This window comes from Diadema antillarum, unplaced genomic scaffold, assembly GCF_040938485.1.
Source record: "Diadema antillarum isolate AM-2024a unplaced genomic scaffold, OU_Dant_1.0 seq00000170_RagTag, whole genome shotgun sequence".
NCBI classification, from domain to species: Eukaryota; Metazoa; Echinodermata; class Echinoidea; order Diadematoida; family Diadematidae; genus Diadema; species Diadema antillarum.
In genome coordinates this window covers 407,957-480,045 of record NW_027271239.1, presented here as the reverse complement: position 1 = coordinate 480,045, position 72,089 = coordinate 407,957, and the positions used below count along the sequence as shown (strand labels likewise).

The 72,089-nt window shown below is 39.5% G+C and overlaps 1 protein-coding gene across 1 annotated transcript; it reads right to left on the bottom strand.

Moving 5' to 3' along the window:
• Positions 1 to 43,551: 43,551 nt before the first annotated feature.
• LOC139728218 (chloride channel protein C-like) lies at positions 43,552 to 66,742 on the bottom strand. The gene is made up of 19 exons (XM_071639181.1): positions 66,596 to 66,742; positions 62,731 to 62,873; positions 61,634 to 61,861; positions 61,287 to 61,416; positions 59,886 to 59,966; positions 57,842 to 58,017; positions 57,101 to 57,193; positions 56,506 to 56,629; positions 55,490 to 55,609; positions 54,560 to 54,754; positions 53,831 to 53,916; positions 52,427 to 52,566; positions 51,839 to 52,010; positions 50,723 to 50,903; positions 49,650 to 49,816; positions 48,327 to 48,509; positions 47,321 to 47,420; positions 45,183 to 45,278; positions 43,552 to 43,861 (listed from the first exon to the last, which is right to left on the bottom strand). Exons 3-19 carry the CDS (start codon positions 61,858 to 61,860, stop codon positions 43,586 to 43,588), a joined length of 2,547 nt encoding a protein of 848 aa, XP_071495282.1. The 5' UTR covers position 61,861; positions 62,731 to 62,873; positions 66,596 to 66,742; the 3' UTR covers positions 43,552 to 43,585.
• Between the last annotated feature and the right edge of the window lie 5,347 nt (positions 66,743 to 72,089).

The following is a 72,089-nucleotide window of genomic DNA, read 5'->3' as shown; positions in this document are numbered from 1 at the left end:
AAGGCGAGGTAGAAGGTATGTGCTTTGTCTTGGCATTGTAAGTTAGTAACCCACTCTGATATGGCAGACGACAGTTTTGTTTCTGGTACAATTGGATTTACAAGGTTAACTTTATGGGGAAAATGGTTTCTATACTTGTAATCTCCTCAAGAGGCATCTGAAACCTTTTTGGCAGAACCTTTTGTATGTTCTCTCCTTGGTCAGTCCATATATCTACATGACGTCACATCAAGGTCTGGTCGTGATTACGATGTCGTTGTACATGCATTGACAAATTTCTTAATTCCGTAATCCGCCGATATCTAAATCAATGATAATGCTTTTATAGTGTAATAATACGCTGCTACAGGCATAGCTATGAAATAGTAACTGTTGTTTCGCACACTATCATGTATGTCGTAATCACTATTAAGAGCATATAGAAAAACAGAACGGTAACTGTTGACCATATCCTTAACTCGTCTTTCGTTGCTTGAACTCATTGTTATAGTATGACATCCGGAAATGTTTTCAAGGATAGAATGAGGCAAAAAAAATTGTAGTGGGGACAGTCAACTAGGATTTGAGTCTTCCGAATACATGATGTTTGTTCTTGATTTTTTTTTTCAATTTATGTTTTGAGGTAAAGTTTTGTGTCTATATATACTTTAGTTAGTGCAGTTAGCTTCCTTGGTGTAGATAGATGACTTATACATCGACTATTCCTTCGATACTTCTGAAGAAACCGGAAAGCATTGTGGTTATAAACAGAGAGAAAGAAAATGGAAGAAAAGATGGAAAGAGATGAAGATAACGAGAGCGTAGGAAGGACAGACCAGATGACCGTCACCTGTCGTGAAAGACAGGAGCCTTATTAGCCTTGAGTTGGCACAGGTGTACGTCATGAGCTTGCCACCCACGAGTCATAGAGCCTACGAGCTGAACAAGACCCACGAGTTCTGCAGTCCACAAGCCAGACGCTGTAGGCAAATAAGGTCCACGAGTTCGACACTAGGCAAGTAGGGCCTACTCGTATAAGGCCCAAGAGCTCAGCGACACTAGGCGAAAAAAAGGCCCCGTGAGCTCGACATTGCATTACGGGGCTTAATGTACGTAGTGTCATGCTTGTGGGCCTACTTCATGTCTACCTGTATGACTCGTGGGCTGTATGACTCGTGGGTTTCGAGCACGTGGGATGAGCCCGTTGGTGAAACTGTCATGGACAACCTGTTGCAAAAAAAAAAAAAAATAATAATAATTGATGTGATAATACTTTGTATCAAGTGTAACCGAATACGAAATTCTTCCAAATTGTGTTCATACCACTCTTCGAATTAGGGCCCAGTATAGATGACAACAGGGAAGACTCAACTCGCTGTGCCAGATTCCGTCATGAGGTACAGTTCACGCTTCTTCTCTGTCTGTCAGCTCGATTACTGCACGGACAGCTAGCATCATCAAGTTCAAAAATTATCTTAAATGGGGCAGACTTAACTGTCCTTGATTGCCGTCATAGGCTTTGAAACTTTAATAACTTTAAAACACACACACACTCTCTGTCACACATACACACGCACAATCATATACATTAACAACACATGAGTGCATAAACTTGCCTAGGGATGCTGAAAAGGCCTTTATATTTCACGTGAGTCAATTGTGGATTCCTCACCACCTATATTTTGGATTTGGAGACTACTTTCAGTGGACTTCTGCGTTATCCACTACGTATGTGCCTACATCACCTATGCAGTAACCAGTCGAAGACGACAATAATAGTTAGTGTGCCTACATGTTAGCAGGTGTGTGGGGTCCTACATAAAGTTTTCATTGTTAGAATGCATTTATACAAAACGCAGCTCTCCGGATACACGAGAAGGCACCGACATGGTCATAATGACTTTCTTTCTCCGAAAGTGTCACCATATGCGACTTCCCTATTGATACGCCTTCTATGGTGTGTTTTTTGAGATACTTGTGTACCGGGAAGGTTGCGGAAACAGCAAAGCAAGGCTGAAAGATGAGTGATCTTTTTTCCCCGATACACTCGTTCTTTGCATTATGGATATAGGGTTTCATTTTGGTGAATAGGGACAAGTATCACCACGTGATGCAAGCGAAACTGCGACGACTTTCCGATAATTATGTTAGCGCCACAAGTGACGGTACTTTTATGAATCTCTTGATCGCTCTATGAATTGGAGCTAATAAATCACTTTCAAAGTACAAGTGTCGGCCGTGTGACGCTCTGGTTTCGAGCACGCAATGTCTCGGACAAAAAAAAAAAACTGGCAGAGTGGGGTGCTCTCATCAGTGGTAATCTTTTTGTTCTTCAACCAATTCCAAGCATCATTTTTAGATCAAAACGTTACTTCGTCTTCATGCACAGGTGTGTGTTTTCTTCTGTTGGCGTGTATATTGTTTATAATGATTCATGCCTCAAGGGTAGTTTCACACAATGTTGCACATCAAAGTCCGTCAGACAATCCAGTGTTTTGATTTGTGACCGTACGTAGTCTCACAACTTATATTTCAGCATATGGATATGATAGAGTTGACAGGAATTTCCAATACTTTACGCACGTGTACTGCAATCAGTCAGTTTGTAGAGATCTACTGACGATGTTATCTGTATTTTAACTAAAAGGTATAATGTAAGGGATGGCTGGCTTTGCTTCTTGAAATTAAGTGAGAGCAAACACTGTACGCAGAGATTGTACGAATGAAGAGCTATGTACTCTCTTCCTTAAGGCCAATGAGCTGGCTGCGACCTCTAAAAGAGCAATTATGCACAACCAGGTTTACGATCCTGCAGACGGAGGTCAAACGTGATTATGAATGTACACACACATGCACGCATGTAATATTATATATGTTTCGACCAGGGATACATAGTTCAATAAATTAAACACACACACTGAAGTACCCTTAGTCATAATTTATGCACAGAGAAGAAAAAAAATGAAATACAAAAATGTGTATTGATGTCGAAAATCTCAGCCTATTTTCCACGAAATGTCTAATGTTATTTCCTTGTCAGTGACAACTTTTGCTTTCTCGTCATTATGAAAAAAATTAAGAGTGTTTTTTCTTCACACACATTAAAACTAGAATGTTGTGTGATTAAAGAGAGAAGACATTTATGCTTGATGATGTAAAGTCGACAGAACGCTTCAATTTCAAGTTAACTGTGTGCGTAGCAGTAATGATGTGAACAAATCTAGCAGTCTGGCTACAAAAAACAACCCAACAAAACACATTTTTTTATTACCAACCTCTTCGTTTACAGCTTCTGTGAGTGGTATGGAAAGTGGCGATGATTATTGTATAGGTGAAAAGATAACGAGAAAGCAAATTAAAAAAAGATGAGTCTCGATAAAGTGTGATTGATGATCTGTTGATGTTAGTACATGAAGGTATCAAGTCTAATTGCATATGAAGATATGGGGAGGGGGCGAAACGACGTTGTTATCTCCAACCACCTTGTCATTGTCCACATTTTCTTCTTTCGACAAAGTCCACGCTTATGATATTACTATAACATTATATGCTTAGTTGTGTGTTCACGTCGGTGGAGCCACATGGCGAATTAAAAGTCACCAGGCATCCACGTAAATAATGATTAGATACGTACATGTCGTTGATTGGTCAAATGCTGTCTCATGTATAACAGTATGTCATGTGTCTCTGTGTCATATGAAATTTCAAGAGGGAATACTTTATGAAATGAATTAAAAGTATATGAAAGACTGTCAGTGATACAAGTTGCCTTTTCACCCAGTCGCGGAAACTTTTGGTACGTTTTTAGTGGTAAATTTGATAGTAATTTGTATATTTTTCATTCATTGTGACTGGTTTTTTTTTCTACATGGCATGGGTGCTAAAATAATCCATGCATTAATGGGAGAGAAGTCTGAGTAATTCTGCATTGTTATAATGAACGATTTGTCTTTAAGGCACAAGTATCGAAGCGTTTTATTTAAAGTCAACCACAAACTTTTTGAAGACATTTAATCCAAATTTCGTTTTCTTAGACTCCCGCACTCCCGGGATGTCAGCACAATAATGTCGACGTGATATCAAAAACCAGGAAAGACAGTGTCAAGAAGAGAGATAAGGAAAGAAAGGGAGAGAGAGAGAGAGAGAGAGAGAGAGAGTTTGATAGAGAGAGAAGAAGAGAGAGAGAGGGAGAGAGAGAGCTGGCAACGCCACAAAGTTTAGAATAGGTTCTTCCTGCTTGCACCTGATACGTTGTGATATGTGCGAACGACCAATTTCATTTTCGATCACTTCGACTACTAATAATACCAGTCGGCAAGTTGTTTTCCTCCAGATCTGATTCCACTTATAGCGAGGTCTTTGCAGGCTCTTAATCAACAGCTGTCCCGGCGTGTTTCTGAGGGGAACCAATTCATCAAGTTAACCTTGCGTATATTATATACCCACATAATGGAAAATGTTCTACGTATGATATTGATATAGTCTCGAAGAGACATCGAGTGGCTTTGCTGGCGAGTTTCGGTAATGCGAAGAATCTGTACTGGGCTTGGAGGGTCTTCACGCTATGAAACCACCCCGTCATATGGGTTGTGGTGAAAGTTAACACGAACTTAGCCGACTCTTCAGCACGACGCACGAATAAAGGAGTGTGAAACAAAGACAAAACAACACAGAAAAGCCTGTAATCTGCCCTCAGATCTACTATAGCATGTACTGGCAGGTCTCACCACCACACGCAAATCAAAAAATCCGAGCTGGCGTATTTCCAAAGCCGTCTTCACGTGCTCCTCATTTTCAATGCTGCCAATATATATCAGCGCTACTTTCCAATAATATGGATAATGACACCGTTATGTGGCTGAGTCAGTGAGGAACGACATTCGCTGGACAATGACTCTATTTTAACATGACATGATTTGGCTTGCTTCATAAGGACACAACGATCCAAATAAACAACTATCTGTCTCTCAAGGTCTAGGCGTACTATTTCTGGAAATGAATTTTTAATGTTTAGAGCGGGGTAGGTCTACAGTGAAAGTGGCAAATAGGTCATTGCGTGCCACAAAACTGCTTAGGAATACAGATATTTTGATCACAAATGTAATTTTGTTAATTTTTTTTTCTAATAAGGACAATGATAATCATTATTACCAACAACAGCACGTACGTTATCCTTATTATCATTATTATTACTATCAGTATTATAATTATCATCGTTATCATTTTGTGTTCATATGATTATGATCGTCATCTCCGTAGAAGTATTACATTGGAATTTTTTAAACGATTAACCATGGTAATGATAAATCAGAAGAGAAAAAAATGGAAAATAACCAATATAATGTCAACATTTTCATTGCTCTTCGAGCACACTTTGTAATTACAAAGGTCCAAGCTATACTCATACACGTATATGAAATCAGTATATCTTACAAAACGAACAACACACGTGTGATTGCATAATCTCCTTAATGCTTGTTCCACCCCCCCCCCCCCCCATCCCATGCTCCTCGTAATTTGATCTGCTATTGCCGGCTCCTTCTTGTACGCCAAGCTGTTAACGCACTATAATTGCTTTGAAAAAGGGGCAACGTACTTAAGGATCCGTCAGAACTTTTATACTGGACGATACCGTGCTCTTTTAGGTGAATGAGGTTTTATAACATTTTGTTTGCAAACTGGCTGAGTCAGCCAAAGCAACCAAATAGTTTCACCTATACCATGTATACTGGTGATATTGATAAAGGCATGGATTATCGAATATTATGAAACAAGGGATGGACAATATATTAACTCTTGATGTTAATTTAAGGATAAGGAAGAAAGATTATGATCATGGGTTTCTGACATAAGTCTAGACCACTAAAATAAACTGAAATGTATGGGGGGAAAACGACAAACAAAGGGAGGATATTAAACTCTTACACCCCTCCCCTCCCCTTCCACGACTACGCCTTAGTTCGAAGGGAGGTGGTTTCTTAAATGTATTAAGGTAAACCCCGGACAACAATGTGTTTTTACACAAAGCCTGGGAGTGTCCTCAGGCTTTTATGATGTCACTTGTTTTCACGCCCGGTAGCTAGATCTTTGTGTAATGGAAGACTTCCCCTCGATATCGTACTTGGGCGCGATTTTGATCCAATTTCATATAGGCGGAACCAAATTTCTGCGAATTCTCATGGCTTGTCTTAAACCGGGTCACTCAGTGTCGTTGTACAGTCACTAGCTATCAATATATGGCAGTCTTGGTAGGGAGTTTGGTAGAACCAGTGAAGGTTGTTGGAGGGAAAGGGGGTGTTAAAAAAAATCATAATCATAATCATAACGGTCACCGAGGTATGAGATTCGTTGAATCTGGGGCTAGGAATATCGTACGTGTATCGGCGATTAAATCACCATCACTCAATATCCCTCTAAAGAGGTAACAACTATACTGTACACTGTTAAGACCAATTAAGGCAGCATGTTGATTAAAGAGGTTCCTGTACAATGACTGTAAATTCAGAATTTACTGAACACATAAAAATGATCCCTCAAATTCGTCATTCGTAATTGGTTCGACAATACTGCCGTGCTTACATTGTATCCGTTGATGGTATGAGTGTCATTTTTTGTTGTTGTTCTCGTTGTTGTTCTTGTTGTTATTGTTACCGTTATTTGTTGTTGCACAGTTGCATCCAGGCAGCCGCCACAACTACAGCGGAATGCACTTTCTCAGGCCATGATGGGGCCAACTCGCGTTACACTAAGCGTTATTATGTTCACTGGCTGTAGAACCTCGTGCACTTGTTGCTGGATCGTCGTTCTAATTGACACTTCCTTGATTGGGTATCCAATTTAGTTCGCTCTGACGTATTTGCAATCTCGCGTCTTTATTAATATCATCAACACACGTGCTCCGCGGGCTGGGGACGCACCGGGGGAAAAAAGAGACGGAAATCTCTCCTAAATTACACTTGAACATTCTATTGAGAGTTCAATCTTCGGGGTGACGGCATATAGCTGCCCAATCGCTTTGAGCAATGAGGGGTAGTTTCACACCTTGACTTTAGTCTGTGAGTTAGTATGCCATCGGATCTGGCTACACCTGCGACTTTATTGCTTCTGCTCTGATGTGTACGTTATATTTTTCGTTGTTGTCAAACCACATACACAGGGCCTTCACACAGAAAGAGGGAGAGCGTGAGAGAAAAGAGTACGAAACTAAAATCAGTCTTAATATTCACCTCGCAGCTTGGCACAACAGTTGAAATGAAAATACAGTCAACCCCGCCTAAGTCGACCCCCGCACAAGTCGAAAAATTGGCTTAGTCGACGAAAAGTTCTACCCACATGAATACAAACATTTTATGTGAATTCGATTGTATAAGTCGAAATTCACGTCGAGTTGAAGGATTTTCTGCTGTCTCTTTGGAATCGATTTAAGCGAGGTTGACTATTTATATGTATGCATATATACAAATTTTTCTTTTCATTTCATTTCATTTCATTAATTTCCATAGCCAAATGATACCAAATTATTGCAAGGTAAAATTGACGATTTGTACAAGAAAATGAAATGACATGAAGCAAATACAAATACACTTTATACAAACAATAGCATAACAATGATTATAACACACCTGCACATTCATGCACATTTCTGGATACATATCATACAAATAATTGATCTTCATGTAATCATTGAGTTGAAATAGCACATAGGTAGTAACGGAATATGAAGGGAACTAGCAGAAAAAATGCAGAGCTTGTACAAATAAATAGCACGTTCCTTAAACTTTTTTTTTTTGGGGGGGGGGGAGATTTACTTTGCAACGAATCTCCATTCCGTGTTCGCGTGATATTCTGAGTTAAGTGACAGAAGTATAGACGTTCCATTAAAGTTTGACATTTATATAGAAAGTTAAATGGAATTAAAAGTTGCATAAGGATTTGACGATACATGATACACGTCACAATCACACAAATTAAGTGAAATTATGATGTCATTAAAATGTGATTCTCCCTCTTTTTTCACATAATGATTTCTTATGATCATTTACAATAACCTAGCAAACGACTACATGCTAAATGTTACAACACTTCTATTCACTCTGAAAAAATGACATGGTAAATCAACGTTTTAAACGTTGTCACTCCTCGAAACTTTGTAAATGTTAAATTTAACACTCAAAATGTTGGATTTACCATGTCATTTTCTAGAGTGTACCTCTTACTTCAAAATGCCTTCATTGCGACATTCTTACAGATCTATCAACACTTTGATGGCGAGCATGATACCCTCTTTGATATAGTTGATTTAAAAAAAAAGGAAAGTGAGTTAAGGTTTGTTTGATTGCCAATTGCCCACTTGAGAAATGAAGCTAGCACCATTCCATGTGACTGTCGTTGATTTTACTATTGCTTTAAAAACATGTAACACTCTCAATTCCTGTGACATTTAGAGTGTTATTTATGATTCAATCATGGTCTTTATTCAAAACAAGGCATATAAACACACACACAACCAACCAAACAAACAAAGTAGAAAGAGAAACACAAACACACACACACACACACACACACACCAGTAAACAAACACACGCAGACATGATACTGCGCTATAAGACACGTTTGCTTGTGTTTCCATCGTTCCGTATTTGATTGTTACATAGCCTTATCACAAAACATAATTTATATTTTGTTTATACATGCTATTGATTTCATCTGCAAGCAGGTTATCATGGTTATCAACAATCATTAACAAAATAAAAGGGAGTATAATCAAAGCCCGTATGTGATATAACAAATGGAACAATTTATTAATAAATGTATTTAGTAAATGGAACGCTTATGGATACATACTGCCGGTTCTCGCTTAACAGAAAAAAAAAAAAACCTGCAATCACAGATGCGGTATCACTGAGAAGTGTGAGAGTATGTGTGTGTGCGTGTGTGTGTGTATGTGCGTGTGTGTGTCCATAAATTTTGCACACACATACACATAAAATATTTCACTGCATGTAAAAAAAAATGTGATATAGCAGCACAATTTTTTACAAGAATATAGCTGCTTTTTTATATTTGCTTCTTTGAATTAGATTTTTAAAAATCGTCATAAAAAAGTCTGCATATCTACAGCTGTGAGTGTACATGTGTTGGTGTAAGTGCGTATTTGTTTGTTTGTTGTTCGTTTTGTTTTCTTGAGTAGTTAGGCGTGTGCATCTATTAAAATATGTTGTGTTTTCGTTTTGGTTTCCTGGGCAACTCCCAGAGCTTAAGGCAGTTATCAAATCAATTTGTTACCCCGTATAAGGTAAATAAGCCTGAATGCCGAATTCTGCCGGACGTGGGTCTATTTGATCACTTGTTGCCATGTTAGTCGAAATAATTGCATTGAAATCCATTTTGTGGTGGAGAACTCTCTAGAGCAAGGCCATATCCACAATACGCGAAAATAAAAGTAAACACATTTCCGCCAAAGTGGATCACGCATTCTTGGCTTTGTGCTGCAACGATTAATGAAATTGACTCCTACACAGCCCTAAGTTAGTGACGCATTGATTTAATCTGGTCTGTTGTCACTAGTGATGGACTTGCGTTTCGCAGCCTGAAAGTTGCAATGGCCAGTTTAGTGAAATCATTATGACGAATGTGGAGAAAGGGACTGAGGGGTTTATCCGTGCACGGCAGCTGACACACGGTCGTCTAGGAACTTAATGACATAATTATTTTAGTACCTTTGAAAGAGCAACCTGTCCTTACCTCGAGAGACCGACAAGACCGAACTGAAGTAACTGCTCAGAGTCGTTCCCTGCAGACTAACTAGACCGGTACGTCATCATTAGTATCACGCCTGGATCAGTCGGTGAGAACGAAAGTCAGGCACGTCTGGTTACGCCCACCACGTAACTCGTACAGGTGGCTGTGACGTGCTAAATAACAAGTGTATAGCGAATATTTGCGGGGTATTAATTGAGGACAATAACACACACCCAGTCATACACACGAGTACATGATCGGCGGATACGTGCCATTAATTGCGCGAAGCACACAATGATTACACATGTTGCAGTTCATTTCGGATACAGTCATCGGGCGAGTCCAACCCTTTCGTAGATATAAATCATAACGTCTCAATTCAACTTGACATCCAGAAATACGACTATGACGCTTCAGAACCTCCTATCCCCCTCCCCACTCCCATAGTCAACCACCTCCTGTACAGAGGAGGGGTGCGTCACTGCCCCCCTCTCATTTGTTTAACTTTTTAGAAACAAGGATGTTAACTCTTCTATGAGCGAACAAAGGCTTGCGGTAGGTCAATGCACTTCGCGTAATGAACTTCTCATGAAAGTCTTTTGTGAATGACAATGAGAAAATAACCTGCCTGTCATTGTCCCCGTGCGGTTCAGGCAGCGGGTGGAATGCAGCAATAGACTATAATACTCGTCGCGATATAACAGGTGTTCAGTTCAATTCAGTTCAGTGCAGTTTGTTTTAGGTGTGGCTGAACCTGAAATGGAGGTTTAGCAGTGTGATTATGACTTCACTGCACCTGCTACTTTTTGTATTATTATCTCTCTTCTAATTCTTCTTCTTCTTCTTCTTCATCTTCTTCTTCTTCTTCTTTTTCTCGTTACCATACGTTTACCTTTCCCATACACTACATATCCAGGAGTTTTCTTAGAAGCAGTGGAGTGTTACTTTTAGGTACTGAAAGTTTAGAACTTTTGTAGGGGTTGTCTGATTATCCTCTAACTTCAAAGATGTGCTCTACTAACATTTTTTGCATTCTCTCAACCCATATATTTTTGAGTTTCATTCCCATTTTGACAGAAAGGGTTGCGATCGGTGGAGCAGGGTGGATGAAGAGACCCTGTGGGGGCAACCAACCCCACTTGACTGGATGAATTGAGGGGCAGGAAGATGGGTACAGAGATGGAAGGTTTTAACATGAGACACTGCTCAGTCAGTTCACTGGTAAAATGACCTTTTCAGGGCTCAGTGTCTGTTTGAAACAAATACAGGATTCGTAGGGGAGAACATCTTGATGATAATCAGACAAGACTGCAGTTGGTAGACTATCAGTATCAAGAACAGGCTGCAATACATCAGGTACTTCATAAATATAATATGCAAATATAGATAATATTACATAATTGAAAGCAGTGAATGGTGTTTGCTGTAAATGTTGCAGTCATGACTATCATGTCAGCTCGTAAATCATTCTGGCTTTGCTTCAATCATCGTTTTCACTTTCTCTGTCAACGGACAGTATCATTTGCATAGAAAGTGAAATCATTGTCAAAACCAAGGAGGTACTAGGCTTGCCTAGTACCTCCTTGTCAAAACATGATATCTTTGATTTCCATCATAAATAAGCCTATTCTCTATGACCAATCGGTGAAGTTAAGTCGTAGTATATTATAGGCCTATCAGTATACTTGAAAATGAAATTTCTTAAAGTCTGCAGCCGTTATTTCTTGGGTGACCCCCTCCGTTCCCTCCCCCCCCCCCATAACGTACTGCCCATTGGATTGTCCGTCTCATACAAAACCCTAATTAATGGTAAGTTTTTAGGCATAATTTTCTCTTTAAAAAAAGCAAGCAAACAAACAAACAAACCTCCAAGACAAGAACAGCGACAGTCGGTTTTCATTCTTCACCCCAACTTTTTCTAGTCTTTACCGATGGTCCAGGTATACGGGATAGATTATCTCAACATGGTCCCCTTAATTAATGAATACCTGCAGTGCATCGACGGGAATCTAGCTATAGACTGTTAAGAAATATGCACAGATGTCACCGGGCACACCCGAAACGCCAAAGACCTATCTTGCCTCGCATAAAGGTGACATAAAGTTTGTATGTTTGAGTCACCAGTGAGTGATGTCTGTTGCCATCAAACACAAAGTCATCCACTTTCTGTGGAGACCTAGGATAATATACAAGACGATAAGTGAAAGGATCAGCTTTAGGGGTGTAAATGAGGAAGGTTACAATCCGTTATTCTGAAGGTTCGTTGATTCGAAAATGAAAAAAAAAAAGAAAGACAGAAAGACAGAAACAAAAAAGATTTGTATTACGAAAGCTCGTCTAGTAAGCTACGCACCTTTTTTTCGGATTTCCCAACCTTCGGAATGACGAACCCTGATACATCTTCGCATTAAGAAACGTTCGGAATAATGAACATCACCTCCGAGAAAATACCTGTACTGATACATCTTGTAATGCGACCCTATAATTATGTAAGACATAGGAGGTAGTCCTAGTTCATAAGATCGCATATACGATAAAACCTCCGCAAAGTTAAAGCCCCTTTATATCTCAGCGTCCATCATCTGACTAGAATGTGATTTCCTAAATTTTCAAAATCTTAGCTCGAATGGCCATGAAATTGCTGAAGTGAAAGCCCAAATGATAGTAAATATTACCCACGGAACGTGACACAATAATGAGTTCTGTACGCGTTGGAGGTCTGATCTTGCCTAGAATAGGAAATCCCTTTGTACTATGTTCATAAAAATAGAACTGATTACAGGTGTTAATTACTTCTAATTGATAGTGCAGACTTCTGATGATAAGCACAGAGTATTGGTCACTGCATTGCACAGTGCAACACAAACAAGACAGATTTTTACCATAACAAGTTAAAAGTGAAACAAAAATCTTCTTTGCTGGCAGTATAAACGCTATACTCCAGAGCGTGAGAACTAATACCGAATCCAAAACTTTCTTTAAAAGTGAGAGTGTATAGAGTTTTCTAGTGCATGGGAAAAACGCTTCACCGAGCAGCAATCAGTAGCAAATGAAAATAGATCACAAGAGGCTGGTAGGTTCCTGTCCCAAGAATGATTAACCTGTGGAACGAGATAAAATTTGGTATTAAGGACGAAGGAAAGAGGCCGTTGCGTGCCACCCGACCCTTTCGGCCCACCCGATTAAAGCAAAACTCCACTCTGTTAAATAATAATGAACGTCTGATAGAATAATAAAAATGATACACTTTTGAAGCTCTATATCTTTTAACTCTTGATTTCATTTTTTTTTAAGTAAGCATGATAGGAAGATTTATGACAGTGTAAGAAAAGTGCCCAGTGAATAACAAGAAAGTTTTCAGCAAGATAGTATTCGAGATTCAATTTTTTTGTTTGTGTGTTTGTTTGCTTTTATTTCTACATTCAATCAGATGCAATTTGAATGCAAACTTCAAAAAGTACAAAGACAAAGAATAACAAGTGCAGTGAAATAAATCGATAACAGTACATAAATAGATACTCATAGGTGATTGCATTGAGCAATGTAGATACACAAAAACATAAAATAAGATTATACAGTATTTTTCAGTAAACAACAGAGATCATTGAATGCAGGAGACCACCATCATAAGCGATTAAGCTTGAAATGGATGGAGGCCTCATAAAATGACTATCCAACGACATAACTCTCTTGGAGGAAGGTGATCAGGTGAGTGCAGTGCAGTTGCAGGTGAGAGTGCAAGATGCAGTTGAAGGAAGAAAATAGAGATTGACAATAAGATGACAATCTATACTATAAATATTTGTTAGCTCAATTGGTTTGGAGAATAAATTGTATCAAATATCGTTTTAAATAATGTTTTTCGTCCTGTTGTTGAATCAGATGTAAGTAATTTTGCTTTGAAATTTGATGTAGAATAAGTCATCTGGTAATGATGAAATGAGAGCAAGATACTTTTTTATGTTTGATGTATAATGACTAATTATTTGTGTAATATCTTTCACTCTAAATTTGAGGAAGCAATCTTTCCAAACGTCATGAAATTGCCGAGGTGACACCTGTCATTGATTGTAGAGCAAAAATCCACTCAATAATCACATTCTAGTCTCTATATCCTATCTGTTCTTAGTCAGCACTAAAAGAAAGCCGTTTTGATTAATATATTTCTTTTATTGATAAGCATAATGTTGCGTGTGATAAAAATCCGGTTCTAGAGAAAGTCACATGGTTCTAGAGAAAGTCACGTGCCTACTAATGCACCTTTTGCTTTTACAGAATATGTTTAGATTTGACATACAACTTTAGAACACAAATCAGCGACAGTTCAATTGATAATTTTTTTTTATTTGTATATTTACTCAGTAATAACAACTGTTTGGAAATACGGTATAAGTGTTTACAAACGTAAAATGTACAATTTATTGAAAGCCATGCAGAGATTTGTTGAAAATGGAATATACCCTTACGTTAGTGAATAGAAATCATATTTTTATTACACACATGAAGATTGCGTTGATCATTAACTTTAATTAATGATTTAAGCACTGGAATGCTGCGATAGGGCAATCGTAATGTGTAAAGATAATTTAAAGGTTCAATATGAAATAATCTCAGGAGGTGTTCCTACAGGTTCATACCTGGAACAACTCCTGTTTTTAATTCATATCAAATATTTCCAAAACGTTGGCAATAGATAATCTTTCATTTTATTTGCTGATGATATTCTACTAGTCTTCTTATCTCATGTAAAAGATATCAAAAATTTGAATTATGTTTTAAAATCTGAAATGAAAACAATTTATTCATGGTTTTTAGCTAACAAATTGCAAAGCAACTTCTATAAAACATGACATATAATTTTCAAATCATGCTAAAATGTGATGTTGAAAAATTCGTTGTTTATTGTTTCCACATGCAGTTGTTATTAAACTGTGTTTATGTTGAGCACTAGCTGCCATATATCTACGACTGACACAGACAAAATTGTTCACAAAATTGTAATTGTTGATACGAAGCAACTAAAGACAAAGTGTAACCTCCTAATCAAGTTATTGTATTGAAATGTAACAGTTTTTTATCGGGTGAGGGTTAAAGCTGCTGATGTATTGATCAAAATATGTTTTCTTTTTAAAAAAATCATGCTTTATGTGAACACAAATGCGGCAAGGGTTGTCAGTGGAGCCGCTTTGACATCTGTTGGCAAAACTTCTACGAAGGAGAAATATTAATGTCTCTTGATGTGCTCCTGGAATTCGCGCATTTCAAAGACCTGCGAAGTACTATCGGCTAGTTCCGTCAATCAAAAAGTATCTTCTTTCAGCAAAAGCCGCTGATTACTGTATACAGCATAAACCACCAGTGATCATACGTCACAATGATAACGGAAGTGGATGTGAGCACGAGGTGGCGCTGTACCAATGCATACTTGGTATTTCGTCGCCATGGTATCGCAGATGATGTGTGTTGGGGAATCCGAGCGAGGCACATACTAGTAGCCGAATCCTGTTTAGCGTTATGATAAGTCCCTGTCACACTGTGCCGAATAAGGCAAACGCATGAGAAACGAATGTCGATTTTTGGCATCCGTTGATATCCGTTAAAATGCGTTTCATGTCCTTTTTATCCTTTGGATGGACGTTTATCTTCCGGTGATTGCCGTCAGAGCGGCCAGAAAACTTTATGCATGCACTTGTTAGTTTGTTTTTGTGGATTTTTATTCATTTATTTTATTTTTTGGCCAAAAACGGATAGCGCGATCTGACCCTAGTCCGATAGTTGTAAATTTTCTCCTGTATCTGTACTGAACTTTGTAGTTTATCACGCGTCTCCATCCGCTAGACCTCCTGTAAAATCCGGTGGTGCAACTTGACATAGAAAGGATGGAATGGCTATGTACATAACACACCAAACGCATACGCACGGTTCTCTGACGTTTGATATACATCTCATGCGTCACCCGTTTGTTCCTCGTGTGATTTGTCCTGTGGGCATGCGGTTCATATTTGTTTCTCATGCGTTGTGCGCACGTTCTACTGTCCTGTACACGATCGCCCAGGGCGTTGTTTGTTCGTTTTGTTCGGCCTGTAGACCGTGCATGCACGCTCCTCTAAAACAGAAACTTTACACTAACTTTGTCTACCGGATTGACGATTTGAACAACGGATGAGCAAAATATCACCCGTTTCACGTACGGTGGGTCTGTCCGGCAAAGTGTGACAGGGGCTTTTAAACGCCCCAAAGATTTCAGACGCGCAATGTGCATGTAGTGAAGGACCGATCAGCTCTGCCATTTCCACGGCATCCATTTCTACATGATAACGTTGATAGCACAATACATTCATTAATCAATTAGAAGTAATATTCATGGAAACGATATGTCTTCATATTTCTTTCAATAAGAAGCACTGGACATGGCATATCTGACGCACAAGTGGAGATTAGTCATCTCAAGCACCGCAATGTATGAGATAAGACAATAAATCTTTAGCAGACTGGCGCAGGTTCGAATTCAGCCCATAGTCCGTTATAAATACGTTCATCCTAGGACGAGATGCGTTGCTCACCATGTTCCTCTTAGCACAGATGTATAAATGAGTCCCTGGAAATAATGGTGGAGTAATATGGCAGGACTTTCTGGGGGAGCAGTAAAAAAAAGTAGAAAGACTTCCTGCGTAAATAAGATTCTATTAGCATATAAGAACATTCTCTACATGCAGGACTTGTAATAGCATTACCACTTGCGTTGAATCACTCAGTAGATGATTTCGAGGCTATGACTTTTGGCGATAATGATAATAATGATAATGATACCATAATGAATTATTGCTTATGATGACAATAGTAATGATAATAGCAATAATAGTGATGATAAATTAAGCACTTGTAGTGATAGTAGATAAGAATTGTTGACCATCGTCAGCTGTGCAACGAGTAATCTTCGAAAAATGATTTCGCTGACACCTGCAGTATGACTGAGCACCTGCTTAGTACATTTTCTTGCTTCCATATTATGATTCATCTGAATGTGAACAGAGCAGACATTTAAACCTGTGGAAGAGTAGTCCCGAGTGTACTCGGGCAGGTGTCTATAATATGGAAAACGTGTATGCAAAATCAGTCCGTCCTCAACAGGTATGATGTGCAGTTGTTGTTTTCCCCTTCTCACGAAAGGAAATAACACTATCGGACTATGCCACTTCCTTCTTTTCCGTACAACCAGTACAACCGCCTTACTTGCTCCAGTAGTCAAGTTAGTTAGTATCAACCTTATGAGGCCAAGCTCGATCGTGCTTCTGTGCGGACATGGTAGTATTCATTCCAAGAACCTCTGAAGAGTAGCACATGGACTACTGTATTTAATAGCTTGACCATGTTTTGATGCTGTTCTGCTACTTACGTGACTTAGAGCTAATATTGCAACATTTAACTCATTATAGAAAATGTTGCAGCAATTTCATGACATCTTTTTTTTTCCAATTCATTTCATTCCGTATCTGATGGATGCTGTCGGGTCAAGTGTAAGGGGAAAAAACGAGCATTATTTGTTTTAAAACCGCCTCAGGTCATAAAGCTCGTCAGTGCTGTGAAAACTCACCTGTTAATATTCGAAATACATTGTCACACTTTCAGACTCTGCACGTGAATCAGAAATTACAGCTCTTTCCATCTCAAAAGAGAGAACGAGTCGTTATATTGTTAAGAGGGGGAGGGGGAGGTCATCACGGTGCAGAATTAAAGTTCATTTTCTTTTGGAAATGTCAAAATCTAGTGCGAATATAAATGCAAATCTTATCAAATAGTAAACGCATTACATCAAGTCTTGACAAGAGGATCTTATTGTTAGCCGGAATGTACATGAGATTTTCTTTTTCATTGTTATGAATCAAAAGGGACTGGTTAACACACGATTGTCTCTTTAAATTCTAATTGGAACTAACAAGTAGTGCAGTATGAAAGTGGTTGCGTCACAATGGCACGGCGATATTTATTATGACAGCCAATACTTGTTTTGAAGTATGAATTAGCCTCTTTCAAAGACCATTTAGGAGATTGTCAGTGTTGACAATCGCGAGTGAACCCAGCCGAAGAGCCGAAGAGCCGAAGAGCCTAAGCCGAGCTCTTCAGTCCGAGGGCTTTTGATGCGGCTTGCCTAGCCTTTCGCCACGACCCTCTGTTCGCTTCCCTCGATGGCGTTCGACAAACGCCAGTTAAAAATGATCCCTGCACCCACCGATCATTTTCGAAACGATAATCATATCACCGACATTCATGGGGATTGTCCGTGCCGACAATTGCAAGTGAGCCGAAGAGCCGAGGATCCGAAGAGTCGAAGTCGAACTCGTCTGTCCGAGGGCTCTTGCTGCGGCTTGCCTCTCCTCACAACCCTCTGTTCGCTTCCCTAGAGGGCATTTGACAAATGCCAGTTAAAGATGATCCATAGCTCCACCGATCATTTTCGAAACGATAATCGTATCACGTCGGACATTGAGGGATCTAGTTCATGGTTAATTGGATGTCAAAACTTGGCCAACTTTCACCTTGATTACTGACAAATGCGCGCTTTGAGACCATCAGTGGCTTTCGGAAAGCCTGTTCGGCGATACTCGAAACATCGTTTATCAGAAATGTCTCCTGGAACTTTCCTCTCCACTATGGTATGATAGGAGGCGCAAGACGTGAAAGCAGTGGACATGAACAAAATGCATTTGCAGACAAAATGATGAACTTTCATGGATTGAAAGATCGAAACGTCAAGTTGGAGCCCGATCTGGAAATTTATTTCATCATTCAGCAAAAAGTCCTTTCTTAGCTGGTTGGGTTCCATGCTACAGGGAATGTGGGTCGCAGAAAACATTTGGGCTTTCAAAAACAACAACAACAACAACAACAACAACAAATGAAGAAAATGCATACAAGTCTTAGTAATCTAACAACGGAATAATCAAAAGTGTCAAGCCATAACAAGAACAACTTATGAATTTCAGATAAACCAAGGCTCGTCCGGGATTCCGCCAAAGATTCAGCAACCCTTGCTGGGGTTAATTTTATAGTGCATAACTGTATCACAGGCTCATATTATTTCTACTTCAGCCCGGTTCGTGCTGCAGGTGTTTCGCTCCAGTTCGGAGTTGCAGTCTGCGCATGAGCAGATGAGTGTCATCTGAGAAAAAACGACGTAATGCAAGTTCAGTGAATGCTACACAGAAGTTGTAATGAACAATGTGCACGGACTGCGCCTAAACGGTTTCTTCATACGTTGCAGTGAAAGTACATTTTTTTTAAACATTTATAATATAAAAGCAGGATGGATTACCCTGGTGGGTAATACTTCGGACTTTTGCAACTATTTTGTTTCGATGGTTTAAATTCGGGGTGGTTCGAACCATTGCTAACTTCGAACTGGTCTAACAAGAGAGAATAACATGTAAATACAGTTAAACCTTTTGACAGTGCATATCTCTCACATGACCCACACTCTCCCTGTAAGCCATCACCTACATCATTCGTACCCAGACTACACTGGATAAAAAGAGTATAGAATAATAATCATGTACTAATAGCCCTACTAATATTGATGATTATAAATACTGATAATTGATTGAAATTTCATACAGGATATCAATGCTATCATGCATCGATGAAAATGCTGTATTGATTTTGTGTAATTCATTATGATGTATTCAAATGTTTATTTGCAATTACGTTTTTGTTGGAAATGAAATACTAGTGAGTAAACCAAATGGCCGACAATTATAATGCTTACACTTCAGTAGGTATGATAATGTATGTCGCAATGTGAATACAGGTAGCATAAATTGAATGTTCCTTGGGTCAATGAATGGTTGGGATCAAAAGCTCAGCAATGAAATGGCAACACTCTGTAGCTACCTCGTGACTGTGTAATAATTCAAAGCAGAGCGAAAGTGAAAGTGTCCCTGTTCTTGTGACACTTGTCCATTGTTCAGCAAGTAGAATAATTCATCGTGTGAAACCAATTTCTTTGCACCTGCCTGTTATGCTGCGGTACAAAAACAAAAACAAAAACCCGAAAGCAAAATCCGGCGTGTGTGCCAAAAAACCTTGTCCATATCTATAAGAGTGGCGCTGAATTCTGACAAAATGGAGTGAAACAGCGCAGGTAAATCTGGAAAAGAAATCGGAACAATCAGTGGGATGATAAAACCGCAGTCATCCGTCCCATCTAGGGTTTTCCCATCAGAACGAGCAACTTCGCTTTGACTGTAGTTTGAACTATCTAGCCGAGAACGCAAGTTATTGTCTTGCAGTGATATGTACGATGAATAAGATATACTTTAAAACACATCAGCCATAATCATGATAATCTTCGTGATTCGTGCGTTAAAGATCCATGCATATCTATTCTACTCTCTGAATCAATTGGAAAATTCTCGCTCATTTGACGATGCAAGGACTTACGGTGGGAGCACTATATCCTCAAGTGGCAAACTTTTGAAAAGAACTTCACGCATGCGCAAAAGTGAAAGGGGCACGTGCCCATTCAGAAAAGAAATTAAACTACACCGCAGATCTTTACGAAATGCAACAATTCCATTGCAGTCTTACCAGAGCGAGGCATGTGCTATATAGTCAACATTATGTATAGCCCATCTAATTTCATACTGTCGATTCATTGTGCGAAATCATTTCTTTCACTTTTGTCTCCTTAGCTTATTCAGCGGTTGTGCCTTCATTATGATTATTACTAATATGTTGCCAATAGCATTTCGTCACTCACTTTTGAGAAAAGAAACTATTGAATGCACTCAAACTCTCAAACTTTGGTTTCAGTTAACACAGCTGTAATTCTGGCCTCATATTATAGATCATATTTTAGTGCATATTTTGTGGAGCACAAACGGGCCTCTTCACAAACATATATACTCAGTACCATATGTTCTTTATTCAACTGAAATTATGTGATTATTATCTATGGTGACCATTGATAGGTACACAGATTCCGTGATTGTTATATTCATGAATTTGATGAATATTGAGTGTTTGTATATTGTATAAGTAATTGATTTTATACAACATCCTTTAGTGAGTATACTGTAGTAGTATGATAGAACGTAATGTTATAGTGTTTGGTTGTGATCCTCTCATCCCATCTTTTCTCTAGTATTTTTGATACTTTGTCATATTATATCAATTTGTGAAAGCTGCATATCACTGTTTGCTTCGTTTCGTAAAGTTTTTGTTTTCCATAGGTTTGTGTGCATATTGTCTCTGTTTCTGTGAGGTTGGAACTCACATCTTTTCGTACACTCACACTGTGAATGTTGTCTTACATTGCAAATAGATGCTTTCATTCACCGATTAACATTTCACAGCAACTCAAAACATTCTAACAATTCAAGGAAATCATAGTGTTTGGGTTAAAAACATGAGACAACATTAAGCCGTACACTACACCAAACTAGTTGAAGACGCTTTATGGCGCGAGTAAAACAGTTCCATCCCAATTCGTTTGCTGTGTCTTTATCAGCATAAAGATAATCCAAGCTTCAGCACAGTTTTTCCAAAGCTGCCAATATCCACTTCATTAACTTTCAATATCTCTCCCGTTGGGCAAGTGCCGTGTTTAGTTTCATAACATCGTTTCGATAATCCACGCTCTGGTTAATGAGAATGTAGCATGGGAAAAGACACATTACATATACAGCGCAGGCATGATGTCGTGACACCTGCGTTGGAAGTTTGGGGCCAACAGGTTTCTTCCGCTCTGAAAAACATCCTGCCATCGCTTAGATTTCAAGCGAATCCGAGAATCTCTTCCTGATGTTTTAGTTTGATTTTTTTCCTTTGATAAAGTTTCATTCTTTTGTGTTTTCTCTATTCGTTTGTTGTCCCTTTTTTTTTTTTGGGGGGGGGGGGGGAACTCGGGTCGATGCGAAGAAATAATATCCCAAGGCTTCGTATAAGAGTGAAAGAGAATTATCCGAAAGAGCTCATTTAGTGCAATGATAGAGTGTCATTAATTGCCGACACTTAGCCTATTGTTTGGCCGTGAACAGGCCCTTCCACCTTCACTTTCACTCTCCCGCGCTCTCTCCAGCTCTCTCTCTCTCATCGCGTGAGAAAATGAGTTCTCCGGGTCTCGTAGTGGTTTGGACCACTCTTGTCTTGATGAAGTAACATCAGTCTTTCTAGGACTGGCCTTTGCATATACACACTTCATTCGGTCTCTATATCTATTCCATCAATATCATTTTCATTTTTCTCTTCACAATAATCATGATTTATGCATAAATCATGATAATGGTGACCTTAGTCACTTGACTATCAGTTTATTGATAAGACAAATGCAAGTTCTTTTAAAGGCAGCCGATCGCCATCCCTAATGGTACGTAAACTCCGAACGACCGAAGTTTGTGCGTGCAATTGCGCAATGGCAGACTCGGTGCTATATCCATAAACGTGTGGGACAATGCTACCACTGAGACAAGTGTGTGTGTGTGTGCGTGTGTGTGTACGCATCATACACAAACATTGTCACCGCGAGCTGCGGTGATTGGAGGAGAGAGGCCAGAAGACGCTGCGGCGTGTGTGTGTGTGTGTGTGTGTGCGTGTGTGTGTGTACGCATCATACACAAATATTGTCACCGCGAGCTGCGGTGATTGGAGGAGAGAGGCCAGAAGACGCGTGGCTCTTTTGGCCTCTCTTCATGCGCATGCGCACTGAGAGTGTGCGTCCATTCGGAAGCTCTCGGGACAGCCATTTTGGGTTAGGAGATAAGCACAGGGAGCTCTCTTGTAGCCGTATTTTCGCTGACCCATTGAGCCAGCGCTATTCTCATTCGGGGGTCACTACATTTGATACAGAATGGGGGAGGCAGCGTGTTGCGTTCGTCTCCGTGCCGCACAAACCACTCGCCACGACTGAGTGTCTTTAAATTCAGTCTTCAAGTATTGACCGATTCGGGTTCGTTGAGGGCAGCAGACATTTTACGGCACAGGGCGCAGCCATAGTGGGTGTATCAGCGACCCCCCCCCCCCCCCCCCCCTGCTCTCCCCCATCCCGGGGCAACATGTTTATCACGCACTTGTAACAAAGGTTCGCGCACTAAGCAAGCATTCGCGCACTCAGTACGAGACGCCCATTGGCTAAAGCAGTTTTTCATTCTGCGCGCGTGCCAATGTAGGGAGAGGGGTGGGGGAGTGCGGAGGGGGGGGGGGGGGTCTGCTGATACACCCACTATGGCTGTGCCTATGCTAAAAATACACATAGCGCGTCACAGAATCGGTCAATAGCCTATGATCACTTTTGGTGCTGTAAAGGCATCGCTTTCATAAGTTCTTCTGAGGTCTTCTGCTGAAGCAAACAAAATAACTTTCTTATGTACCTAAAAACCAAATGGATACCGGTGATATTACTTTTACACAGAATGCTAGAATTTCTTGCGTTTTAACGCCAGTAATATAGCATTAAACGTAAATCTCGAAATATGCACTTTAGATAGGTTCATCAGAGTATAGTACATTATATATTCCTCGTGATTTTCTTGTATGTTGCGTGAAATTGCTTGGACTTGTGCATTATGTCCATTCCGTGCCCAATAGTATTCAACAGGTGCATGTGAATAAATTATTCTCGTTTGATGGTGCAAAAAACAAACAAACAAACAGGTAAACCCACAGCAAAATGGGAACACCGAGGTTCGATAACAACAGGTACATACACACATGCATACATACACACACACATACACACACACACACACACACATACACACACACACACACACACACACACACAGACACACGCACACACACACATCAGCACAACATCATGGTAGATTATTAACATAACGCGCATGCACAAACAGATCACACACTTTGCTCACCTTCCCAGGTGTGATTTTAAGTAAATCGCAATGGTAAACAGTTATCACATTTCGTAGTTGCAGGTGATATAAAATCGAATATCACACGAAAATGAGAACGTGAATGCCTAACACGGCATTTATTTTTGAAGAAAATGTCCGGAAATTGGAAGAAGGGGAAAAAAGATGCCACTGAATGTTATATGGCTGCAGACTATCTCGTTCACCACCACGGACAGGAAGCGCGGAAGTCGTACAGGTTGAACACTTCGTGAAAACCTGCAGAGCGGTACATATTATATAGAAATACAGCACGTCTTTCTCTTTTCTTTTTTTTTTAAATTCTGGGAAGCGGAGGACTAGCGGGTTGTCTATACAGGATGCGCATCTGTATTCGTTACGGATGCGTTAGAAATCTGAGCCGTTATAAATATTCATTCAAAAACAAAAATATAAGCGATCAGTTCACTGTAAATGCGATATGCCTGTCTCACCATGATATATACAGTGCATTCATGGCGACCCAGCATGTTTACCAGTTCATACAGAATGAGATTGGTTAGGAATGATCAGTATATGCATCTAAAATAAAATAATCAATAATGATGATGATGATGATGATGATGATGATGATGATAATGGTGGTGTGATGATGAAGATGATAATGATGATAATCATCATCATTATCATAGTAATAATAATAATGATAATAATTATGATAATAATAATAATAATAATAATACTATTGATGATGATAATAATAATAATAATGATAACAATGATAACAATAATAATAATAATAACAATATGCTATCGTCATCATCATCATCACTATTGGGTCTTCTTTAACAATTATAGCCTCTTCAGTGTTGCCACTGCTCTACCAGAGGGCCCTGCCTTTGTTATCACCCTAGTGTTGCCAGATATACTCATTTATACACCTTGGTCGAGAGGGACATGGTGGGTAAAAACATCTTGTCCAAGGACGTAAGCACTGGACGGGATTCGCACTCGGGTCCGCCGATTTAAAGTCAAGGTCTTCTTCAATATAACGCCACAGTGCCTCCACACAATAGAGACACAAAACAAAGCGAGAAGAGAAAGCGTGACAAGCAATTATTGGTTATATCATACCGAATGAGAAAATGACGGTAGCGTATAGTATAGCGTTCATGTTGGATGATGGGATAGGACCATAATCATGCAGCGAGGTCGGAAGAACGGGAAGTTGTTTGTGAATAACACCATGACACTTCGTATGCTTGACACATGGCGTTGGAAAATTCAAATCAAATATCCCAGACTTTGTTTTGTTTAGTTACATTCGTCTTCTTCTCGTTGACACTGTAAATGTTCAGAAAACATAATAATTTCAAGTTATGATTTGTCCTTGTTTCCACGCATTCTTTCCTTTGATGCCACGAACGTCATGTCTACCACTGATTTGGAATGCAATGCACATTATACTATAATTATAAACAATAAATCGTAATGGCAATAACTTTATAAGATTAACATTACACCATCCTCACATGTTAATGATTGCCCCCAGAATCTGTGACCTTTGACCTCTGCCCCCTTATCTTTTCCTGTATAATGCCTTCCTTGCTCATTGTATCTCTTCAGTAATCTCTTCTATAATGTTACTACAGTACTGTATGCTTGTCAGTATACTACGTTATGCTTTACGAATTTCTTCATTATACTTTTGCTGAGTTCTTCTTCTTCTTCTGTAGAAGTGCATCCTTCATTGTTGAAGATCAGCGCACTGCAGAGTCGTGTGCATGCCGTCATGGCACTTTGAGAGAACGGCCCTTAAAAAGGGGATGGCTAGTAACCGATCAGTGGGAATCAGTGGGAATGCTGAGGGATGATTGTTCCAATCCTTGTGGGATTCATTTAAGAGTACATTACATATCTACTGATGTGTGAAAATTATTTGCTTCAGAACGGTCTCATATTCAAGTGATGTGCAGTTTAATGCCCCGTCACTGACCAGGGACGCTTACCTGGAAGCATTAAACTGCACATTACTTGAATATGAGACCATTCTGAAGCAAATAATTTTCACACAAGAATAGATATATAATGTACTCTTAAATGAATCCCACAAGGATTGGAACAATAATCCCTCAGCATTCCCACTGATTCCCACTGATCAGTTACTAGCCATCCCCTTTAAGGGCCAATCATTATTTACATAGAGTGAACTTTGTGCAGTAATATGTACATGACTGTGTAGTGCTGCTAAAAATCATCGACATGACTGGATGCTAGATGAGGGCTTCCCTCAATGCCTTGTTAAAGACATCGAGTGATGGGAAGATTGCAGGATCCTTCTTTGGGTTGTTCCATTCTCTGCAGGTGCTGGGAAAGAAGGATGAAGAGATAACTTGTGAGCTGGAGTGTGGGATCCAGAATCAGCTAGCATGGCCTCTGGTATTTGATGTCAATGGTGTGAGGTGGTCCTTCCAACCAATATCAAATAGGTCAAACCGTATCTTGTAGAGCATTGCTAGCCGACCTTGTCGACGTCTGCTCTATAGTGTAGGCCAATGAAGATCATTTAGCATGGCGCTGACACTTGATTGGCGGTACTAGTTGTTCATGACATATCCTGTACTATTCCGCTGGACCTGCTCAACTTTCTTGATGTTTTGTTGTGTGTGTGTATCCCATGCTACTGCTGCATATTCTATTATGGGTCTTATGTAGGTCTTGTAGGTTGCTTCTTTGATCTTACGAGGACACCTTCTGAAGTTACGCTGAAGAAAAGCTCGAGTGGAGTTAGCTCTCTTGGAAATTATGTCGACGTGGTTGTTGAAGTCAAGGTTGCTGTTGATGCAGCTTCTGCAAGAAGTACTCCATGAATGTTAAAGATAGAAGTGACTGGATTGCGTTTCTTGGTCACACGCAATACTTGACACTTTGCTGGGTTTAAGCGCATGTTCCATGTGCGCTCCCAGGCCTGCAAGTTATCAAGATCGTCTTGGAGTAGTCTCGCATCATGGGGAGATGATATCCTCTTGTACAGAGCACAGTCATCTGCGAAGAGCCGAGTTGTAGAGTTGTTAGCACATTACGGAAGATCATTGATGAAGGCTAAGAAGAGTAAGGGCCCGAGGACACTCCCTTGTGGCACACCAGATGCCACAAGCACCTCTTTGCTGACTTCACCTTCAACCTGGACCTGCTGTGTGCGATCTCTGAGGAAGTCTCCAACCCACTGCAGAGTACATCCTCTCAAGCTTGTGGAGGAGCAGTCTGTGGGACACCTTACTTCAACCCACTGCAGAGTACACCCTCTCACTCCATAGTGTTCAAGCTTGTGGAGGAGCAGTCTGTGGGACACCGTATCAAACGCCTTTGCAAAGTCCAGTAGGATGAGATCAGTCTGCCCTTTGTCCTCTATTCCTCGTGCTAGATCATTGATGGTCAAGACCAGCTGAGTGTCACATGATCGTCTTTTCCGGAAGCCGTGCAGAGCATCGCATAGGATTTCATGGACTGTGAGATGGTTCATGATGGCGCTATGGATGACATGCTCACACAGTTTAGATAGGATGGCAGTTAGGGAGATAGGCCGGTAGTTGGTTGGAGATGACCTGCTTCCCTTTTTGCAAACGGGAACAATCGACGCCTTCTTCCATGCTGCTGGTACAGTTCCGTGGTCAAGAGAGGCCTAAAACAGAAGTGTAAGTGCTGGAGCAATACGAGTATCTTCTGCAATTTCTCTAAGAAATCTGGCAGGAATACCATCTGGTCCTGTCGCCTTGTGTGGATTCAGATTCTTGAGTAGCTTGACAATCCCCTTGTTGTTGATGGTGATATGGTCCATTGGTGGGTAAGGGGACGGTCCAAGGTCAGGAAGGTTAGGAGTGTCATCACCAGTGAAAACGGATGCAAACTGATTATTCAGAATATCAGCCTTCCGAATGGGATCACTGTATTTAACAAGTTCCAATCCTTCAAGGGGGACACAGCAGCTTGGTCGCAGCGTTTTGCCTTGATGATGGCACCAAGTCTCCTGCCACTAACGCCCGGCTCACTACAGATAATATCACTGATGTATTGGTTGTAGGCCTGGCGGTAAGTAGTTTGGGCTTCCCTCTTCAGTCTTCGATGCCTCCTCCAGTCCCTATAATCTGTTGGTCCTTTTTGCTTTCTTGTACGATCTTGCTTTCCTCCGACAAATCCTTTTGGTCAATGTGTTGTACCAGGGCTGGTTGAAACTGGATGAGCTGAGCTCATCCATCGAGGGGGGGGGGGGGGCGGAGGGGGGCTGATACACTGTATCCATTACAAATGAAACCGTATTACCATACATTCACATCCACAGTTACTACAATAGCAAGGAACTAGTCCCCGTGCAACTTCGACTCAATTAAGTTCCCGCTCTTACGTCATAACACGCTTGTTTGCAATGGAGTAGATATCATCACGTCATTGTATGTCCCTTCCTAGACCCGATATTAATTTGTTACTCGACAAACTTCAATGTCCAATATCTCATTTCCTTCTTCAGAATCCAAAATAACAGGAAATGGAAACAGAAATGGAAAGAGCAACGTTGCTTTTGACGCATGCATATACACAGCATTTGACTCTTTTTCTTATCTGTACTATGGATTTAATCAGCATTCTCTCCTCATTAATGAACCCGCGTACACTCACACCATGTTTCGCAGCCCGCCTTTCCAAGAATATGCAGATTAAAGGAACCATAATGCAAACAGCCATGTTGCGTTTTGACATCACTTATATTTATGTTGCCGAATGAATATCTAGATAGTGACATATGTTTTATCATATTTTTTCTTCTACTTTGTTTGGATTACTTGGATGCACCTACAAAAAAAGCAACCCAACAACAACCACCTCTAAACCAATATTCTGTCAGTGACGTCAATGATTAACAAGAGACACTGGAATGTACCTTTCCCTAGACCGAACATAACTTCCATGTTTCCATGATACTATGATCAGCGAACAATTATGCCCGGTATAGGGAAAGGTGTTTTCCAATGCCTTTTTTATTGTATAAGTACAGTTTTTCATATTACATTGTTGATCATAATAGTGTAGCAATGATTGATAGATGATGTCACAGTCAGAATCTTGGTTTGGAAGAGTTTCTTTCTATCCATGTATAGCTGTATAGTCTGAAGAAAAATAGCAGAAATGTCACTATAAATTACGTGACACATAATTTTATTAAGATATTCTCTTTGCCACATAAGTGATCATCAGAATGTCGTAAAATCAATACAAGTCAACGTGCATTTTGTATTGTATACAGTTCCTGGGCTGAGCTGTCGGCAAATTATAATGTATACAATACACGTTTACATTCCTCATCACAATGAGTGAAAATACCAAAATGATCTTAAAATAGTGGGGATGGGCAAGTACATTTCCGCAGTACCAAGTGTGAGATATATGGTATTTTATTTCAGTCCTCTTGAGAGCACGCAAGGTTTATTTCCGCGTGAAAGCCTAGTTCAAGTAGCAGCCATCATCATGAAGATAGAAACCAGCTCTGAATACATTAACGCTTCGAAGTCATTCTCCAGGTTTGTATCGGAGTCATTGTCCACCGGCCACTCTTCACCAGTGCTCGCATGCTTGAATAACAAAGGAAGTTATAGAAGGAAAGCAAAAGTGGTCAGATAGATAGGTACGTCTATAAGGGTGGGAAGAATGGCAGAAGGCTGTGTGCGTGCGTGCGTTGTGAGCAAAGAGATTTTATAGTGGTGTAATCTCTTTGGTTGTGAGTATGATTGTGTGTGCGCGCGTGCACACCAACGATAGAGCGCGTTATACAGACTGCTTGACAAAGGGCAGAACAGAGAGTACTCTTCAGAAAAGTTTTCCTCGGAAGACGTCCTTGAAAGAAATATCCATTCCTGTTGTATCTCATTTTTCTGCCTCCGCCACAAAATGTCGCCGGATTTACCATTTCTGAGATGGCAATTCCGACATCTGAGTGTTCAAATCTAAAAATTTTGAGTGTCCAAATTTAACATTTAACACAAAGTTGTACTAGTGACAACATTAAAAATGTTGATTAAAACATTAAAAATGTTGATTTACCGATTTACCATTTCATAGTTTAGAGTGTAGGGAAAGCTTTGGTCCAAGGGCTAAAAGGTCATGGGTCATAAGTAAGTCTGTGCAATCATGTAAAACTCGTCACACAGTGCCCACAAGTCATGTACTGGGGACCTATTGGGATGAGAGTAATGCGACAAAGCGGAGGCATATACCAGTTGCCAGAGCGACATTTCCAGTTTTCCTATAGAAATATACATCATTAGTAATCATATAGCACGACTTCTGGAACGTGTGAAAGCCACGGTCCGCCGAAGATGAAGCAGCGGATCCGCGGGACCGTTAATGGCCGGGCGGTCGGCAGCCGCGAAGTGTAGACTTCCTCCTCAACTTCCGCGAAGCCGCGTTGAATTTTGGTATCAAACAGGTCGTATGTACAATTATAAACCCAATATCTGGGAACAAAAGGAAAAGCGAAAGAGACGTGTGGCCCAGTGATCGACAGAGAGCTGGTGACATCGCGAGAGCTGTAATAACAATCTCGCGCTGATTCCCATGATACAATCACACATGATATCCTTTGACTGCTTTTTTTCCTTCCAGTGTTTACTGTTTGGGAAGCAGCAACCACGATAACAAACAAGGAAGATGAATAGGGCGTCTATAACCTGTTTCAATCACGAGTAATGAGCGATTGTGGTTTGATCACAAGTTCGCCAACACCTTGCTCGTCTTAAATATTGTTGTTGTTTTTTGTCCTAGTATCGCATAATCAGCGCAGTATAGTGGGCCATATCATAGCCGTTTAGTGGAATCCGTTGCTTAAAGTACTTGTTTGGAAACGCACCTGTACAGGCAACCATCAAGAGCAGGTGTGTACACACAGTAACACGCATACATCTTTCCAGATGTCCTCGTCAAATATCTGATCGTTTGTTGGTTTTGTATTTGTTTTGTTTTTAGTCAGTTGAGAACCCATTTTTCTATGAAGACATGTTGCTGGCAATTAAGGACACGCATGAACATCGATTTGTAGAAATCACTGAAGTATCTGTAAATGAGATACATAGAAAACAAAGAAAACTTTAATCTCATCCAACCGTTTTCTTTCAGCGTAGTCCTCATTGTCCTCTTCCGTCCCCTCCGACGTTCTTCCTCTTATCTTTTCTTCTTTTTTCATCTCGTCTTATCAATCTCCTTCCTTCCTTTCCCTTTTTTTTTTTTTTTTGGGGGGGGGGGGGGGTGTTTTTGCCTTTTCAATTCGAAAGACCAGTTTGCAGCGCGTAATAATGACTGGTAGAAATTCGTGACTCAACACCGTACTGTACGTATACCACACAGTAGCCACTCTATAAAAGAAGGGAGGTGTGGGCTCTCACACCTCCCTGATAAAAGTTAAAAACATAGTCATGGCTGCATCTTCAAGATGACATTGTATGGCATCGTTTCAAGAAAGTTGTCAGCTCTGACAGTAAAATCGTTGGTTTTGATTGGCAGAGAAGTTCCGATCACTAACTGTTACTAATAGTAATAGTATGGTTATTGTCAGAAATTGATAACTTGTGGCGCTGACAAGTTTCGTGAAACGGTGCCCACAGGACTACTAAAAACATGGAAAAAACAAGAACAAGACCAAAATGTGAATCGGCACTACACAGAAAGGTGAGAGAAGAAATGATACCGGAAAGATCAGTTAAAGACGAAACATATATATAACATATACAAGTGTATATATATATTATGGTTGAAAAATTTATCGTTTGTGGAATATGAGTCACGGGAGAAAATGAAAGAAATGAACGCAAACAAAAGCAAAAGTATACATTTGTCTATATTTTATATGTCTGTTTATTGGAAAATAAAATCTCATTGACGGTGTACTGTATATTCTCACAAGTATAGAAGACATGAAACGTTGGCTTTCTCTTTAATTTCAATATTCAACCGAATTCTCATCGTTCGTATTTTGACATACATGTACTATACAACGAAAAACATACTCGATGTACATTTACATACATGTCGCATAATTATAATTCTTATCAAATTATAGGCAAAAGGACTCTAAATCCATTTACAGATTTAACATCCTTGTTTGCGGTTCGAAACTGACCTGATACTAATTTTCCGACTTCATTCATATAATGGAAGGGCCACTCGCGCAAACGGAAAGCTACGCTCGTTTTCGTTATACGCAATTTGACAAAATACAACTGCATAGTTTTCCTTAACCATTAACAGACCTAGGATATTGTACCAGTATACAAGGGGAAATAAACATGGGTGTCAGCCACGTTACATTACCTTTATATGTTTATCAAAGCGGTGTACACGATGATAAACGTATAATACATATTTTCTTTTTTAATGTTTCCTTCATCTTTACTGACTTCATTCTCAAATCAACATCAACAATGTGATAAATCACTTAAAGTTCAACCGACTAAACAATACTAACAAGTCAATACTTTTAATATGCATTACATTCCACATAAAAATATGCATTATATTCCATCTGAAATGCTGACAAGTAAAATGACATTTCACTTGAATTTGTAAAGATATAACGCATATTTCACCTTGAAGGTATGTGCCAAAAATAGTACATTGTACAACTCAAGAACGATATAACATACACACACACGCACGCGCGCACACACACACACACACACGCACTCATGCACATACTATTCGCTTGAAGTACTGGTTCCTGATTCTAAACCTTGCATTAAAAATAAAAATAAATGAAATAGAAACAAACTGCGCAGAGCACGTGGAAGCCAATGACATTACATGTCCCAAGGTTCATCACGAGATGTTTTAAAAGTTTTGAAATGACTCGGTCACATTTTTCATAAGTTATCTAAAACTTGACAAAAAGGGCATTACAAACAAAACATACTCAATAAAACAAGAGAGTCGTATTGCACTCTTACGTCTAAATGTGTTTTTATCAAACATATACATTGCACTGCGAACTACATCTTTTAATGTATGTGTGAGTGACGCTGATGGGTGTAACGGAGGCCGTTGGCGAAAAGGAATGTAGTACACGACTGTTTGATCAAATTGGCGATGTCCATGACGTCACAGGCCTTCGCATTTCCACATCTCACCTACTGAAATAGTAGCAAAAAAAAAAAAAAAAAAATTATAGAAAGGCAAATTGCGATAATCACACATTGCTACTGAGCACATGCCAAAACCTTTTATGATTGTCGTGTGGCAGTTTACCTGGTGGTCGCAGCAGGACGACACGGACAACCGAAATTTAACAAAAAAAAGAACATAGACAACCTACGTCGTAAGAGGGCGCACTTATCATCCAGGTCCCTTCATGAGTGGGACTCTACGTGTATCCCAACAACTTTTTGTGAGTGTCAAACCTATCCACGTGTCATGCATTTTCACAGTCACTATCAGCAGATTTGTATATCGGAAGCACCGTATGCAGAGATATGCACCCCTTTATGAGGACGCCACTATGAATATCAGACGTTTTAAGCCTCCGGCATTGCCACGTCTTCATAAAAGTCGGACTAGTGAATTACCTTTGCCGAGTTTATCACCGTACGAAGCTGTAATTAATGTATTTCATTTCACACATTTCAAATCATAAATGGCAGCTTTAAAAAAAAAAAATATCATTTCTGACTATGGAATACTGACCATACTGACGGTGATGATGAGGATGAGAAGAAGAAGAAGGAGAAGAAGAAGAAGAAAAAGAAGAAGAAGAAGAAGAAGAGGAAGAAGAAGAAAATGAGAGAGGAGGAGGAAGAGGAAAAAGAAGAAAATGCAGAAGGCAAGAAATAAAAGAGAACAAGCAGAAGAAAAAGATGATGACGATGATGACAACGTTGACGATGACGATGATAATGACGTTGACTAATCTATCTTGGCTGATGTGATGGGATGGTAGAAATTGACGCACGCTGCCCTCACTGTTGGTCAAGGCTATTGGTAGTCTCATCCATGTAGTCCCAATCCTCAAAATCTGTACGAAATGTATATACGAAAAATAAAGTGCCTCATGTAGAAATAACACTTTAGTCAGCTATGGAATGAACTTTTGGTCTCGTGAATTTTGAAAATGTTATGGTCCTGAAAGGAAGGTTACATTTTGTTATACCGAAGGTTCGTTAATCCAAAAATGAAATAAGGTTCTTATTCCGGAGGTGATTTAATCCGAAAATTAAATAAGCTCATTAATCCGAAAATAAAAACAAATTAAAAAAAAGCCAAGGTTCGTTAGTCCGAAGGTTCGTTATTCCGAAAACGAAATAAGTTTCGTAAATTCCGAAGATTCGTTAATACGCGCCGTCTTTACATTTTTCGGAGAAACGAACCTTTGGAAAACGAACATCACCTCATACAATATATCAGTGAAAGTCTTCATGAGAGCAGTTGTTCGTCTCTACATTAAATGAACCACGAATGAGCTTAGTAAGGTTGGAAATGACATGGAAAAATAAAATAGACAGAAGTTACATCCACACCAGTGACAACACACACACACACACACACACACACACACACACACACATACACACACACACAAACGCGCACCACATACACACACAAACAAAATGACAGTTACCATCATATGCAAATCACTGCCACAACCTCTATAGCAATATAATGGAATGGTCCCTAGTTATAGTTTTGAAATGCTCATTTTTCTGATGTTCCAAATGTTCCTTTAAAAAAAGAACAAGAAAACCGCAGCATACTGAATGAAATTACATGTACATGTATAACAGAAACCTTACATGACATTTGATTACAGTGCACTCCCGTTATAACGAACACGGTTATAGCGAAATTTCGGTTACAACGAAGTAACAAATTCAGGCGCGCAACATTATCCACTCTATGCTTTTTTTTTAATTATTTATTTGTTCGGTTATAACGAAATTTCGATATAAGACCGGTCATTATCGCCTCGTTAATCAATGTGATTGTTATTACCAAAATCCCTGTTTTGCGAAAGCATGCGGTTTTTCTACATTCTATGCAGTACTTTTTCTACGTCCAGGTGCAAAGGAGTTTTCAATGCTCTGATGCATTGATTTTAATCTTACGTCTCATTAAAGTCTAGAAGGAGGTGAACTGATGTCCTGATTATTACGCTAATCGTAACGGAAGTGATCGGATCTTCTTACTTGTGCTTTCTAGTCGCTTTATTGCTATAGTGTGTGAGTGTGTCAATCGTGGACATAACTCTAGATTTTACCACTGTTGCTCTTTACCTCCCCTCCCCCTGGCCCCCCCCCGCCCTGCCCCCCCCCCTCTCCTGCCCCCCCCCCAACTGACACCACAATATGTGTAAGCATTTTGTCGTACTCCACGAACTACGTTCGTCACACGAGTACAAATCCGTTACTTTCGAGGATCCTACTATTCCTATATTAGACACTATACATTGCATCACAAGTTCAAGTATAGGCAATGTGTTAACAACGTATATTCCTGCGTTTTACATTTGGGGATCCCGCCAACATTATTTTTGGCTCTCAACTTGGAGACACCAGCAACAAACAAGAAAAAAAAAATGGAGTCGAAAAGGAGCATGAGACATCCTTCGGAGATATTTTAAGAGCAAGAAGGACACAAAGGTTGACTGACTGACAAATCAGGAAGATTTAAGTCAAAGATTTTGCACGAACTTATCTTCAACAACATTACGCGGCGATCACTGCTAATGACAGCTAAAGGCGACTGTTATGTAGGTGTGGTCGATAGAAACAGGGTAGGCCTGTTTTTATGGATTATATCTCGAAGGTTTATGGAAGCCCTAGATTGCCCTAGATTTACGAACATTGCCAATGTTCTTGTTACACTTGCTTTGCTGTTGATGATGACAATGTCATAACAGCGTTCTAGATTTCTCGTAGTGGCTTCGCTTGAAGACTCTCGGTGTTTGTGAGCGAAAATGCCAGAAAAGTGCGATATCGCATGATGATCAGAATCCGTCATTACTTGCATTACTAGTCTGGCTTCACGGCGCCCCAAGATTCTTCCGGGAGCTTTTGTTACGCTCCGGTACATATTTATGGTTATGTGATGGTCTGTGCTTTCTGAGTTGCGTACCATCCATATCACGCTCACTGATTTCAAATGACACGAATATCCATGTATTATGTATTGACGATTGGGGCTCATGATTACTGAATCAGATTAAACACCGGTTCTTGAAGTAGACATTCTGAAGGTTACATCAGTATACTAGAGATAGATACCAAGAAGATATCTCTATGGTTACATCACATGTCCGCATTATATAGCCTCTATAAAATAATTACGTTTTTCAACGTGCGAGTTGTGCTTGGGATTCTGTGTTGTGTGAAAGTTTGCGCGGTGATGTAAGTGAAGAAGAGATGTTGACGGTAACACCACGTGTATGGAGTCCGTGAAAGGACTGTCGACTGGAAAAAGAAGAAGCGAGAGAGAAAGAGTTGGGAAGGGAAACGACTCAGGGAGAGAGTGTAAGGAAATCATAGTGACAGTCGGGGCAGCGATGAGCTGGAAGTTGAAGTTGCACTGGTGGAGAAGGGAGCATAGGAGAAAGGGACAGTAATAAGGAAGAATGGAGTGAGAATCGGATACAGGGTTGGGATGACTGTGGGAGGAGAAAGATGAGTCAAATAGGAGGGAGAGGAGAGGTAAGCAGTGGCGGATCCAAGGGGAGCGCACCGGGCGCCCCCCCCCTCCTCTTTATTTTTTGTTAAAACAAAAGAAATAAAAAAAGGGGAGGGGTGCCTGCGCCCAACATTAATTTTGTAAAGGCGCCCCCTCTTTACGGAATTCCTGGATCCGCCCCTAGTAAGAAGAAGGCAAGAAAATCATGGAGATAAGAGAGAGAAGTGAAGATGTAAAATTCCGAACGATGAATCACGAAACGAGCCAAGAGAAAATGAATCGGTTAGCGATGCGGACTACTGTGGAACGCGGAATCAAACCTACCGGTACGAAAAATGGTGACACATTGTGCTCCTGCGACAATATTGTTCCGGTGTTCTTTTCTCCAAGGACTTTAAGGTTAGGGTTGTGATAGGGTTTTAAGTTTAGTTTGATGTGAGGATTAGGATTAGGGTTAGGGTCATGTTTGTGGGTAGAATTAATGTTTGGCTTAGCGTGCAGATATTTCAGGGGAGAAATCGTCGCAGGAGCAAATGTCATGGAACCGTAAAGTGAGTGAGGTGGGTGTGGTGTGAGTTGATCCTATTGAGGACTCGTGTAGGGAAAGAGCTTCGTATTTTTGATGGAATCTTATTGGTCTTGTAAACTGAAGTGAGCATACGCGTGCCTCAAAGTGTGCAACCTGACTGGAGTGCATTCAGGCGAATGGATAGATCACACTGCGAGTACCTCATTCATTCCAGCCACTGGCCCGTGGGGTAATACTAGTAGACCTACTACGTCATTATGAAGAGTGTTGACAACCGCTGAGAACGTACAGAAAATGAGAATGCAGCACATGCGAACCCTGTCTCAACGTACACAAATACGAGATTTCGTTCGTAGGAGAGCATTTTACGAGTGCAGTCGTCATTACTGCCCTTATCAACTTTGTCTGTTCTTGATGATTTGGTTACAAGAAAATTCTCGCGGTTCCGACTCTCGCTGAAACGGGGTTTGCCTAGATACAAGTATCATCGTTATCGTTCTCATCATTAGGTGACGGTGCACATGTCTGTGGGATGCACGAAATTCTAGGACTACGATGTCGGTACTGGAACTGAGAGAAGGTGACAGCTAGCCAGACTTTTGTTTTATGACTGACAAGAAGATAGACAGTTAGAAAACACAGGACAGAATGATTTAGTATCTTAAAGCATTCATATTTATTAGTACAGCTTTAAAACAATTACTGTTAATAAGGTGTGATATACAACAAGGCATGGATGAAAATAATGTATTAATGACAGCTCTGTATAATATGAAGTGCTTTAGTAAGGTAGGAGCCCACTTTTGTTAACGTTTTCACAATACACCCCCAAATTCATCCATAGATAAAACTTGGTAGCATGCTGTGAATTAATATCAGTTTGATTGAGCTATACAAGCTAACATCTTCCTCCATTTTGATGTAACTTTTCTTTGCATGGTAGATGCATCCTCTTAGCATGAAAAAAATAATAATTGGTCCAAATACATCCCAATCATGGCAGAATTTTATGATATGTCACACTACACATCATGAGTTTACCTCTGGCTGTTGATTAAAGGACAAGTCTACCTTTATATACATGTGGATTGAGTGAATGCAGCAATATTAGTAGAACACATCAGTGAGAGTTGGAGCAAAATCGGACAATCCGTTCAAAAGTTATGAATTTTTGAAGTTTCTGCTCAGTCACGGCTGGATGAAAAGACTACTATAGCTTGTGATGTCACATGAGTACAACGATATAAAGAAAGAATAAAGAAAATTCAAGATCTTTCTATTTTTCTCGCTTAACAAAAGAACACTCGACTTCTCTCTTTCAGAAGGCAGGGGGAATAATATTACCCTTAACATACGTCAGTAGCAAGTGGAAGAAATGTGCACTTTATTCAAAAAGTAAAGTTTTGTGAAATTCTCTTTTTATTTTCCTTGTATAGTTGTACGCATGTGACATCATACACTGTAGTAGTCTTCTCTTCCAGCAGTGACTGCGCAGATACTTAAAATATTCGTAACTTTTGAATGGATTGTCCAATTTTCCTCAAACTTTCACTAATGTGTTCTACTAATATTGCTGCATTCTCTCAATCCTTATGTATATGAAGGTGGACTTGTCCTTTAATCAACGTCTCTTGAGACACATTGTAATATGGGCTCCTTCCTTTCAACTAATGGATTAGTACAGATAGAATACGGCTTGGCAGGTGCATAAACCAGTTACGTTATAACGAGATCCTAAAACTCAGTATGAGACTAGATAAGACACCCGTCTACAGTGCGAGTAGTGCAGTCAAAACGTTCACTCATTCTGGAAAAGAATTCTAGATCCATCGCTTACCTGTGATTAGGTAATATCTTTGTTAACTCTTAAAGGTATTTAAACTGACTAGCTGAAGCCAAAAGAAAAATACATGGCAATGATATCATGGATAACTTGTGTTGCTTGTCATGTCAATCCCCCTGTCACAACCCATGTAATCTTACTACATGTATGAACTTACATACAGTTGCTTTCTCTAAATAGTACAGTTGAAATGGCAAAGGCTCCTTGGAATTGTGAAAAACATTTTTCACAAAAACATGAAAAGGTCACTCTGCACAACAAGTTTCATAACAATTTCATAAAATGTACGGGAGTGTTTTGCTCTGATACATTTTAAGGTATGGTTTTCTTTTCTCTTTAACTGTGGTATCATGGCAATAAGTTGGTTTGATGAACATACAAATCATGTCTTGTATATCATAATGACAAAAAGAATCATATTGTCTTTCTTTGGTCTACATAACATCATCAGTTCATTTTCATTAAAGCACAAATTAAATGCTGATGTATCAAAAAAGAAATATGTAATTGCCATATGTCTCCAGGAAACCATGAGGATATTAAAAAAATCACACTTTGATAGGGAGGGAATATGACATAGACTTACAGGGAAAGGTGTACTTGTGCAATTCTTTCAGTATAAAGCAAAAAGATATTTAGTTTACACTAAATTTGCCCCCCTCCAAGAAATATTCTAGTACTCACATAGTTGGTATCTTTAACAGCATTTCATGTGGCAGTACTGAGTAGCAGTAATACTCTGACATCGTTTGGCTATCACTGTCCCTTTAAGCCTTTGATATTTCATTAAACACTCTTTTCTCTGGAAAGGGCAAGGTAGAAAAAACATGCTAACCTTGCATGTGAAACAAAAATGGGAAAAAAAAGCCAGTGCGGTCATTTTTGTGCAAAGAACACAAGAGAGAGAGAGAGAGAGAGAGAGAGACCATTTTAGTACCAATCAGCCAGTGACAATTAGCAAAAATAAAACAGCCTGTGGTGGGACGCACAGAGCAGATCATATGTCAATAGCAAACATGTTATTTCTGAAATCAGTAGAGTGCCAAGTGAATGATGAGATGGTGTAAATATTTTTCTATTCTGAACGTGAAATCATCCTCACAAAATACACTGACATAGGTGTCCTGTTGACACAGTGTGCTCCCATACCGGTGTACGGACCACTTCCACAGGTTGGGTGGAACTTTTACAGGTCACTTTTCAGCATGTGCTGAAAAGCACCCATATGAGCGCTAAACTTATTCCCTTGAAGACTCTTAAACTCCTCAATATCTTTGCACAGAGACCCACTTGGTTCCCTTCAGCAAATGGTTAAAGGGAAAAGTCATCCTGATATATTGTTGCTTGGTATGAAAACAGGAAACTCACAGAAGAAGATCACTGAAAATTCAGGGGGAAATAGTACATATTAAAAATATATGTATATACATTTATACGAATAATATACAATTGTAAGTTTACAAATTCACAGTTCTGCAACAAATCTTTTAATAGCTGTTGAGGTCTTCACCGAGACAATTTTTTTTTTTCTCAAAAAATTGAGCTGAAAAAGGAAATGGCCGCTTTCGAGTTGTGAAAAACATTTTTCATCAAAACATCTGAAGGTCATTCCATGTAAAAGTTCTCTAACAATTTCATCAAATGTTTTAGATGACTTTGCTCCATATATTCTTTTTTTTTTACTTTGAACTGTTATCATGGCAATGAATTGGCTTGATAAAATTATAAACCATGTCTTGCCCATTACCACAAGGCAATCACAGGTACCACAGGCTTTACTTGCTGAAAAACATAATTAAAATTGTGGAAGTAATTCGCTCCACGAAATTTCATCCTAATCAATGCAATCTATGGCAAAAGCATGTCACTCACTCAAACAACTATTTCACGCATACAATTTGTAAAATTGCAAGAGCAATTCATATCTTAAGATCTGAAAGAAGTATATAAAAAAAAAATTAAGTAGATTGCACCATAAAGTTGTTTCTTGGAATTATATGGTTGCCAAAGAGACAATCCATAATACACACTCAAAAGATGTATGTTGTTAATATACATCTGATTATTGTCACATTTCCTTTTTTTTTCTCAAATCTCTATAAACTTTGAAAAAAGTCACTCGACCACACTGTCCCACCAATGCACTTTGTGCTATCTCTGATATACCCCTGCAAGCTTTGTTTGGTGGGGTATACTGGAGTTTGGAGTGCACGACCATCATCTCAATATCAGCTGACGGCATAGTTAGGGTAGGTGGCATTAAAACTTTATCCCAATTTCAACATATTTCCATAGCAGAGATTTCTGAAACAACCATGACAACCATAACTTAGAAATTAAAAAAAATTGCCAGACCTCACCATGTTTGTCTGTTGATGTTGTTGCTCTTCTTCTTAATCACAATTCTGACAGTTATAAAGCGCAACCTCCTACGTATCAAAAAGTGATGTATGTGCATACACTACATACTGTACGAACTGAAATTTTTGCGTACAGATATTTTCGCGAATTGCTACTTGGAGGACATTTGCGCGTGTTGTTAATTTCGTGGTTGCGACGGTCTAACTGAACGTAAGTATTTGCGCGTTGTTATATTCGCGTGTTGTTATTTTCGCGGTTCAAAGGCGATTCGTTAAAACAACCGCGAAAATTTCAGCTTGTACAGTACGTGCATAGTGGAATCAAAGAAGCCAATATCTAGACAGGATCTACTGACTATGAAAGATGATGTGCCATGGTTTCACGTGGTAAGATAGTGTTAAGACAGAGAGTCCCTGTCAAGTTAAGGTGGAAAATGAAAGTTCCAAGAGAGTGCATATTATGAAACCGATAATAAGAACAATTACAGGACCTGGCACAACTTGTTATCGTACAAACAACCGCTGGCAAGAGGAATTACAATTTCAAGGAATTAGATTCATGCATTCGGAATACCAGGTAGTGTTGCACACTCTCTTTTTAACCCATTCCATACTGAATTCTGAAATTCCCATAGAGCTGATACACAGGCTAGCAGGTCCCCTAATGGAACAGGTTCATTCCAAGAGACATGGTGATTGCTCAATTTCATCAAAATCTGACCTAAACTGAGAAAGCTTACAGAATTTTCAGGATTCACATGTTTTCATTTGAAAAAAAAAAAACACACACAAATTGGAAAGGCCAATGATGTCATCACCCAATATCTCTCCTACTGGTTTGCTCAATGAATATGGCTAAAGTCATATATTTGGGGTCAACGACCTGGCAGTGCATTGCCCCTGAAGGTCATCATTGCTAGGTCACTGCACTTTAAAGGAAAACTTACAAGGTAATGACATCATCACCTTTGCCAAAATAGATATTGAAAACCAGGAATTTTCCTGTGCATTCCAATGCCGTGAAATTTGCAAGAGGCAAGATTTGCAAAATAAATCGACAAGAAAGTCTTGTCTACGCTATATGCATTGACTGCCAGTGGCAATTGTTTTCAAAAGTTTCATGCCGTGAAACATTCTTGCTTTTAGAGTGAGTGGTTGCTACAAACATCCCTGATTGGTGAGACTCCTACTATTTTGTTCAACTAATTTTACTCTTTATTGCAACTGACTGATAAATTGCCTTTCATTAACGTAAATAAGTATTGATTATTCAGTGTTTTAGCAGGAGCCACGATACGAAAATCACGGGCATTCATACTAAGACTGGATTCAAACTAATAATCCCCTGCTTACTATATCTACAAGACTACTGAGCTTACACACAACAGTCAGTGTTGTATCTAATCAACATAATAGTACATACCATGATAATTAGGAAGCTCCAGTAGCAACTGATCTTTCATATCACTACTCACCTGAGAATGACACTAAATCCTCTGCGATGTGTACAATCAAATTTACAAGTAAAAAAAAAAAAAGAAAAAAAAGATAGTGCTTCAAATTGAATGTAGACTTTGCAACATCAGTAGCATAAATCAAATAGACTGGAATATAAAGACATGAAATCAAAGTTTACAACCTACAACTTCTTTAGAGTTAAGGTTCTATGACACTAGAGTAAGTAAATGCTCTCCATAATGTCTCAAAACTCCATAATCTGCGGACAGACGATCTATTTTGGTCAACAAAACACCACTATATTTTTGTTTGTCTCTGGGCAACCCCAAGGACTGAATAAATGACAACTAAATGAAACAAGGAATGAATGTCATACCTGCATTTTGCAAAAACATGCGGAGTTCTTTAAATCCATAATCCACTGGCACGTTTGTCACAATTTTACCCAATCAAGACAGCCTCAATGTGGATAATGCCTGCACTGCTAATCTCGTACCCCCCTCCCCCCCCCCCCCCCCCATCGTGCCCCCAACATACAACAAGGACAGAGTAAATGGCAATTGTACAACACTCGTTTCAAGGAAAACTTTTCTGATGTCTACCCTAAAATATCCTCCTGAGCTGGCTTCTGAAGTAACTGTATGTAAGATACTTGTCGATTAACCTTTTGCCTACATTAACAGAGTAGATCTTTTGCAATTTTGTGGACTTCAGAATCTTGTGGGGAAGATAATAAGAGAAGAAAAATACTGGTGGGAATAGTGGGGGAAGGGAGAGGGAGGGTTAAGGTTATAGTTGGTGCTGGGTTATCTGTCCTAGACCATTCAGAAACAGCACCATTCTCAAGTCTGGACATTAGTCTCAAAAGCAGTGCCTGATTAGTTCCGTCAAAACAACAGGGGGAAGGACGACAGCATTTCAAGTCGACTGTCCCTCCGTACGTATCGAAAACAGCTGCAAACAATACCTTGATTAGTCTTCTGATGCAAACAACACGCCACCCTTGATCAACTCCAATGGCACATGCACATCCACACAAACACACACACACACACACACACACACACACACACACACACACAAATAAACAGGTATTGGGGGTTAGTCTGGAATAGACTTCTCATTTGCTCCTTCTCCATCAGATATCACTCACTGATGCAAGTTCTACATGGATGGTGTCTTGTCCCGAGGAAAGTCCATTGTTTAAGACGGGCGGGGCGGGGTGGAGGACCGGGGCCAGTTTCTCCTCCATGCGGAAGCCCATGAGGTCCTTCCTCGTGATGATGCCCACCACGTTGTTTCGGCTGTCGACGACCGTCAGATGGCGCAGGCCAAGGGTGCGGAATATGATGTACGTCCGGTGGAGGGAGAAGTAGTCGGGGATGCACGGCGCCGACCGATTCACATATGGCATCTGCAGACGGGGAACACGTATTAATATTAAAACTGAAGGGGAATGCTTACTTAAAATAAACGTGCAGATTCATTGAATGCTGAAATATGAGTGGTACGCAATGGTGAAATTTGAGAAAAATCATCAAACAATCCATTCAGAGAATGTGAATTTTCAAAGCTTGGATTAAATCCATTAAATCCATCATCGCTGAATAAGATCACCACAACAATTTGTGATGTTATGGCAAGACAATATAACGAAAATACGTAGAGAATTTCACAAAATTTTATGCTTTTAAAAGAAAAAGCACACATTCTTTTGACTTGTTACTGACCCTTGTTAAGAGTAGTATGCTTCCCCTGGGCCTCTTGAATAAGGTTAATCAAGTGCTCTTTCATCTTGTTAACAAAGCAAAAAAAGAAAAGAAAAAAGCAGAATCTTTTTTATAGTTTCTTTTACATTGTTGCCCTGCTGTGACATAGCAAACTGGAAAAGAACTCGGAGAGTGCAGATCTCCGCTAAGCAGCTCCTTTCCACCTTTATACACATTTGTATGCTAAAAATGGCCCTGTTTGTCATACACAATGATAAAGAATCCTCTCTAGTGTTTCTACCTTAGCTTTTTTGCTACGCCTCAAGCGCAAGCTCAGATATATATAAGTTTGCATATGCACACCTCAAATACGCGCAGCTTGAATTCCCTCCTACATTGGCCCTATTTCCCATGGATAATCCCTCATAAAAATTCACAAGAAATTCCCAGATCCAGGCGGTGATCCTAATCACTACCAAAATTTAATCATCTGTTCTCTAAGTCATTGTTAACTTTTCCTGAAAATTCAAATCCATTTGTAACTTTTTGGGTTATTTTGCAATCAGACAAACAAACGAACCAATGCCGACAACAACATAACCTTCTAGGCGGAGTAATCATACTGTGTTCTGATTCTTAGATTGTCTAAATACCTGCAACCTTTCTTCAAACCTTTTGGGGTTACAGAAAACATGTGTACAGTGATCACCTTTATTTCATCTTGCTTGTGGGGTATGAAAGTCAATAGGAGAAAACAATGATGGAGTTTTCCACAAATCACTTCATGTGGGTATGTGTGTGTATGTCATATTAATGAAGGACAGCACCTCTCATTAATCTTATGAACCACAACCAACAGGGGCAGATCCAGGAATTCTGTAAAGAGGGAGGCGCTAAAGATGGTTTCTTTAGAAATGAAAGGGGGCACTCGCGCCCCCTGTCACATTTTTCTTATTCTTTCTTTTGTTTGAACAAAAAATAAAGTGGTGGATCCACCACTGAAAGATTAGTATCGGAATATCTTACCAATGTGATATACAGGTCGTTGTATCTCTCCTCTTCAGTGTAAGTGTGAAGCATGTCCTTTGCGGCTCTGTCGTCTTTCAAGTGGTCCAACCTCACCTATTAATCGAAAGCAAAGCATTTCACATCAAAAACCCAAAGTTCGGGATACTTCCAATCATGACATACTGTGAAAGCTGTTATTTTCGCGCACAGATATTTTTGCAAATGTGGGGTTCACAGACACTTTTGCGAGTTGTTTTGGCAACTTGACAACCAGGCTATCATAAGTGCATTGTGATTAATGCCTGTCTATTCATGCCGCCACTTTACTGCTGCAAATTTTCTTTGCTGCAAATTTAATGTAAACAAGATCAGGTAGCAATATGTTCAAATGTTGCTAAATTTGCAGCTAAACAATGATTCATGAAAATTAAACCCTTGCAAAAATAGCAGCTTTTATAGTAACTTATATCATGACATCATACATTAAGTATAAAGCTGCGGTGAAAGAAGACATTATGAAATAAGATTGGTGGTCGCAGTCTCATTCACATCTTATGAAACCACGGCCCTATCTGTCATGAAGTGTTTTGATAGCAACTCCTGCTGGAATGCCAAGAATTCAGCTTCCTGATTGGCTGTTATGTTGCTACCAGAAGTGTCACTATTATTGCAAGAGATGCTATCCTAGATCTCCTATGAAATGGGCTCCACAGGGGGTGTTTCACGAAGGATTTATGATGACCTTTTTACTCAAGCCAAGCACTAACCCACGGCATACCATCACATCATGTGCCACATCTATGGACATTGATCATATTCGCAAGGCAACATCTTACGTATAAAGAGGTAGATGTTACAGTGAAGCCATATGGCTTGAATGACTGTGGAACCTGGGCGAGCCCACACTTTTTCACAGTCATCAATGCTTATTAGCTTGACTGCAGAACAATTAAAGGGCAGGCCGTACCTACTATTGTGTTGCTTGATACGAAAATAGAAAATGTGTATGACTGAGAACAATCAGAAACTTGATACTAAAGTTTTGTAAATAGTAAACTAGTAGGAGAGTACGGCAAATTGTCAACTCTGTATGTTGAGTAGCTCTTCATTTTTTGTGTGCACTAAATAGTATAAAGTCTCCTCTCTCTTAAAAATATCTGGGCACAAATATTCATAATCCACTGAGGAGAGCACAAAGAAATCTATTACTGTAAAAGTGGATATTTTTGCGGGACTAATTTTTCGCGCTTGGCCGGGTAAGAAGAGTTTCGCGTGTTTTTAACTCCACGGAATCAAGACATCAGGCACAGGAAGATATGGTTAGCAAAAATATTCATGTGCTTTTATTTTCGCAGTAGTTTCTGGTTGCGCGAAATGCACGAAAATTTCAACACCGCGAAAATTTCCACTTTTACAGTAAACTAACTACATATCAAGAACAGGCTGAAAAAAAATTTTCTCAGGAGAAAAGTAGGAATTGGTGAATTTTTGTGTACAAATCAAATGAAGAACTGCTCATCACCAGGATCATACAGTTGACAACTTGCCTTACTTTCTCTACACACTTAACATTCATAACTTTCTTATGTGTCCAATTTTTTTCCCCAAAAAATCTACACGGATCTACATCTCTGATTTTTCTGTTTTCGTAAAGCAACATAATGTCAGACTGGAATTCCCCTTTAATCAAGAAATAGCAGTCAAAGGGGTAATACTCCCATTCCATAGAAATTTTCTCTCATCAATCACTCATCGGAAGCTAAGTTTGTCGCTTCCGGCCACCTACCGAGGCGTATCGAATTGCAGTCCGATGAATCCGACTTGTGTTGGTGGACTATCAGGTAAGTGTAAGACATGTCGGGAACTGATCCGATGAGGCAAGATTGTCCGATGAGGATCACGCATGACATATCTGACATCTCACCTGATAGTCGACCAACCAAGTCGCATTCATCAGACTGCGATCCGATATACTTTGGTGGGTGCCCAGAAGTGATAAACTTTGCTTCCAATGAGTGACCGTTGACAGAAAATTTCTGTGGAATGGGGGTATAAGAAGACTACAGGCACATGTACAGACATACATACACACACACACACACACACACACACACACACACACACACACACACACGCAATGACATGATGATACAGACCTTTTGGTAATCCAGGGCATTGATTTCAGGAGTCTCTGTACTCGCATCCGTGGGAGCCTCAAAGAGTTGTTCACTGTATAGAATCACCATCAGTTCCACCCTAAATAGGCAAACAGAATAAGACATGGTATATTCATCGGGGAACAAAGGTCAACAAAGAAAATTGTGTAGAACTGAATGATGACAGAAGAGCAAGGAGATACTCCAGGTCAAGACCAAAACATCAACAGGTTCATAATTTCTTCTTACCCCTGCCAGTTTTTGTCACAAATTTATGCTCACATTCAATTCTGATGACACATTAAAAAAAGAAAAAATCAACTGTGGACAAGTTTTCACCAAACCTGTACACATTTTTGTTCTTTCCAATGGAAAATGTGAAATCTTTGGAAGCAACAGCTACAAGAAAAGTCACTTGCAACTTCTTTCATTCCAATAGGGCAATCCAACCCTATACTGTTTCATATCTGGTTCTTATTGTACTATAGTACGTATATCGTGTAGCATCATTTCAAAATTCAAATATGGCTTATCTGGTCTATCTTTTTTTTTTTCCTTTTTTTTTTAAACTGATATTCAATGGCCTCATCCTGATAAACAAGTATCACTGCACAACAAAGACCTCCACTACAAACGCACAAAAAGTTGACGCTAATCCTTCACACTGATATTCATGAGATTTCTTCCCTACATTCACACACATGACAGGTGTGTAATTAGTATACATATTCTCTTCTAATATTATTGTGTCCATATCTGATGAATTGGCTTTATGAAATGCTGCACACAGGCACTGGTCCGACAGTTCAGGACCAGTAAAAATCACGGCCAGACCAGGAACTTTTTCAGGAATGGACCATTACAAATTGGAAGAACTAGGTACCTGCTGATCCGACAGACAGGTCAGACCAGTCGAAAAAATGGGTTAGTGTGCAGCCCTGCTCTATGAACTCAACCTTACCTTGCAAAATATCTACACAAATAATGACAAAGCATTGCACCTCACCTGGTGATGATACCCATAAACTGGTTCGCTGCCAGGGCATCCTCTCCCCCTTTGACGACGGGGAATCCCCCGTGGTCCGTCTCCAGGAGAAGCATAGCCAGGTCGCTGACTGTCATCCTTGGCTGGACAGTCCTAACCGGTGAGACCATGGCGTGCCGTGATTGGTAGAGCTCCAAGTTCACACTGGCATTGTCCATTTGGATTTCACACACACAAAAAAAAATGATAATAATAGCAAAGAACATGATTTTTTATAAATCAGTGTGTCCAAACAGAATTTCTTTACACACAATTTTGAAATGCACAACAATTACAGCATCAACATTCATACAAAATATTTCTCAGAACTTGAATATGATGGTTAATATCAAAATACCTTTAATGCAATTTTCTCCTCCAATAAATGGGAAACAAATACTCTTCTCATATTTTGTGGTAGCAAGATCTAATCTTACACCTTCAGGAAATTACTATAACGTAATGGACGAGAGTGTTGCTATGCCCCAGATATATCTATGTCATCATCCACACAAAGTGCTACGAATAAAGTAGTTACTTTTGCTTACCACTACCTACCACACAGCAATTTTTAAAAAACCCTATGACATACACAACTTTATGTACATAAATTAAAACAGACATAAAATACCACACTGAAGAAAAAAATAAACACTGATGCTCAAAAAAAAAGGGTGAGATGCACTCTTTACACATACAACAGGGAGGGCTCGACACCAACTCTTATCTCTTGTGGCCCATTGGGGGCCCCTAGAATCTTTGAAAGTTGAAATTTTGATGATCCAATTATACAAATGATGACATAAATGGTATCCCGGAGTACCAAATGAAAATCAGCCATTTTGTTGAATTATTTATTGTTTTAAAAAGGTTGTACCCTGGGTTGCCAAAAAGTGGAAATTATTTTGGTGCTGGAGCTAGCGCGCGCTAGCCACTGCACTGCACTGCACTGCACCGCACTGCACTGAAGCACACGCTATTGCTAGCACAGCGTGCCATGCATGCATAGTATAACATGCAGTGGCATGGGAATGACTATGTACACGCACGCACAGTGCATGCATTTCTCTGTGACTGTCCTCGAGTGGACGTGAGGTGGTGCTACACAACGTGTTACCCCGGGGTAACGTGTGATGCACCAAATACATTTTGAATTTTAGCTGCCATATCGGGCCACAAAAAGATTTTCGCAAAATCTGGGGGCCCAATATCAATTTTTAGTGTCCCCGGGCCACCGCTAATGTCGAGTTCTACAATGATAATAGGTTATCAACTTTAATTTGACAGAGTGCCGCTTGGACTCACTTTTTGCCTTCGTGCATGATGACCGGTTCTTCGTCCAGGAAGGGGATACACTTGACCTCTAGGAGGGCGTGGTAGAGGGGGTGGGTGATGAAGTCCCCCACCCATTTGGCCACCATGATGGCCACCATGATCGGCAGCAGGAACTGGATGTCATTGGTTATCTCCATCTTGGTAGTGGACAAAAACAAAGAGGAGGATGGGGTGGGGGAGAAAAGGTTGTGGGGAATAAAGATAATAGTTATTTAAAGGCATTATTTACCATTTGCAGTTGCAACAAAAACCCAGCTTAAGTGCTTCAAACTAGTTCTAAAATGTGAGTTAGAGATAAAAACAACCAATGTAAATATGTTAATCAGTGTAATCAATATTGATTATTGTTGCATATACAAAATGTGAACAATTGTTATAATAAAATTGTTGGTAGAATAAACCGTCTAATGTTAAGGTTTATTGAGAAAAATAGTGATATCTCCTTATATTTTAGGCTTTATTGTGAAATGTTTATACGGTAGGATATTTTGTGATACAACTGACCAACACATATGCATAAAATGTGATAACTCAAACATTTTTTAAATCACTGCTCCCAATGGTAAAATATACCTTTGATGTACTATAGAAAAACAAGTTTTCTCAGTATTGATAATTATTAAACATGATTGTTCTGCTGAATATAATTAGTACCTTTTTACCATACTGAGGTCCTCAGACCTTTACAGCATCCATGTAGTTATCATCATCATCCTGTCATTGGAATCAACCAACCCTCACAGTACACTCACTCCATTTTTCACAGTGTGAAAATCAGCTGATCTTGCTTCATTTTCTTTCTTTCTTTTCTGAAATCCTTGTAATAATTTGCCTAGCGTGGTGTGTGTGAACAAATGAAAGAACATAATCCCATAATGCTAATAGCCACAATTGGGTGCCCAGGGTCATGCTTTCATGTCATTGTTTAGCCATGAGTGAACAATGGCAAATGGAATTGATTTTGCATCATGATGTGTGTGTGTGTGTGTGTGTGTGTGTGAGGCTACATTTACCATATTCACCATAATTATCTACTCACTCACCATGATGACTGTGAGTGACATGGTGAGCCTGGACACGCCCCCAAAGAAGGATGCCGCACCAATCAGAGCGAAGGCTCCCGGGTCCATCCACGCCCAGTAGGCATTGTCTTCTGAGGTCATGACCCCAAACATGGAGACCATGGTGAGGCCGATCAGGCGACCGTACAGACCCCCGATGTAACTGGAGTGGATATCAGCATGTTTTCCTTTCACTTTTGATAATCACGTTTGTTTGTTTTTTTCACCATAATGATACCACCTTTTAAAAAATATTACATGAAAACAATAGGTAGAAGATCAAGATGAAATCTTCTGCAAATACCCATTGCTCTGTGAAAGTACGTGACAGTCTATTCATGGAAAAAAATGATAATTTGAGCATGAAGCAATTACTTCAGTGGGACTCAAGGACCTTCTCCCTGTACAATGAAACTTGGTCATAAATCAGCCATGACAGCTCTCCACTTCGTTCCCACGACAATCAAATCTATTGTAGCAGGCCAGTCTTGGAATACTTTAATGGCTGCTTTTGTTTCATAATTGACAATGAAGAATTGAAGGTCAATATATGAAAGGAATGCATAACATCTGAAGAGGATAAGGATGTAAAGGCAAACTCCAATACTTTCACTTTTATGATAATGATGATAATAATTATAATACTAGTGGCTCTTTGAATAATGCACAGGTCAACATTTCAGTGCTCATGGCACTTCAAAAAAGAAAACAAAAGAAGAAGAACTTTCCCCAACAGAAATGAAATATTCTGATGACACAATATGACTTTATTGTCTATTGTTTGGTGCACTTCCTCTTCTTTCTATATTTTTTTAATCAAAGTATGGTTATATTTGCAGCAAGTACATGGCATGGTGGATGAGACTCCCGACTCTCAATAAGAGGACTCAAATTTGATTCCCACCTAGTGCTTATGTCCTTGGACAAGATGTTTGTACCCACCACATCCCTCTCGACCCAGGTGTATACATGGGTACCTGGCAATGCCAGGGTAATAATGATGGCAGGTCCCTCCAGAAGAATTGTGGCAGCTTTGAAGAGGCTACCCTGGATGAAGAAGACCTTATCATAATATCATCATCGTCAAAATGCACTTACAGCATTGGAACGACCAAGCCAGCCGAAATGGACGGCCCACAGGACCAGCAGGCCATGACGAAGTAAAAGGCCAGAACGGTGACGAGGGCGCCATAGGTCAGCTCCCAGTGGGTCTCCCTGGAGAAGAGATGGAGGATAGCCTCCTCTCCAGTCACAAACAGCAGAGTGGCGACTGCAGTGACAGAGAGATATAGGTGACATGGGCAGTGAGATGCAGTTGTTTTGTCTTGTTTTATTCTAAATCTGACTTTATAAAAGCCATTCATAACATTTTAAGCAACATTGTTGACTGACAAACAAACTAATAAACAAGTTTCTGGTAAAAACCTAACAATTAAGCAGTAGAGATTAAAAACATCAATTGTGGTTCTATCAGGGTTAAATAAAAATAGCCATAATTTCAATGATTTTGCAGCTTATAATTTCATTAATTTTCATTTGATATAGATATTTCTTCTCCTGGGCGTCCTCCTCAAACATTTTCCGAGCTCTGTGTTTATCTCCTTCATTCGAGAAATTTTGGTACATGTTCATATTTCGCAAGCTTGCATGTGAAGTCTCGTTTCCCTTGGGTCTGACAATGCTAACCTTGGTTGAAAGACTTGTTGCTGAATTTGATGGAGCCGTTGTCAAACCTTTCCGTGATTCCAGGAGGACAGGTGTATATGCTGACTGATGCCTCCGTATCACTGGTTGACTCCAGACACTTTGGGCTGTAGCCTGTCGGCCTGGTAACCAAAATTCGCAAGAAGTCTTATCACATTCTACATTTATAATCACCTGAGCATTTCAGACAACACTGACAATCATAGCCTAGTGGGCTAGCCCAAGTCAAAAACAAACAAACAAAGAAAAAAACAATCTTGGGAAATTTTTAACTCCAATCAAATGTGATATGTAAAGTCAAATTAATTACTGACTGAAGGCACGTTTTTACTGAAACATGAAATCAATGACTAACAGAGACAAAAGAGGAGCATACTGTAAAACCATAAATTTTTGTGCAAATGAAATTTTCACTAATTTTGCAAGGAGCCAAGATTCGTGAAATTAAAATGCACATGAAAGTTCTTGTCTGCACTATTTACATTGAATGCCAGTGGCAATTTGCAAAAATTTCATGCCGCAAACATTTCAGGTTTTACAGCATTTAGCACGAATTGAAAACACAAGTTCTCTATGATTATGTGACTGTGATGGTATGTAAGAAAAGTCTTCATAGATTTGTGCACCAGGTAAATAAAGCAAATTCATGAGTCTCCTACTACATGCATTGAAATGAGAAAGCAAAAAAAAGCAAAAAAAAAAAATGCACAGAGTACAAAAAAATACTCAAACTATGATTTTCTGTAAAGCAAAGTATTAAATGCAATTATAGGCTTACAGCAGTGTCATACAGTATTATAAAATGGGTTCAAGAATGTAGCCAATTGGAAGCGCTGAAATGAGTCACGTGTGCGTGCATTATTTTTTACGATCATGCACAGCCTGACGTCACAATGTTTACACTAGCAGTGCGCACTCAATCAGTTGTTACAAGTGTGTCACGTGCTACTATACGCGCTGTCAATCCTGTAAACAACTTCTAGTTCGGGCTGCCAGCCGGCCTTTCTTGTGCGTGCATAACATGTGGCGTATGTATACTCTTATACGTACAGTACTTATATGTGCAGGATTTCCGAGTGCGACGTGCGTAAATGTTTGGGACGAACATCTTCGGACATCTTGACTTTGAGCGAGTGCTACATGTAGCTGGCTGGTATTGACCCACAAAGGTACGTGAAAAGTGCTGTTAGTTTTCGACCCATTTTATAAAACAAATGATGCACAGGATTATTTCGTGGCATTAGTGAAGGTGTGGCGCACTCTCGAGTATTGACAATGGTGCAACATGCACGAGGCGCATTCACTAATGCACTCTATCCTGTACATCATTTGTATAATAATGGCAGACATCAATACCAACATTATTTTGAAGGATAGAGTACTCACGGTCTATCTTCACCCTCGTAGTAACAGGTGATGGGTGAGCATTTGAAAGCTGCTGGTAAAAACACCGTACCAGTGACCACCAGTACCTGTAGACAGCGAGAGTTTTTCCCAGAATAATGCTAAAACTTTGATTTTCAGGAAAGAGAAGTATTCAATGCAAATGACAAGCTTCTGGCAGTGTCATAGTCGCTTACATTGCTGACGACTGTTCTTAACCAGGCTGGCACCAAGCTTGATTAGTCAAAGTAAGATATACCACAAGACGACTCTGAGCAGCTTTGTGTTAAATTTATCCAACATATTATAAATTCAAGAATCAAATAATGAAACATACTAAGTACAAACAAAGTATTATTGGCGTTTCCATGACATTTGCTCCTGCAACAATTACTTCTATTAAATATCTGCATGCTAAGCCAAACACATATTCTATGCACACACATAACCCTTACCCTATTCCTAATCCTCACATCAAACTAAACCTAAGACCCTATCGCAACCATAACCCAAACCCAAAGTCCTTGGAGAAAGTAAGACCAGAGCAATTGTTGCAGGAACAAATGTTGTGTCATCATTATTGGCATCTTGACATCTTTGCAGAACTTCAATAACAAGCATAGTTCGGGATTAGAAAGCCTATTACTGCAGCTATGTAACAAGTCATGACTGGCATTTACGGCAAATTTTGACTATCAATAGGGGATGGTACACATAAAAACCGGGACCTACGATGATGATGCAGGGTTCTGAGAGTTTCATCAGCTTCTGTTGCCACGGTACTTTGGTCTGGGCCAGCAGCCGCCGCCTCAGCCTCGTCAGCTTCAGGTTGGTGAAGACAAAGAGCGCCCCCAGGCCACCGCCGATGACGCCAATGATGACCGTTGGGATGAACATAATGATGTTCACATCCAGGCCTTCTCTTACCTATAAACCACAAAGAAAAAACAAATAAACATAGAAGAGAGAGCATCAGAGATGCTCCATTCATTTAAAGTGCCTGAGCTTGATAAAAACATTCAACTGAAAATGGCAATAGAGAAAACAACAAGACAAAATCAACAAATTGACTGCTTCCATGATGAGTACATAGAAATTGCTCTTCTAGGCAAACAGATACATACATTAGGATGATGATCTATTTGATGCCTTGTCAAAGCAAATGAAGGAGTACTCTAGATATAAAAAGCAGCATAAAGGGAACATGAAGACAAGACCACTAAGTAAACATGGGCCATATTTCAACCAAATGACAGCGGTTGCTTGCTTCAGATGAAACATATTCTTTTCGAAATTCATTAAATGTAAACTCATTCTAATTACATTGCCCTAGCATCATAAGTTGCGTGAACATACCATGAATCTACATGATGTGATGTACTTGCAAAATAATTCAAAATTTCGAATTATATGCATACCAGAAATTCGAAATGAATTATATCTGTGAATTTAAAAAAAAAAAATCTGAATTGTATATTTGTGTCATTCTTCTGTTTTTCTTCTGCTGTCTATGGCACAATACTGTTTGCTAAATATAGCCAGTCACAGTTTTCTCTTAATGGAAGTTCCTCTTCTACGATGAATGGGGGCACACATTATAGGCTTGTACACTTTCAATAATCTTGGAATAGTTGTCTGAGAAGATTACAAGGCCATACCAACCTGAAACATGATGTATTTTTCTGCCTTAAAGAGGCCAAAATCACCCTGATAGCGGAATGCCGAGAAGGCTGAGTTGAAGAGATCTGTAGTGACTGTTGATATCATACAGCAGAAGAACACCTACAGGAGAAACATTTCAAGAATTATTGGCACAGGTTAATTTTTCCTATCCAAGACACTGGGCACAAAAATAGCATTTTCCAATCATATGTGAGTATATGCATATACTGTACTATCCTTTTATAGTCCATGAGCACACTTTCTTTTATCAGATATAGGATGATAAAACAATCATTCATGGTTTTCAATTTGAATATATGAAGAAATGAGCACAATCCTGTGGCATGTAATCGCTTATAACATAAAAAGCCAAATGTAATGTCCGTTCTGTAAAAAAAAAAAAAAATAAAAAAAATAAAAGGGTCACAAAGTGCAAACTCAAGCTCTGGAAGCTTGATGGAAGTTTTTGTTCCTGTTAAACTAATAAGCAATGTCAGTAATACCAGCAGTGATGACTAGTCGTTACCTCATGCTTGAAATTTACCTTTCATGGGGAAAAACAGCACTCTGTATTACATATTATCATTTATTGCAACCAAAGCTGATTACTGCCAAATAAAATTGAGCTGTAAGTCCTGTGACTGATTACCATCTATGTTCCATCAAATCTTTTTTTCTTTTTTTTTATTACATAATTCCACTATTTCTCCACTAATTTTGCACAGACCACCAGCACGTAGGACTGCATTGTGATTGTTGAGTCAAACTTACATCTCACGTGCAAGTTTGGAACCAAATACTGTATAAGCTATTATTTTCATGTGGGTTTAATTTTCGCGAATTTCGCGAATCTCAGTTGGACCGCGAATTTAACAACACGCGAAAATGTCACCATATATGCTAAGGTAGTAGTGCGCTTATGACTTATGTAGGCCTCTGTGTCAATTCACGTTACAGTAGTCAAGGAAGTCCTATGTCTCCGACTCTAAAGTGATTATTTGGCAGTACAAACCCACCTGCCAGGAAAGCTTCATGCTCCAAAAGGAAGACACCTCCTCCATGGCAAACAGCAGTCCTCCCACCGGGGCACCAAATGCCGAGGCCACGCCCGCTGCCGCGCCCGCCGAGATGAAATTACGCCTGGAGGACGGACATCAGAGAAAAAGATATTCTCAATAAACTCTGAAGGTAGATTCTTCTCAATTCTTTTCTTTTTTTACCAGCCTCTTCAAATATTTCGTTATATGATTGATAAGAACTGCCAATTTTACTTCAATGAGGCTATACGCTAATCATAGATGTAATGACCAAGTAATGATGATCTACCAGCATTTACTCCTGTAATTAGGAAGGGTGGTGTTCCTATTCATTTCCCAGCAGGTGTTTTGTTTGCTTTGCGTTCTTCTTTTTTTTTCTAAAAAAGCGGTAAAGGTTCACATTTCTGGTGTCTGATGCTAGCAGGCCTTTTCCAATCAAAATTCTTTAAAGCCTCTTTGAAAGTTAACTGAAAATGCATGACAATTTTTTTTTTTTTTAATGCATTACTGTAGGAAAGTGTATTTTCTACATCACAGTGAGATTTTAACTGAGACAAATCCAAGAGCAATTCACCTATCTTCTGGATTCCTGAACCTCTCAAAAAATGGCAGGGCAAACTTCATGGTTTCTGACTTGAACTGGCTCACTCCAGCTCCTATGAGAGACCTGAAATACAAAAACAAAATCAAAATCAAAATCAAACACTAAATAACTGTCCATCTTGATAAAAGCTGCAAAAAACAACAACAAACAAACATTAGAACTGTCAATACATTTGCTATGACGAGTTCATGTTGCCTCACTTTTACACAACCTGTCTGTCTTTATCTCTTTCGGCAATTTGTACATTTTTTAAAAATCTGTCACACTGACAAGATGAAATTTGAGGTAAAAAATTTGCATTTGCAGGGGTTTTGTATGAATTTGTGAAATTACATATCTTGTCACTGTTCCATGCTGGCTGATACAGTCAAACCTGTCTATAATGGCCACTCACAGGAGATGAAAAAAGTGGTTGTTATAGACAGGTGGATACTATAGACAAGGTTTTTTAACCCATTGAGGATGAGTGTCCCAAGTATACTCGGGCACGTGTCTATGTAAAATGCGTGTTGTAGCCAAATCAGCCTGTTCTCCACTGGTTAAAGTGGTTTTCCTCTCAGGGTTTGTTTGTTTGTTGTTTGTTTTTGTTTGTTGTTGTTGTTTTTAAGACCGTATGTGGCAGGTGGCCACCATAGCAGGTGGCTGCTAAGGCAGATTTAAATGTAACCTTGTTTCCTTCACAGATATCAAAAAAAAAAATATATATCTCACCCCATGTGTATCATGGGTCCTTCTGGTCCCACCGGTAGTCCACTGCTCACTGCACAGACACAGGAGAAGAATTTCACCACCAGCGTCTTGACGTTAAAAATGTGCCTCACTTTGGTTCCATTCAGAAATCCTATCAACTCTGGCATACCAGACCCGGCAGCAGAAGGTCTCAAGTACTGAAATGGGAAAGAGTTAAAAATGGAATCATGTCAAGTTCCAGTATTATAACACTAGCCTATATTCTAGGCAGAGGATGCAGCTACGGACTCAACTGTCACCCTAAACGTCTGATGCCGTGAGACTATTGTCTTTGCTAAGCGATGCGTCTGATGCGGCAAGACTATGAACAGTGGATGCGCGTGGAAGCATCCGCCACCTATATCCAATTGTCTTGCTTTAGTTGTTGTTTCCTTATTATCAACTACAATGTATGAATCGGAGGCAGTTTTCATATGAAAAAAAGTGCCATCGATTCATAGTCCATAATAAGAGAACAACGACTACAGAAAGACAAGTGGATATAGCGGTGGATGCTTCCACTGTTCCTAGTCTCGCCGCATCAGACATACACCCTCTTGTATTGCTTTAATAGCAAAGACAATGGTTTCGCCGCATCAGACGTTCAGCGTAATAGCAAAGACAGAAGGTGCATCCTCCGCCTAGATTACAGGCACAGTAAATACAAGTATTTACTTCTCTCCAATGACTGAATCAGTAAAATGCATCACCATTGGTCTAACCAGAGTAAGATTGACTTTGATAATTATACCTATACATTTCTTACTTTCTGTTAATACTCTATAGCTACAGGAACACACTACCCGACCACACACATTCCGATCCTCTGTCTTAAGCTACGGTCACAAAGGTTCGTACGAACGATGCGTTTGTACGAATGTCACTGTTCGTACGAATTCTGGAGTTCGTACGAAGAGAGGGTTTCGTACGAAGTTTTTAAAAAATCTTGGACAAGACCATCTGCCAGGCTACAAATTTAATGAAGGGTCTACGAACGGTCTACGAACGCTGGTTTCATACGGCCTTCTTAAGAAGATCTTACGAAATTGTCTAAAAATTGTTCGTACGGCGTTCGTAGCAGATCTTAATGGTATTTGTGACCGAGCCATTACTTTAACATGAAAAACAAAAAACAAATGGCTCTTCACGTATTTACATCCCATAAATTCTCATGGATTACATATCCCTTTTTATAAGAAATGGGCAGGTGTTCATGTTTTCATTTGTAAGACATTCTTGCATTCCTCCCATCCCCCCAGAAAAAGATATGAGTTAAGAAATTTAACAGAAAATATTTTAATATCATGAATCAGAATTTGCAAAGGTCATTCAGTACTTGAGGAATATGGAAAAGCTTCTCTGCTTCATGACTTCTTCTCCAAAAGGTACCAATGGCTGAATGTGAACATTGCACAAAAATTCTTGTTCAAGAAAAGACATACTACAAAAATGCTTCCAACAATAGAGTCACTGTTAACACTGTCTCAGTGCTACTGAAGCCTCTCAAGCAAGCCAGCAAACAGATGTTTTATAATAGGACACACAAGCTTCACGACTTACTGTATGCGCCAAATATTTCGCCAGGTTTTTATTTTCGTGAATTTCATGAGTAGGGTGCTTTTTGCGAATTGAAAAACACACAAAAATATTAACTAGAATCCCGACATGAATATGAAGTGCACGCATGCATTCTCTGTTTAGCGCTGCACTACACAATCGTGAATTTACCCACTCGCGAAATTGTCAGGAAGTCCAAATTCGCAGAAAAATTAGACTCGCTAAATATATGGCATATACAGTATACACTTCATATATAGCTAGTTATTTGTCATTACTCTTCATTATCATTTGCCATCTATTTAGAAATGATTTTCACAATATTTGTTGAAGACAATGGTGGGTTTGCTCATCCAATCGCTCAAATAACTTAATGGTATGCTCTTACGCATTGTTGAGTGATAGACAATAACTATAATTGAAGCTGCTCTGTGGATCATAGGAAACAAAAGGAAGGATAACAACTTACCACAACAATGGCAGTGCCCACAAGGACTACGGCAAGACTGAAGCCAGTCAGGAAAAGCCACGCTATCCCTTTACTGCGGTCCTAAAAAACACAGACAATAGAAAGAAAAAGCATGTAGTACCACAAAATATTGCATTCATCAAATCCTATAGAGATCTATCATTTCAAAATTGGATATCATGTGAAAATGGAAAATGAAAATTGGAAAATGTTACTTTTCATTATTCATTGAAAGTGTATCACTACATTACGTAGCCCCTTGAGGATGAGCTGATTTTGCTATAAGACGCATTTCCCATAGACACCTGCTCGACTATTCTCGGGACCTGTCTTCAAACGGGTTACAGGTACTTTTCACCGTAGGGAGCACTAATTTAAAAGTGTTTGAGTTCACATTTGACGCATATGAGTTGGTCAGTTGTACCACAAAACATCCCATCATATAAAATTTTGCAATAAAGCCTAAAATATAAGGAGAAATCATTATTTTTCTCACTAAACCATAACTGTAGATGGTTTAGTCTGGTAACAATTTTATTATAACTATTGTTCACATTTTGTATATTTAACAATACTTAACATTGATTATAAGATCAAAATTTTTACTTTGGTTGTTTCTATCCCTAATTCACATTTCAGAACTATTTTGAAGCACCAGAGCTGGGTTTTGGTGTCACCTGCAAATGGTAAATAATGTCTTTAAGACAGTGGCATTAGTGTATTGTGCAATAATGGCAGGTTTCCATTGTTGTCATTGCAATTAAAATTCATTTCAGACAAGTCTTTATTTCTTTCTGTCTTTTTTAGCTGAAAGGGATGCTATGTGAATTGTGATATACACTCTAAAAAAAAAAAAATGAAAAAAAAATGTGTGTTAGTGTAATTTCTCGTCAGTTCATTTGTTTACATAGCAGCCTTGAAACATTTTCCAGACATTGCTATCAAGGCAGTCTGACTAAGTACTGCAGGTGTAATGTAAGTTGCAATATTGCTGCATGAGTTCATAAACATGAGCCTTAACCCTGAAATGATAACCCCAGTTAGCAGCCAGTTGAAGCTATAGTACTCCCATTTGATGACATAATTATGACATTGGAAAGAGGTGCCATGCTGAGGCAATAATGAACATTTTCCAACTTTTATACGATTTGACAGTGTGCAAAATGCAATTATAAATCAAATCAACCGAAACAAAACAAACAACACTGGCCTGCACGATTAAAGCATTTGTACCCACAGGAGGCTGCATCACTCTGGTGCTTCCTAAACTAGCATCTGCGGAGACAACAGAGTGAGTATGTCATTTACAAGCCATGGTTCCGCAAGGATAGATGCAAGACCAGCTATATTTTTGGAAAACTTCCCCTTTTTATTTCCGAGGGAGGGATTTCAGCGGTGTACCTGGAGGAACTCCTCGGTCTTGTCCCACTTGAAGTCTGAGATGAGGTCGATCATCTGATGGAGGAGGAACCCCACGATGCCGGTGGTGAATCCGATCAGACCCATCATGACCCAGCGATCCCAGTCCAATCTGATGCAAAGAGGGTAATCACATACGAAAACCAGGATGAGAGAATTTAGAAAGACTTCAAAGGATGAAACACATGTGAATGAAGTATGTTTTGGACTTGTGAGATCGATCAACAGCAGAGCCATATAAATTTCATTGCTTGCTATGATCAAAATCAAAATCAAGATCAAAATCCAGACTGAAGTTTTCCATGGATAATAATGTCTTACAAATTCACCTTGCGGGTTGCTGCCTGAGCCAATTCCTGTAGACATGGCTGTGTGGAGGTAAGTAATCAAGACTCTCGTACGCTGCGAGGAGCTCACGCTCCTGCGGTGTGTACTGGTGGTTGTCGTAGCGGCTCTCCCGGTCACGGCCCTTGGCAAAGAAAGAGTTTGAGTCATCTGTCGGGTGGCTGTCATCTCCTTCTCCTATGACAGCCTTGCTGGTACCACGTATCTTCATTCTGAATTTGTAACGTTGCAACAATTTCAGGAGAGAAACTTTGGGAGTGAAACATATCAAGGTCTATCGCATCAATGAGCCCTATTCTTGAAAATATAACATCTTATTCGTCTTAAATTGCTATACATTTTGTTTATCGTTTTTCTGGCTGATGAGATACTGGTACACAAAGTCAAATTTCAAGGAAAATTTAGACTTGCACTAAGTAATTTTTCATAACCTCAGTGACATCAGGCATTAGTGATGAATTCACTATGCCGAGGTTAGCAATCTTCCACTGTTGTCTCAAATATTCGTAAATGAGTACAAGAATCAGGAACAGCACATCAGTCTGTGAGTGGTTTATTCTTAACCATTATTGACCATTCATCCAATGCTCTACATGTTGAATCTTGATTCTAAAATGTTGATGCTTTGACAGGGGGAATAAATACCAAGCTGCACGGTAGCTGGAAATAGAAGTGTAAGTGAATATATGAAGAGTTTGTTTACAAAAACCGATTTTTAAGTACAGTCTCTGTCATAAAGTACAAAATAATACCTTTTAAATGATATATTGGTCACTACATATAAAGGTTCATTTTTGAAGTTATGGTCAAAAGAAGCAAAAATTTTCTTATTATTCTCTTTATTTTTCTTGACCTTTAATTGCAAATATCTCCATTTGGAAAATATGGACTTATCGGTTTTTGCGAACAAACTCTTCATATAATTGTAGTGTGTGATACATGCATTTGCTATAATCAACAAATGACACAGCAAACACCTGCTATTCTTTTCCATAGATGGTGCTCAAAAGCCTGACATAATCCAAACTGTATCAATATAAATTTAAGACACAGAACAGAAATCTGTATTACCGGTACTCACTTGCCAAATTTGTTGTGTTCCTTCAAATGCACTTTGCCATTGACACCCACTACCAGTTAGGATGGTGTAGCCTATAGTCCAGATGCCAAAGTTTCTCCAAATGCACTTGCGATGAATTCATTCCACTGTGAATCCACTCAGTTCTGGAAATACACAAATAAATCCTAGATTCTAAGTATACGGAACATCGAGCTATTACCTATGTAAATTCCAAGGATGAACAAATTATCTAAGGCTGGCACGAGTATCAGTTAGTTAATAGACATGTTGGGTCTTCGCCATCAAAATCAAGTGCAACATAGAATATGCATCCATGTATTATTTTGCCTAACCTACACTGAATACTCTATTTAGCTATCTGTGTTTACATATGTAAATTTGGGTGTATTTTTGTTAGGCTGGTTCTTCAAGCTGATCCTGTAGTATTAAATGTTGTTGAACAGTGACCTTTGTAACCAATAAATAAAAATTTTCTACATGTGATATCTGTCAAACGCTGCTATTAATGATGAAACAACGTAATACTTGATTACAGTAGGGACCACAAACACTCACATACACACACTGATATGTACGTCAATATTTGGCTAGGAGTCAAAAGTACAGCCTGCCACAGGGGCAAAGTTCATCCCAAGGTTTGGGAATTCGTGCCACAGAGATAAGGAAAACAAAAATCTACGCTGCCTAGATTTCATGATAAGAAACTGATAGCCAATTCTTAATTAAACCCTCTGCCTCTCAAAACTATGGACATGCTTAGTAAACATCATAACATTAGGAAGCCTACCACTCAGTACAACACAAAGGCTTACAAATATTTCATCTTGAGTGGATGATAAAAGGGTAAGAGCATTGCAGTGGCATATTGAAATCTGGCAATTACTTAATGGATATCTAAAAAAAATTGTATGTGATAGCAATGTGAAATTTAAAACATACATTTTTGTAAAGAATTTCAGTTGCACAATGACAAACATTGAATAAAATATATCACTTTCTACAGTATCAACTGGTTATCACCATTTCCCCATCACTAAAAATGAAATGCACAAACTGTCCAGGTCAAGACTGAAATGGTTCATTTTAAATTGGGCAAAATATGTATCATATTCAGAAGTTTCCAATTGAGGAACATCAAGACCAGAAAAAGGTAGAAGATTCCCCCCCCCCCCCTGCAAAGATGAAGTTATCCCAACAAAAAACACATTGTGTACAAGAGTACTACTATAGAAAAAGCATGCACTGAAAACCAGAAGAAATTTGAGAAGAACCAGAAGATGCAGTCATCAATTCCAACAGCTAATAGTCATAGAATACTCAGTGACTTTTAGCACTCCCGCTGGCAGCTCTTTGGAGGCACTGCATCGCAATAGATTTGATTTTTTTTTTCTCTCATTTCTATCATCATTATTCTGTATCATCAGTGTCAATTTTTTTTATTACGTACCAGATTTCTTTTTCTTTTTTTACCAGAGAGATTGTGAAAGCCCACACTGATAGATCACATCAAAGGACCCCTTAGAGTACCAGAAAAAAATAAAAACAAAATAAAATACAGGAATGATAAATGAATGAATGAATAAAAAGTAAATAAACAAATAGATAGATAGATAATAAATGAATGAATAAATAAATAGTAAATAGATAAATAGATAGATAGATGGATAAACAAATAAATAAACAAATACATAAATAAATATATCTTTTTCAAAATGAAAAAAAAAATGGAGGGGGGGAGAAGAGGGAGGTTACTAATCACGAAGATTTCCACAACCAATGCACACAAAATCAATGCATTTAGGAGCTCCTCTGGTCCACGATGAGTGGAGACTAGCTATGTGAGCATGAACAAAGTTCCTAACTTAACTCCCATGGGGTCCACTATCATCAATAATGTCACTATTCACAGCAGTAAAACTTCAAGTTAACTTGAAGAGACAAGCCAGCTCAGTGTGAAGCCAAGTGTAGTACATGTATTATGTACCCTTCTGGAAAGAGTTCCTTTTATAATGAATGCAGGTTTTGTAATGTTTTGTTTGATTCCATTTATTTATTTATCTATTTATATTTATTTATTTATTCTTTCTTTTTTTTTTGGGGGGGGGGGAGATTGTGATCCAACATTCTAAATAAGGGCAACATTTTTCCAAGGGTAGAGTGGTTTGGGGCATGGGCTTTTCTTTTGCTTCGTTCTGTTTTTTTTTTCTTCCATTATTTGTTTAAACATTATTCAGGAAATATTAACCCAAACTCTAACTCTAATTCTTTTACCCTATCCGGTACTCAAACCCTGACCCTATCTTTAGCACTCTGGTATCCATGTACCCTAGCTACTGTCTGTCCTCAGACAGAGTAGGATTCCGGAATCAAGCACACACCTCTTGTTGTCAACTTTGTAATCCTAAAAAGCAACACAAACATATCATTTTCAACTATGCCATTGTATAAAATCGTTGTTGTTGTTGTTGTTGTTGTTTTTCTTTTTTTTTGCCATGCCACCCTCTTCTTACTAAATCCTAGCTTGCCCTACATACTGCACTAATAGTACGGTACATCATAGGCCCATGATTGTACCCGTATCATACATGGCATATTGCTATAGATAGGAGTATATAATGACAAATGTCAGTTGGGATAGCAAGGATATTCTGTCAATCTCCTATACTCTCTAGGTCGACAACTATTTGAGAAGTTGGAATCCTAAACTAAACTGCAATCATGTAATCAATCGAGTGGCATCCGATGGGATCAAGGCAAATCCGGCAACTCAATGCTTTTAGTACACTGTCAAGCAGACAAGGGTGTCACGTCTACGTCTTCGGGCGGGGATCGATGTTTCGCTAGCCCGGGCCGGCTAGCGCTCGCTTGGCTCCACCCCCTGTACGTGTGTTTTTTTTTTTAGACGGCACAGATTGGGGACCCTAACCCTAGCCCTAACCCTAACATGGGTGTATGCAAGGGGGGGTCGGGAGGGTCGTACGACCCCCCCAAATTTTCAAAAGGTCCACTTTTTGTAAAAGACATTTTTGTTTTTTGAGGGCTTTTTACTCTATATAGGCCTACAACAGGGAAAAAAAGTGACCGGTGTTCCAGCAAATTGTCAAAAACCTCGTAAATTTCGTAACTTAGTTTTAATATGCCTTACCTTATTTCTAAGCCGCACTGCCATACCGAAAAAGTCACTTTTGTATGCACCAAATGGCCCCATTTTAAGATACAAAATTCAAAAACTCCCTACCGTGGGAGGGGGGACACCCCCCTCCCACACCCTCCCCCCGCTCGGTCGCTCCGCTCCCTCGCAAAGGCAAAGGTCCAAAAATTTTGATTACGACCCCCCCAGAAAAAATCCTGGATACACCCCTGCCTAACCATCAAACCCTAACCCTAACCCTAAACCCTAACCCAACGTGTTTCCCATAGGTTTAATACGCGCCATGCCCCAATCTGTGCCGTCTAAAAAAAAACGCCCCCGTACTGCACTGTTAGCTAGCGCTAGCTGAGCCGAGGACGAAGCGTATAAGCGAAGGCAGTTTCATTCACAATATATTGCTACGAAAAACATTATTCTTCATATCTCACTAGTCTAGGTCTACAAACAAATTTTCATATCCTGTTGTCGTGCATATTCCCTATACTGTAAGATAATTTGAAAAGTATTTGGATCACACAAGTAAGTCGCTCCTTAGATCCCTTAAAAGCTGCAAACAACTGTAAATTTACTGAATTGTTTCTAGGCGATTGACAACTTTCCCAGCACACACTTGCAATCAAATGTATGGGACTACATATTTCTGGCTCCAACCCCTCCCCCATGGCCATTACGCAAAAGATAGAGATAATTTTTCACAACAAAATGCAAACTTACGATCAGCTCCAAAATATCACTTTCTGCTTTCTACAACGTGCCACATCTGCTAAGATCTCAGAACGACAACTTGCGATTAGCAACCTGCTTTTTTGGCAGTTTTGAGTTTTCGTAAATAAAGGTTGTGTACACTACGTACAGCTTGCTTGATAGATCGGACAGGGAGTGAGTGTTGTTGATGTTATTATGTTCGAGGCTAAGGAGCAACCTGGCCCTCGAGCTCCGTAGGCACTCAATATGAATCTAAATATGAATATAATTGTAGATCACAAACATTCTTTTAGAGACGTTGCCACCTCCCCTCCGTGTGGTTCCCCCTGATAATGAAAATTTTATGAGAAAAATGAAATAACTGAAAACGAGAATGGTAACATTATACTCAGCTATTCATTTTATTCTTTCTGTGTCGATGGATTGGAAAAGAGGACGAATATATAATCATATATTACCAAGCTCAGTCATAAGAAATTAAAACGGAGAGGAACTTATGATGAAAGCTGGAAGATTGTTCCATGTCAAGAGAGGCATTTGAATATGGAGTGGAGCTGAGAAGCCTCTTATTGATTTTATCATTATGAAATATGGAGTATGTTATCGAAACATGAAACATATGAAGCATCATGTGCCCCTGGTCCTGTACTGTACACGTGACACTATAGGGCCTAATATTGTGTGATTTAGTGAACATATTCTGCTATATAATATATTCTAGCCATGTTTAAAAAGAGTTTTAAAAACGCACAATCATATTTTGATAGACTTCATTTTGAAATTTAAGAGAGATAGATAGGCCTACTAGGCTATTGACAAGTATTTCTATAGGGGCGTCGATCGGGTGGAGGGATATAACAAGGGGCGGGGCCAGGTTTTAGCCCCCATTTTGGCTCGCGCTCTCCCCACCCCCCCCCCCCCCCATCCCCGTATGATTCCAGGGATGTGAACATTCTTCATTTTTTTTTATTTTGTAGAAAACTGTCCAAATATTTCACCATAAGTGTGCAGATTGTTGAATTTCAATTATAAAAATGCAAAAGTGTCACACCCTATCTCCCGTGATCGGTCCTTTATATCATAGACTTACGGACTAAGTATTGCACTTTATCAAATCTTTTTCAGAATTTCCGAATATTTCATCATTAGGCCTATTATCATTTATATCTGCCACTTCAGTAAAAAAAAAAAAATGCAAGAGTTCCCTCGTGTGGGAAAGGATCCATATCCTCATCTTATTTTCCCCGCTTGGTTCCCCTTCAGAGTAGGCCTACTTTTGGTAATTGAGAATTTTCCAAATTCCATCCAAAATGTGCTTACGAGATATTTTGATTTGAATTAATGCAAGAGCTTCCTTGTATCCACTGCAGGGTGTTGATAATCGAAGGAGAGAGTCACAATGGAGGACCGGGCCTGGGGATAGTGTGTAGTGTGTGTGGTGTGTGTGTGTGTGTGTGTGTGTGTGTGTGTGTGTGTGTGTGTGTGTATGTGTGTGTATGTGTTATTGTGTAACATATGTATGGTCTATAGTGAGCCCCCTCCAATATTTGCCCCCAATCCAAAACTGCTTCCGGCGCGCCTGGTCAAGGGTCAAGACTAATTTGTCCTGTATCTTGGTAATTACATGCCCGATCACTCCCATATTTTGCACGCATTAAGCCCACGTCATCTGGATTGATTCACAAATTGATAACTTTCTAATCAGATGCCATCTTGGCTGTCTAAAGTAGGGTCAAGGATCAAACAAATTTGGTAAATACATGGCATATTGCCCTAATATTTTGTGCAGCTATAGACCTTGTTAAAAGGATCATTTCTTAAGATACAGCGTATTTTTATCTTACAAAAGCGTGCAATCCGTATGATTAGCAATATACCATTTTTTAGCCACACAGGTCTTCTATTCAAAGAACATAACTTATTGACGATTTTTGATATGAACAATTGTTTTTCTCGCTGTTTTCATGTACACATATATAAACAACATTTTGCCAGGTTTTCTTGATACTTCTTTCATCCAAAATACGAATAAACATAATACTAGACAGATGAATAGATTGTATATCCCAAATTTTAGATGTTGCATTTCAAGATACACTTTCAAATATACGGGACCTGTTCTATGGAACGACTTGCCAAATGTGATAAAGCTGTCTAATAGACTTTCAATATTTAAAAGAAGATACAAATCATTCCTTGTTCATAAAGATATATTATAAATTTGAAGTCTTATGCAGTGTACAAGCACCACACTTTGATTACTCTTGCCTTCTTATATGTATTGTGCACTTTTGTAGTATAGTTTTTCTTGTGTGTATTGCATCAATGTAACTATTCTTTGCTGTAACACTTGGGATCAGCCATAGAAAGACCAACGGTCTATGTTGATTCCCCCCCCCCCCACAAACTGAAATAGCTGTTTTTATGTTGTGTTTGTCTGTTGTAAAATCCTTGTAAGGTGGACTTATTTTTTCTTGTATTGTTGCAATGTCCTACTGTGTATGTATCATTCCTGTATTTTTTGTAAATGCTTTTTATCAGGATGTGGAAATAAATGAAATGAAATGAAATGAAATGAGACAACGTCTTTTTCCTCAGACACCATCTTGTATAGAAAAGTGAGGTACAGAGATACAAAATGCTTGTTTTTTTCTTTCTGTTAGCATAATTATGCCCTTTCCATTTTAAATCTGAAGGCATGGCAGGTTTGATTCCCTTTTCTTCGACGAGAAACTAAAAAAAAAATAAATAAATAAAAATCACATGGCCTTTCATCCTTACTCAATCGTGGCGAGTGGTTTGTGCGGCACGGAGACGAACGCAACACGCTGCCTCCCCCATTTAGTATCAAATGTAGTGACCCCGAATGAGCATAGCGCTGGCTCAATGGGTCAGCGAACAAAACGCTAGGCTACAAGTAAGCTCTCTATGCTAATCTCCTAACCCAAAATGGCTGTCCGAGCGAGCCACAAGAGCTTCCGAATGGACGCACACTCTCAGTGCGCATGCGCGTGAAGAGAGGCCAAAAGAGCCACGCGTCTTCTGGCCTCTCTCCTCCAATCACCGCAGCTCGCGGTGACAATATATGTGTATGATGCGTACACACACACGCACACACACACACGCGCGCGTCGATCTTCTGGCCTCTCTCCTCCAATCGCCACAGCTCGCGGTGACAATGTTTGTGTATGATGCGTACACACACACGCACACACACACACACACACACGTGTCTCAGTGGCAGCATTTGTCCCACACGTTTATGGATATAGCACCGAGTCTGGCATTGCGCAATTGCATGCACAAACTTCGGTCGTTCGGAGTTTACGTACCATTAGGGATGGCGATCGGCTGCCTTTAATCGCAGATGGAACAGATAGGGTTATGTAAAGCGTGGTCGGGGCTCAAAAAACTTCGGATCACCTAATTTGTCAGGCTTGACAAATTCCCGTTTTTTATTTGTTTGTTTGTTTGTTTTGCTTGTTTGCTCATGAAATCCGGAAGTGCCCCCCCCCCCCCAAACACACACACACACACACATACACACTCTTTTGAAAACGTGGCGCCGGCGGTGCACATGAAAGATCGTTATCTCGCCCAATGACTTGTCATGCGATTAGCGTAAAATACAATAGAGATAAAGGACATCGCTCTTTAACAAAATAGTTCTAAAAGAAACAGTAGGCCTACGATGTATATTTCCAAGACTTTGAGGATAGAAGTGGATACAAAGCTGACGGGTCATAAGTGGAACATAATCGACATTGGCTCTCACCTTGAAGATACCGGATTTGTGCCAGGCAATTTCTTCAATTGTATGTCCAAGGTGGTTCACGTGGTCGATGCCGAGTGACGTCACACTAGCCACCGTTGGAGACCTGACAATGAAAATACTCATCACGAAACTGGTGTTGTGCATTCCAGGCGAAAAAAGAAATGGTCGATGCAACAAACCGCTTGGAAAACAACACATCGTTACTTTATATGTATGCTCCTATTCAGGAACAGTATGACATGACCAATACTAGTATGTTGCAGATATTATGACATGATATTCATAAAATTAATGGGATGGTGATTTCCTGGCTCGATTATATACTCCATCTCTAAAGACACATGAGGCAAACATTGTAGGGCTACATGCCCTTGCCTTGGTCTTAACGACTGGCTTGAAGCTAATGGTGGAAAGTCTATGTCTAGGCATGCAAAAGTATGACATCATGTTATTGTTATGTCATGCACATTATCATTAGCAACAAATCACTAACATTTGTTTTGTTTACTGTTTCATTCGTTCTATTCCCAGATCGAACAAGCAAGCTGCACAGATTCCTATCTCCATTTATGGCTGGGCTGAAACTCGGGTTCCATTCTTCAACTATTCATTGCATTCGCTTTCTGTGGCGGGACTAAAACTTGACGTGCAGTGAGCCTTATTCTAGCCATCTGAAAGAGCGAATCAGCGTTAACATTCCGTGACAGGACCAGTGCTGGCGGTGAGTATAGCTAACTGACCAATGGCACATTTCGAAAACGCGCGAAAACGTGACGGATCAGAAATTTTCACTTTTGCGCATGCCACCTGTCAAATGTAAAAAAAAAAAAAAAAACCCACAAAAAACCCCAAAACAACAACAACAACAACATCAACAACTCAGACACAAATTTTACGGGTCAGGAGAAACCTCAATGCAGGCATAACGATCTAAAATGTTTTGAAATTCACACGTCGCTAGTAATTTATTACACTTATTTACGTAATATCAGGGTAGTTATAGACTGACATCTCGCATTCTTTTTACGTTCTGTTGCACTCTTCTTTGACGTCTATTCTTCCTAGCCTCGAAACCATTCCAACATAGGATCACATGAAGTTAATACATTGTATCTCACTTTCCGATTTGTCATAGTTTGACGCCCTTTTGGCAATACGCGGGTTCCGCGCCACGCACATACTGAATAAGGCAAGTGCCATAATGCGTCTCGCCCATTCGCGTACAAGAAATTGTACGCGAATGGGATATAACATATAAAAAAAAGATATAACAGATAAAAAGAGATATAAAGGGGTAAAAATTTAAGGTAAAAAGAAATGCGACATAAAAACTTAACATTGGGCCCTTAGAGTTCGTTGACCCCTGCCTGTGACCTTTGACCTTGTGGTGACCATCCACTCCCCAAGGGTCATCTACCATCCAAGTTTGGTCACAAAGGGATCTATGGATCAAAAGTTATGACCCATAATAGAAACGCGCCATAAAAACTTAACATTGGGCTCTAAAAGTTCGTTGGCCCCTGCTTGTGACCTTTGACCTTGTGGTGACCATCCACTCCCCAAGGGACATCTACCATCCAAGTTTAGTCACAAATGGTGTTATGGATCAAAAGTTATGACCCATAATAGAAACGCGCCATAGAAACTTAACATTGGCCTCGAAAAGTTTGTTGACCCATGCTTGTGACCTTTGACCTTGTGGTGATCGTCTACTCCTCAAGGGACATC

Bases quoted from the DNA above. Each gene is read 5' to 3' on its own strand.
- LOC139728218 (XM_071639181.1), bottom strand. From the start codon at position 61,860: ATGAAGATACGTGGTACCAGCAAGGCTGTCATAGGAGAAGGAGATGAC. The intron at 58,018-59,885 runs GTAAGTTGTTAT...TTCCCATTTCAG, and splicing joins TGGGCACTGCCATTGTTGTG to TACTTGAGACCTTCTGCTGC. The intron at 48,510-49,649 runs GTGAGTCCAAGC...GGACAATGCCAG, and splicing joins ATCATGCACGAAGGCAAAAA to TGTGAACTTGGAGCTCTACC.